General features: G+C 35.3%; 5 protein-coding genes and 1 non-coding gene across 9 annotated transcripts; 3 read left to right on the forward strand and 3 right to left on the reverse strand.

Annotated features, from left to right (window-relative positions):
* Nucleotides 1-13594: 13594 nt before the first annotated feature.
* Nucleotides 13595-25099, reverse strand: LOC110785500 (guanylyl cyclase 1). 4 transcript variants are annotated; one of them, XM_021989950.2, is made up of 10 exons: nucleotides 24513-25099; nucleotides 22195-22504; nucleotides 21977-22101; nucleotides 19188-19302; nucleotides 17644-17718; nucleotides 17454-17542; nucleotides 16537-16598; nucleotides 14532-14604; nucleotides 14068-14143; nucleotides 13595-13989 (listed from the first exon to the last, which is right to left on the reverse strand). In XM_021989950.2, the coding sequence occupies exons 2-10, from the start codon at nucleotides 22351-22353 to the stop codon at nucleotides 13963-13965; spliced, it is 801 nt and encodes a 266-aa protein (XP_021845642.1). In that variant the 5' UTR covers nucleotides 22354-22504; nucleotides 24513-25099; the 3' UTR covers nucleotides 13595-13962. The 4 variants fall into 4 exon arrangements, with proteins under 4 accessions (XP_021845642.1, XP_021845640.1, XP_021845639.1 ...); XM_021989948.2 differs by having other exon boundaries at nucleotides 13595-13937; nucleotides 24667-25086; XM_021989947.2 differs by having other exon boundaries at nucleotides 13595-13937; nucleotides 24513-25086.
* A 14719-nt stretch (nucleotides 25100-39818) lies between these two features.
* LOC110785499 (rop guanine nucleotide exchange factor 7) lies at nucleotides 39819-43227 on the forward strand. The gene is made up of 7 exons (XM_021989946.2): nucleotides 39819-40461; nucleotides 40570-40686; nucleotides 40789-40943; nucleotides 41507-41581; nucleotides 41684-41974; nucleotides 42072-42434; nucleotides 42514-43227. The coding sequence occupies exons 1-7, from the start codon at nucleotides 40158-40160 to the stop codon at nucleotides 43024-43026; spliced, it is 1818 nt and encodes a 605-aa protein (XP_021845638.2). The 5' UTR covers nucleotides 39819-40157; the 3' UTR covers nucleotides 43027-43227.
* Nucleotides 43228-45103: 1876 nt separating this feature from the next.
* TRNAP-AGG (transfer RNA proline (anticodon AGG)) lies at nucleotides 45104-45176 on the reverse strand. The gene has a single exon. It is a non-coding gene; the product is annotated as a tRNA-Pro (tRNA).
* A 2848-nt stretch (nucleotides 45177-48024) lies between these two features.
* On the forward strand, nucleotides 48025-50321 carry LOC110785498 (putative lipid-transfer protein DIR1). Its single transcript, XM_021989944.2, has 2 exons — nucleotides 48025-50065; nucleotides 50176-50321. The coding sequence occupies exons 1-2, from the start codon at nucleotides 49738-49740 to the stop codon at nucleotides 50190-50192; spliced, it is 345 nt and encodes a 114-aa protein (XP_021845636.1). The 5' UTR covers nucleotides 48025-49737; the 3' UTR covers nucleotides 50193-50321.
* On the forward strand, nucleotides 48091-48700 carry LOC110785497 (uncharacterized). The gene has a single exon (XM_021989943.2). It carries the CDS (start codon nucleotides 48091-48093, stop codon nucleotides 48625-48627), a length of 537 nt encoding a protein of 178 aa, XP_021845635.1. The 3' UTR covers nucleotides 48628-48700.
* Nucleotides 50322-51049: 728 nt separating the features above from the next.
* On the reverse strand, nucleotides 51050-54954 carry LOC110785496 (uncharacterized). Its single transcript, XM_021989942.2, has 6 exons — nucleotides 54556-54954; nucleotides 52589-52634; nucleotides 52201-52352; nucleotides 52038-52098; nucleotides 51763-51823; nucleotides 51050-51413 (listed from the first exon to the last, which is right to left on the reverse strand). Exons 1-5 carry the CDS (start codon nucleotides 54703-54705, stop codon nucleotides 51807-51809), a joined length of 426 nt encoding a protein of 141 aa, XP_021845634.1. The 5' UTR covers nucleotides 54706-54954; the 3' UTR covers nucleotides 51050-51413; nucleotides 51763-51806.
* Between the last annotated feature and the right edge of the window lie 5994 nt (nucleotides 54955-60948).

Below are 60948 nucleotides of genomic sequence, written 5' to 3' on the forward strand. Positions count from 1 at the left end.
CTGAAGAAGAATTAACACAAACACAAGATTTCATAATTTTGTCTTTTGAAATATGGTTCCCTTTCCCTACATACTCCTCTATTTCTTCTTCTTCCCCTCCCATTCTCTTTCAAATTTGAAATGCTTTGTGGGACCCATTATCACGTGACTTACTATATAACTGGATTATAAGAGTTCGAAATTTATGTCCCGTAACTTATACTTTCTCTGTTCTTTTTTATATGACACGATTATTTTGGCACGTTTGCCAATATACGATTTTAAGCATTAATATTTTTAATTATTGATAAGAAAAAATTATAAAAAGTTGATATTTAAAAATTATTTATTGAGACGAATCTAATAATATCCACGACTGTATTTTTTTCTTAAGTATAAATCACAAAATGAAGTCGAATGAGCATGTCTGAATAGTGTCCAAAATTCAATTGTGTCATGTAAATAAGAACGAATGAAGTGTAACACCTGTATCACTGTTTATTATTCAGTAGTTTACAGTAATTTTAAATAGAAAATATAAATAAGTAGACTAAATAAAAATTTCAAGCAATAGAAAGAAATGACGTACGAGTGATTTTTTTTATATAAGATAGAAGATTCAAACGTGGATTTTAAAGGGTTTCAAGTGGGAGCAAATGAAATATTACTGCTGTTAGTGTACTTGTGATCATCTTTAGCCGGTCGATCATCAAATTGCTTTAATTTGTGAGTGGAAAATTAATTTGAAAGACAATCTTGGGTAGCAAGTGATTCTTAGCAAGTTTTTGATATGGGTCCTAGGAAATTATTGTAAAGTGTATGGATTCTTGTTTTTCAAGGGATGATATATTGCTTTCTTCATTATGTTTTATTAGAGTAATATTTATGTGATTTTGATTATCCTTATCGATATCTAGTATTTTGCATAAAGTTTTGGCATTTTTGGTGAAGATACTAAGAGATCTTAGGATTGTTATTGGTTTATCACCTTTTGTTCCTTTATCAATCTTGTATAAAATATGCACGAAGATAGGTTTTGAATCGGGCAATAAAATCCATAATAAGTAATCAAGGATACGTTATTTTCACCCAAATTAAGGTCTGACTCTAATGTGGTTCGGTCTGAGTTGATATTTTTTTGGCCCTCTTTAAATGGACGTGACATGGTGATATTTATACTTTGTACATTGAAAATTTGAAATAGTAGACTTACCTTGATGATCGATACTTCCTCTTTTTTCTAAGTGGTTACATATACAACTTCCAGCTTTATTTATTTAGGAGTTATTTCCTCCGTTATAATTAATTGATGCACTTTTCATGAAAATTTTCCCCCTTATTTTATACTTTAAGGATCCCACTAATAATATTTTATTATTTATTTCTTGTCTTTCCTTTATTTTGAATACTTTAATACTTGCATTATGTTTTACTCCCCCCGCCTCTTTTTGTACTTTACGTTTTTCTTTTTTGGTGTTCCAAAATGTTATTTACATTTTCTTTTATATAATCACATAAATGCCTTAATATTCTTATTAAATTTTAGGTTTAATGATTATTTTAACTAATTAAATTTATTGGGTCATTTAATCTCTCACACTTTTCTAGTGGGACATTAAAATTTTCTCATTTTTCCAATATTAGAATTTCGATAAAATTATAAACATTATATATAAACGTAATTTTCCTTGTTTAAATAAAAAAATCAAAAGAATCTCAGTGCACATTAATTAGTTGTTAAAACGCGTGCAAAATATCAAATGTAAAAAATAAAAATTCTCCGTTCTCTTTTAGCTGCAACGTTTCTATTTTGGGCCATTTCTTTTTAGTTGAAGCCCTTCTATTTTTGACAATTTTACCAATTGAAAATTACTAAAGTACCCTCATTCATGTTCAATAACTCGCATTTTCCCCTAATTCTATCTAAAAATGGGGGCATGAAAGTAACTTACCACCTATTCACATGCGTTGTATAATTTGGGATGAACGATAAAGGTTGCAACTAAAACATAACAGAAAAAGTATACGGGGGAGTATATTTCTACACCCTCCGTATTTTAAAGGCACGTTTCCAATAATTGGCCGTATTTAATTAAAAGATACACTTCCTATTTTTGGCATGTCATAGTCTCCACTTCCAATTATATAAACCTTTCTATCTCTCTTTTGGTCCTCACATCCTCTTTTTACTACAATAGATAATTCTCCAATATCAATTTCTTATGATAAATAATAACTTAGTATCTCACTTTTATCTCATTTTAATAAATTCAAGTCACACTACTAAACTTATGTGCCGATCAAACTGTATTTTTTAATTAAATAAAGAGGGAGTATTTTGGTAAGTTTTCTACCTCACTCCCAATTATTTAATATTTCATATCTTACTTCTCCGTAAGGAGCACTATTACGATACTCCCTCCGCCCCGGAATGCTCGACCCGGTTTGACCGACACAGAGTTTAAGGAACTTAAATTGACTTATTTAATTTAATAGGTAGTAGTTGATAGTGGGGTATTATTTTAATGTAGTTAGTGGGAATTGTGTAAAGGGGTGGAGTTGGGGGAGAGTAGGGGTTGAATTTTTAATTATTTTTTGTATGGAGTAGGGGGTAGGTGGGTTAATAGGGGTGGAGTGAGAAATAATATAATATTGTTAAAATATTTCCATTTTTAGAAACAGGTCAAGTATTAAGGGACGACCCGATAAGGAAAACAGGTCAAGTATTCCGGGACGGAGGGAGTATGTTCCATTGTTTAGTTAGCCTTTGTCAAAAAAAAAAAACAATATGTTCCATGTTCTTTGATTAAAATACATTTTCCACTACATTTTTATCTTTTTGTTTATTACTCTCTTCCCCATAGGGATGGAAATATCCAGTGGATGATCCATTAACCCGGTCACCCGCTATAATTAAATGGGTGAAAATCCGAATTAAATGGATGAAAAGCGGGTGATGGATGCGGGTCGGATGCGGTGATTTGTTTTATCCATCACCCGATCCATCACCCGTTTATCACCCGATCTGTCACCCATTTATTTTAAATTTATTATTTATATTAATATTTAAACATAAAATGTGTATAAATCCATTATGTATTAAAGTTAGTGCTTATTTAATTTTCTTTTTTGGTTATAAGTTATGCGTAATAAGAACTAATTATATGTTTTGGAAATAAGTGAAGGTATGTAACCTTTTTCTTTTCGTTAATTATTATGCATATTAGATGGTGAATTTTTAATAGTTAATAATTTTCACCCGAATATCACCCGATCCACACGGTTCACCCGCGGGTGATGGATGGACGGAATGCGGGTGATGAGTAAAGCGGGTGACGGATGGACCGGGTGGAGCGGATGGAAGCGGGCGATGGATGCGGGTGATGCTCCACCCGACCCAAATCCCACCCATTTCCATCCCTACTTCCCCACTTGTTTTTATTATTATACGAAGTATATATACGAAGTATATTACTTCCTCCGTCCTATAATATTTTTCCATTTTCTTTTATGGTGTCCCAAAATATTTTTCTCATTTACTTTTAAAATTAATATTTTCCTTTAAACTACCCTTGTAAATTTTTATATTGACAAATTTATCCTAATTTTTGTCAGAAAATTGTGGCCACTTGGAATAAAATATGCACAAGATTTTTATTATTTTTATTATTTCATTCAAGTATGAGGTGAATCCAACAAAATCATTTATTGTTTTATCTCTCCCCAACGGTAAATTGTGAAATTTCCAATAAAAGTAAAATTACAAATGTATAATAATAATTGCAAATAATACAATGTTCCAATTCCTTATTTAACATGAAAAACTCTAAATGGGGAAACCATTAAGGGATAGAGGGAGTACATTTAACTCCCATTTCTTAATCTTGCCGATTGACATGTACTCTCTCGGTCATTTTTATTCTTTAAGTTAGGTATCATGCACCCGATTTATCAACTAATTAATGTTGATAAAGATTCCTCATTTTTTTTATTTAACAATGCAAATTACGTTTATTGATAATGTTTTCACTTTTATCCAAAATATGACATTGAAAAAGTGCTAGAGATTTAATGTCTCAATGGGAAAATGTGAAAGATTTAGTGTTCCAATTATTTTAATTAATTAAAATAATCATTTGCACGATTTTGACGGAATATTAATGACATTTATAATACAATATAAAATGAAAGATTTTAAATGCAAATATTAAAATGAGACACTAGAAACAAAAATCTTAAAAAAATAAAAGGAACGGAAGGAGTAACTCCTAAAAAATACGAAGGGATTACAAATATACATAGACCATGTTCTCTTCACCTTGTCATTGTTACTTATTGGATCAGATCTTATTAAATCATACCAGACCAGTAACATTCAGACCAGACCAGACCAGATCAGACATTTTTAATTATTTATTATTACTTATATTATTATTGTAATAATTAATAACAATAACAATAATAATTAATAATTATTAAATACAATATTGAAATACCCTCTTTTCTCTCTCTTTTTAGGGTTTGTAAAAATTAGGATTTTCTAGGGCGGAAATAGCCAATTTTCTTCGAAAATTTGGTTATTTCCGCCCCTCTCTTCAATTCTGTATTGTTTATTTGCGTTAGACTTCAATAAAACTACATAGTTACAATGTCGTAAGTACCCCTATGGTGGGTTTGATTCTAGTTAAGTTTCGTGTGTTTAGTTTAGTTCAGGTTGTTTATTTGGTAAAGATTTGTTCGGGATCTCAGAGGAAGTCAATACTTTGAGTACAATCAGACGAATCAAACGGAAATCATATTTGCTTCGGCTACAACAGATCTATAGACCCCCTCACAGTGGAAGGCTGTAAATCATAGCGATATAAAAGAGGACATACGAAATGTTTGATATACTACGATCATATCGTAGTTATGGTGAAATGAAGTTTTTATTTGATTCGAGTGTTATGTATTTGTTAGATTCAAATCTTTATGTAGATGTCGTATGACTTTTTCTCAATAAATTGATTATCAAAAAAATAAAAATAAATAATTATTATTTATAATAATAAATTAACAATTAATAATTAACAATTAAAAATTAGTAACTAATAATTAATAATTAATAATTTTTTTTACTATTTATTATTTATAATAACAATGATCAGAAAAATTCAGATTAGACCAGACCAGACCAGACTAGACCAGATGAAAAGAACATAGCCATAATAACTTTTTACGGAGTATGTATTAGAGTTTTCCATCATCACTGTAAATCTATAATACAAAGTCTTACGTTAACTCTGTGCAAGAGGTTTTTAAGGTAGCTAACCAGACCATGTCATAGTCATGTAAATTATGAATTTATGACACATATCGATTATCGACACATGATTACAAGATAGATACTTTTGGACTCCCTATTTGTTACTTATACTCACTGTATACATGAAATAAGTGATCTCATAGCCGTGTTAGCTAATTAATTTTGATATAAGTAATGTAACGCATGAAACACGTCTAAGGTTTTTTAATAACCTTGTTTATTTCTTCTACGCAACTTCATCTCTAACTTTACACATCTCTAACTTTACACATAAGTTTGCAAATAAATTTGAAAAGAGTAATTGGACGTTGGGCCTAGAATGCCTTAATTCTTATGTTGTGATAAAGCCCACATGCATTTTTGTAATTTCGAGACAAAATATATTTCCCATACTTTATACCAATTATACGGAGTACTTCTCTGTTCTCTAAGTTCTCTGTGATCTGTTCATGTAGGATATATCGTAGGTACATGTAGATCTTGCACCTCTTTGCTTTTGCAAACTTCTACTGTAACAACTTGTAAAGATGTAAGTCACGGATAAAATTTCTACAAGAAAATTCAATAGATGATATCATACTCACTTGATAAGTTGATTTCCATTTATCCGAACTTACCAGACCTTAATTATCAAAACTTAACTGTGCGTTATATTAAATTAATTTTCATTTATCTGAACTTACTTGAACTTAATAATCAGAATTTATGTTAGTTGTAAATCATATTGGGATAGTCCTTATTTTTCAAGAATTTAATTTATCAAATTTTATTTTTCCTAAAATAAATAGAATTAAGGTGAATAGAAAGCACACTAATTACAACCTAGAAATGATCTACGGAGTAATAATCTTGGTTGATATAATTTTGGTTAAGAATTTGCACACACAGTTCTTTTTTCCCTTTTATTTTCTATGAGTGGAGTTAGAGGATGGTTCTCGTTTAATTTATACCTACGGTGTTTTTTTATAGAACAGTTTATGCATAGTGAGAGAATTGTCAGATTTATTGGTCATAGTATTAATGATCAAGTGTTATGTAAGGTGATGTTTGGTTGACATGAAAAAACATATGAAGTATGATCACTTAAGAAGTGGAAGATTAGAGTTTGGTTGACAAAAACATTAGAAGTCACACTTCCTAGAAAGTTCTACTTCATACGAAGCAGGCCCGGTCCTGACATTTTGAGGGCCCTAGGCGAAATTAGGGATTTGGGCCCTTCCAAAATAATACGTCTTTAACTGAAATATTTTTTTTTTTGTGTGAAATCCATTATATTGTTGAATTCAAATCAATAAAAACTTACTATATCTCCTTTACAGGATCCTAGAATTTCAAAATCCGGCTCTAGTCGATTTTTTGAAATATTTCAATAAAATAAATACTCACTTAATTATAAGATAATTAATATGCGTAAAGAGATATTTTTTGAAAATAAAGGTTCACTTTGAGCATATAAAAATATCAGTTAATTTTGTCTTCATTAAAATGCTTTTCTATTTTAAAACTTATAAACCCATAGTCCATCAAATAAGCATTTACGTACATAAACTCAACGTAAAACACAAAAATAAAAATATTGACAAAGTTTAAAAAGAAAAGAAAAGAGTTGGTAAGGGGAGTCGAACCCTAGACCTCTAGTAGATATCAAAACTTTAGAATCAACTTTCTACCAATGAGCCTAGGAAATAACATGTATAGTTAATGTGTTGTTTATTACTAGTACTAAATTACTGGATAGACAATTATTTTGGGCCCCTTTCCGCCTTGGGCCCTAGGCGGTCGCACCCCTCGCCTACCCCCTAGGGCCGGGCCTGAAATGGAGGATATTGCTTACCTAGGTTCCCTTAGATAAGTGGAACTTTCCCATGTTTAACCAAACAATATTACCCATTTTCTAGAAAATGCTTATACATGAAAAAGTTTCTTTCTAGAAAGTTCTATTACCCACGATCAACCAAACGACCCCTATGATTATGACATGTGTACAATAGGTCTCAGTTTCAAATCTCCCTGCCCCATTTATAGTTTATTTTGCCAAAATACGTTATGAGGTAAGTACATGGACCCTATCTTCTTGATTTTCAAATGTTAATCAAGGTGTATCGCTATTCGACGCCCGCCCACGCTAATATCGCCCTACTATTTATAGCGAAAGTACAGAACTACCCTTATATTTTTTTTACCCCTCTATTTCATTTTTTTACCCTTCTCACCTCACCTTTCCCTCGCCTCTCTCTCATCCCCCCCTCCCCACCAATCTGGCTGCCGGAAAATCGCCGGAAAAATGAAATTCCGGCGAGAATTTTTTTTTACCCCTTTTATGATTCGCCGAAAAACTGATATTCATACCTGTTTCTTCATAATTCGTCGGAAAACTGAAATTCTGGAAAACGTTAGTATCTTCATAATTCGTGTGAGAGTTGCGGCGGTGTTTATAGTCGAGGAAGTTGTCCCGGAAAATCGCTCCCGGAAAGCTCGTAAGCTTCAATGGAGGAGGTAAAAATGGTGTTTTTTTTTTATATTTATTTTATTCATTTCTGGCGCACAAGATTTGCACCGTTCACATGTACCTGGCGCACGGAATTTGCGCCAGTTCCATGAACCTGGCGCAAAATCTGTGCGCCAGGTCCATGTACCTGGCGCAAATTCCGTGCGCCAGGTCCATGGAACATATGCAAATTTCGTGCGCCAGGTAAGGATCGGAGATGGGGCGACGGAGATGGGGCGGCGTTGAGGGCGGCGGAGATGTTTATAGCCGGCAGGAGGAAGGGAGGGAGAGAGCAGAGAAGGAGAAGGCTCATGAAGGAGGGGGGGTGAATTTGAATTTAAAGGGTAGAATCGTACTTTAACGTAATAAATTAGGGCGTTATTAACGGAACAGGGCGTCGAATAAAAATCCCCTAATCAAGATCGACTACATATACTTTTATTGTACACCCATCCTTGTCATTTAGATACAGATAAGCTAGATCCAAATATATTATTCTCACACCATATCCGTAGATATTAGACAATGGAAGATGAAGTTAACACAGCTAATAACTCATAATAACGCACAACTGACAAGAATAAGATCCAAATTATAATCACAAAAGATAAATATATTACCAAAAATTCGATCAATTACCCTAATTCGGCATGGAAATGTAAGTTGCATATTCTGCATGCATGTGGAGGTGTTTACATTGAATATGGACCTACGTATATATGTTTCCAAAATATAAAATTTAAAAATGCAAATGTAGTTTAATTAATTAGAATATTTAAGAGGATAAAATGTCATGAGAGGAAGTATGATACCATGCAAGCATGTCTCTAACTTTTTAGTCTTTTACCAACAACATGTTGTGTACATCCACATCATTTTATCATGCTCTTCCCTTCTTTTGTCCCACTCCCATCATCGATTTCCATTCTGTTCTGCCAAAGTATAAGACAATACACTAGTACACTTTAGGATTTACTAGTTGCGATTTAGGATTTACTCATTTAGTCATGTGTTGTGCTTTTTTAAAAACTACGACGCAACAGGACTGTTATAACGGATGCAAAGAAAGATTAAATTTAAGAACGCAGAGATTTAACGTGGTTCACTAACAATGTGTTAGCTACGTCCACAGGCAGAGGGGAGGAAAGCTTTATTGATCTTGAGGAGTACAGATTACAGAATACAACTAGGTTATGACCTAGAGAGTTTATATAGTACTCTCTAGACAGATGCGGAAAAGCCCAGAAAATAGGCCCAAAACAGATAACCCTAGTCCAGAATAACAGATACCGTGCTGGGACGTTGCAGTAAGGGGATTGACCGATTCAAGGCATTATTCTAACAAGGACACGACACATTACTGATGGAATAGAGGTCATAGATGGACTATGTGTCTGTGTGCCTACCAAGCTGAAAGGCACGTAGGCTCCACATAGATTGGCCCATATCCGCCCCAGCCCATTTAACTTAGGCCCGGCCCAGCCCAGCCCTAGCACGGCCCTATGAACAGGTCTAGTGTGCGTGTAGTCGTAATCATTAATATATGGATACCTATCCACGTATCTATACGTGCATACTAGATGAAACGACTGCGTTTCTGGAAAAAAATAAAGCACGCGCCTATTCTATACCCATTTTTCTCTCTTCTCTAACCTCTCACCATTTTCTCTCTCATCAAAACCTCTCACTCTCTTTCCTCCATTGATGTCACTCCTTCTCCTGCCTCCCAACCAATCCGACCTCCTCCCCTCTGTTGCGATTAAAGCGAAAATTAGAACAAACTTATCTGATTCGATGAACTGAACGAAGAACAATTGTTGCGTCGTGGACACCCACTGTCCTAAAAGACGATTCCGCGCTACCTCCCGGTGCAGTAGAACAGAATACGGTCGCCCTCCAGGATTAGCGCAACTCCGACGTTGTGTGCACTCACAAAGCCGGATGGAGTCAGAACGTATGCCCAAAACCGAGAGCAATTTTGTGTGAGAGTAAGAATGTGTTTTCGTATTTTGTGTGTATGATTTTCTGTGAGAAGGGAACTGAAACTCTGATTTAAATAATTAGAAGGAAAGCATTGCAACAGACAAAAACGGCTGAGGGAATGAATGTTGCAACAGCCAAAAACGGTCAGAGACATTGAATGTAGTAACGGACGTAATTAATGGTAATTAATCCAACGGTTACGTAATCAATACAGATTCCCGTAACAATGACTTAAGCAAAACGGTCCAGTTACCAAAAAGAATAGGGTTGACCCACAAAACCCACCCCACGCCCGCGAACCGCATTCCCAAGTACCAAGTACCAAGTACCAAGGCCCAAGGCCCAAGGCCCAAGGCCCAAGTACCAAGGCCCAAGGCCCAAGGCCCACGGCCCAAGGCCCACGGCCCACGGCCCACGGCCCGCGGCCGGCCCGGCGCGCGCGCGCGTGTGTGTGATGTGTCCACCCATACCATTCTCACACTTTCTTAAACAAGAGTTACACTCATTCCCCAATTAATAAACAAGAGGAATATGAATAGTTTTTCCAATGTGGGACTCTTGAATTTTCACTCACCCTTTTTTCCTTTGTGTTTCCCAATGAGAATTTCCAACACCCTCCACCTTCCGCCGTTGCCTCCCTTCGATCACACAACCGCCACTCCTCCGCCTCCCTTCGGTCCAGCAACCGTCACTTCCTCCCTTCGATCTAACAACCGCCGCTTCGATCGAACAACCGCCGCATCCTCAACGGCGCGCAACTACTCATTCGAGCTAGATCAAGCGACACCGCGCCAAAGACGTCATCACTGAAGTCGACATAGCTCTCTCTCTCCCCTCCCCCGCGACACTGCCACTTTGATCCTTCGTGCATTGACGCTCTATATTCTCGACCGCTGAACATCAGCGCTCCGAATCCTTCCACCTCTTGCTCTGGTCTGTTCTATATCCTTCATTTGTATAATTTAATAAATTTGACTTTATTAATTTTGGACGAATTTTTTTGAAATTATTAGTTGTAAACCCTAGTTTTTGTGTGAATTTGATTGAGAAGCATGTTCATGTATTCAATTTTGTGTGCTTATAGAATTTCAAGTCAGTAAGTGTGATTACAACAGAGAAATTGCAAATAGTTCACTAATTTAAGCGTCAACTTATTAATTTGAATTTGATAAGAGAAATTGCAATTTATTCATTAATAATTATGATTTGTTGACATATTATTTGATTAAGAATTATAAGTGTGATTAGAATGAACTACATTTGTTAATTTGATATTGTTGTTGTTGTTGGTATTGTGGTTTGTTCATGGTGGTTGTACTTGCGGTAGTTACGGCTGAATATTAATTCTGAAATCGTTAGGTTCGGTTTATAATGTATCATGTTCAACTTATAAAAGATGATGTTCACAAATAATAATATTTTTGTGTGATGTTCAGTTTTTCAACTCTCGTGTTCAACTTATAAAGAATCATGTTCAATTTTACACAAAATCATGTCAACTAAATTGAACTTATAAAATTAATATATGTTCAATACTTTTGTGTGATGTTCAGTTTCTCAACTCTCGTGTTCAACCTATATAGAATTATGTTCAATTTACACAAAATCATGTTCAACGAAATTGAAATGTTAATTTCATTAATTTTTGGTTGTGATATGGATTAATTTCATTAAGAATAGTGATTAGTATTAACTTCATCTATTTTACGCTGATAATATCGTTGAACATATATTTTCAACTCTCTTGTTCAACCTATAAAGAATCACGTTCAACTAAATTCAACTTATAAAACTCTGATATGTTCAATAATTTTGTGTGATGTTCAGTTTCTCAAGTCTTATGTTCAACTTATACAAAATCACGTTCAACTAAATTTAACTTATTAAACTAATATATGTTCAATACCTTTGTGATGTTCAGTTTCTCAAGTATTATGTTCAACATATAAAGAACCATATTCAACTTATAAAACTATGATATGTTCATAAATAAGAACACTTTTGTGTCATGTTCAGTTTCTCAATTCTTATGTTCAACTTATACAGAATAATGTTCATATATTTGCCACCTCTTTGTATAAAAGAGAGCAGTTAATATATTTGCTTTTTAATCTTTTGGAATTGTTTCATTGTTGCGAGCTTTTGGTTAGTTGATTGGAATGCGAAAAACTAATATTCTTTTTTAAAAAAAACTAATATATGTTCAATACTTTCGTGCGATTTTCAGTTTCTTACATATCATATTCAATTTATAAAGAATTATGTACACATTCATGTTCACTTTACTGAAAGATCAAAAGTAGTGATGTCTAAATATTGTCATGTTCAGTTTATAGTTCATCATGTTCAACTTCTAAAATATGATGTTCATAAAAACACTTTTGTGTGATGTTCAGTTTTTAAAGTCTCATGTACAACTTATAAAGAATCATGTTCAACTAAATTCAACTTACTAAACTATGATATCTTCATAAATAAGAACACTTTTGTGTGATGTACAATTTCTCAAGTCTTATGTTCAACTTATACAGAATCATGATCAACTAAATTCAACTTATAAAATGATCAACTAAATTCAACTTATAAAATTACTATATGTTCAATACTTTTGTGTGATGTTCAGTTTCTAAAGTCTCATGTTCATAAATAAGGATATATGTATGTTCGATTTATGGGTTTGTAAATTTGAATTACTGTTAAAATATTTAATACTCAATTCTGGAGTTAATGTGTTTAAATCAGTAATAGGTTTTTTTTTTTAGTTTCTAAAAAAAATCACTTATTATTCTTAGTTATGTCAAATTTTTAAATTCAATGTTCAGGTTTAGAAATTTAATGTTCATACTATGTTTGATATCCTGTCAAGTTCATTTTTAATTAAAAAAGGTTTTATGTTCAATTTTCAGAATTTAACGAGGAAAAAAAACAGAGTCGAAGAAGAAATGGAGGAGAAGTTGGTGAACTCAATCCGTTTGCAATTGGTGGTAGAAAATTTATCGACGAGGAAGGCAAATAAGAACTATTAAGATGGAGAAAAGTTGCAGATAAGAGAGAGAAACATAGAGGAAAGAGGAACATAGAAGAAGAAAAAGATTCATCAATGTTCATATTTTTTATTTGTTTATTTTTGGAATGATAATTTTCTACCGAAATGTAGCGTAGTGATTAAACATGTGTGGACGTACTAGAGTTTCTGATATATTAATTAATATTACTTAATTAGTCTAAATTATTAAAAGACAAGTATGAAGAAGGATATTTTTTTTCATGTTCATTTTTTTTATCATCGTGTTCAATTTTAACTGTTTCAGGATGTCTAAAAAAACCTCATATGCACCCAGCTCTACATGCATAGGTATGCAGCCAAAAATTTGGGCGTGTAGTCGTACAATGCCCAAAGTTAGATGTAAATAACAGTTTAGATTACCGGGTAATCGGGTATGAAGAAAGTTAAAGAGAAGATATTTTTATTTGATCATTTGTCACCAAGCGACATCTTTGCACTAGGGCTTACATTCAGGTTGTTGTGTACCCAACTAACCACGCAATAACATTTCTCTTATTCTTAAAGGAATTCTGGTATTCAAACCTAAATATGTCAGATTGTCATCCACTATCGCAACCGTCTCCAGCTATTTTTTCCATGCACATCTTACCAGCCCTAAGATTGTCTCATCTATAACATTACTTTTGAGTAATTGTTTTACCACCCAGAAAATGATTTGTCCTACTGTATTAGAGTATTTCATTGGACAAACACGAATCTTTTCACGCATTTTCCTCATTTTGACCCAGAAACCAAGTGCAGATGTTTAGTAGGCATCTCTAAGACTTAAGAAGGTGATCAATTTTCAAGCATTTGATAATCATCACCCAGTCACATAAACACACAATTGAAGAGATTTACAAAAGAATTATTTATCTAAGTAGAGACAATCGCTGTCAAAAAAACAAAGAAAAAAAAAAATTAGAGGCGACGATTTACAGATGCTGATCTAAGCTAATTCATCAAATCTGGAGATGGATTTAGATATGAAAATCTAGCAGGGGATGATATGGTACATGTGAAGGATCATATACACAATTTACAGTAAGTTACCCTGTAAGATGTCATGGATCTTCATTAACATGATTTGAGATGAGCGGAAATGCCTCTTTATTGTATCTCTGATGAAGTGAAATCTGTACCGTAAAATGTTGTTAAACATTATTCTTTTTTTAGCATCCACGGGAGCTGGATCGACATAGTAAGTGTGTAAAACTCACAGAAGAATCAGTTTTAATGCCATCACAAAGAGAGTCAGGAAATTACCAATAGAAGGTCCTCATCTGTACCAAAAGATTTGCGAGCCTCATCTAGGTGTTTCGAAGAGATTTTCTGATATTTCCTGCACATTCCCATGTTGATTAATCTCTATTAAAAACCGAAATAGGCCATTAAATGAATACTCCTAGCAAAGAAATGTAAGCTAATGTGAAGAAATGCAGGCCAACAGATTCTAGTATTAAAACCAAGTAAGTACTTGAGCTGTAGGATAAACTTGAACCTCAAAGGACTATTTGTTGCGAATGAACATTGCAGGGAATAAATATTGACCAACTAATATGCCTCTAACTCATACCACCAAGGAACTAAATCATCCACATAACTTAATTGTATCTACGATGCATTCAATCTAGTAATCTACTTTACACCATCCACTCGACTTGCAAGTCTTAACTTTTTATGGTATTACACTAAAATGAGATGCTCGGTTTAAAAGAAGGATGCAAAACCTTGAGCTGGCAGGATCCCTGATTCCGAACTCATCTTTGTCAGCATCATAACCACAAATTACAACATAATGACCTGCATAAAGTAGCAGATCATTTTATGGCCACGTTATAATGTAAATCAATCACACTTCAACTTTTCTAGAACCTGTCAGCTCATTTGAGCTGCTATACAGTTTTAGTCCCGTGTCTCACAAAACAACTACTCAAGTTGATCTTGACAAACATCAGCTGATACGATTTTTTTCACCCAATTAAAAGGCAAATTGAGTACAATTTGAAAAGATGAAAATCATCACAATTGTCCCTACAATGTCATGCCATTCTAAAGTTAAGCACATAGCTGGTCTTGAGATGAACATGCAAGATCATATGATAATATAGCAGTCTTCGTACTTGTTTGTTGACATTAAAAACACAGGGAAGTGGAAAACGGGGACTCTTTTGATCTCTAACCTTTAAAATGCACCAACTTTCCAACACTATGCTTATCAATAGTGTTTTGGGTGGTGAAAGGTTGAAATTCACTATTTTCAAGGGAAAAAATTGGAAGGTCCCTTTAGAAACTCTATCTTGAGTTTCCAAAGGTCAAGGGTTCAAATCCCATCCTAAGCCTATTTCCCTTCTTCTTACTTTTCTTTTTCTTTCTTTTTTCCTTCATTTTCTTCCGTCTGATTTGTTTTCTTTTTCTTTTTCTCTTATCTTCCTTCCAAGTTTCAAAACCTAGCCCCCCTCCGTCTCGTCCGTCCCGCCTGCGCGCCCTTCACTGTTCTCTATTCTCTTTGCCTAATATTCTTTTTCCTCTCTTTCAGTCATCACATTTCTCATCTTTTTCAATTAATTTTCATAGATCAGACGTCATTATCATCATCATCATCATCATCATTATGAAATGATATATCTAAGTGTAATTTTTTTTTTCATAAGCATTTTCTTTTGCAACTACAAACGTAGTTACTTTCACAAATTATTCCAATATTAATTCCATAAATTATTCCAATTGCAATTTCACAAACTTTTTTTTGCTAACTTGGGGGACGACGTGCGTCCAATAACTAGTTAGGAAAAATATAGGAAGTGCGACTTCCCAAAAACGAAGGACGTTGCTTTTCTAGTGACCCCAAGGTAAGTGAAACTCTCCATGCCGATGAACCATACAATTTCATTCTCATTTCCCAGGAATTTGAACTACGTTAATTAACAAACTAACAACTTCCTAGGTTATATTTCTACCTATGTCCAACCAAACAACCACTTTAATCCCTAAATCAATAAATGCTTTGACACCATCTTTAGTTAATAGACATAAACCTTTTGGAACACTATAGGTTGGTAGTTAGCATAGAAACTGTTTTTTGAGAAAAAGGAGACAAATTCCAGGGTTCATATTTCATTGTACTGAAGGGGCTAACTAACAGCATTTTTGCGGAAAGCGTTCAGACGCTGCTACGCAGCCCTTTGTTCTTAGCATGCCAAAGGGAACACAAAACAGGAAGGTAACTGATGATAGTGGTTGTGGGCCTAGGAAGTTATTTACAAATGATATAGTTAGATGATTAATCAGCTAATCTAGTAGGGGCCTAAAATAGGAAGGTAACTGATGACAGTGGTTGTGGGCCTTGTTGCCGTTCTCAAAATTTTATGCAGGTACTCGTTAGTGCTGAGTATACATTTTATTTAGATTCAAATTTTCTAATGGACTGCTATGCACTTGAGCTAGATGACAGGAAGCCATTACAAAATCATAAATTTCTGACGGAAGTATATAAGGTTGATAAAGTATACGTCGTATAAGATCAGTTTCAATAGGTAGTGAGAATAACCAACTTATAGAAGAATATACAGCAAAGCAGTAATCTAACAAACACACACGTAGAAGCAAGATAGCGCAAAATCAAGATGCATGGTAAGCAATAAGGTAAGCTAATAAGCAGCATGCTTTCAAAGAACTAAGATTTCTGGATTTTATCACAATACAAAGAGAAAACTGAAAAGGAAACCAGTTCACCTGTGTAGGCCAGATTGCTTCCACAAAAATCAGAGACATGGTAATCCTCCGGCCATGACTGACTGTAAATATATGACAACATTTAGAAAAGGTCGACGTCAGACTTTGAAATAACTAATGGACTTGGAGGAGGAACTGAAATATTTTATGACTCAGAACTAAGGCTTTCTTCTTTCCACTTAACAAAATAAATGCTAGGAAATATAGTCCATATAAGGGTTACACAAGTTTATTTTGCACCTTAGAATAACTACTGCAACTTCACCTGTTCAGAGGATTTGTTGTTGCCGTGTCTAAGATGGGGGTGACAGCAGTAAAGGCCACAGAAAAAAAATGTGTTACACCTTAGAATACCTACTGCAACTTCACCTGTTCAGAGGATTTGTTGTTGCCGTGTCTAAGATGGGTGTGACAGCAGTAAAGGCCACAGAAAAAAAATTACAATGTACTTCACGGAGCTATCCTCAGGTTGCAAAGGAATCTCAGATTTGTAATCCATAAATGAATTTGCATTTTGAGTGACAAACTTGAAAGAACACTAGAAAAGTCATGTGTTCGTAAGCTCCAAAGTATTGAGGAATTGTTTAAAGGTAATAAAAAGTATAAACAAAACCACGGTCCATTTGCCAGGGTGAGAACATGTTTGAGACAAATTAAGGTAAAAGCCTACAAAATAATCCATATATAAAAAACAGGCAAATATCCATAAGAACAAGAAATGAAAAGGTGGTCAAGGATAATCATCATGCAGTTAAAACATCACCAAAAAGGTTTCGCAATACAAAATAGACTATGTGGAACAAGAGAGAGGTTAGACAGCACCATGGTAACGGATATGGCTATATAGTCAGTTCGCCACCCTTATGAGAATTGATGAATAAGAGATCAATGAAGAAGTCCAAGAACCAAATACTTACGTAAGTTTGCACTGATCAACCAAAGCAATTGCTACGTATCTTCCTGACAAGATCAAGAGAGATACTTCTTTTAGACTAAATGATCTGCACTGCAAGAGAAAGTATTGATGTATCACAGGTCATCAACATGACATTAGGTTTCTTGGGGTGTCAGAGTTGAAGGTACTCAAGTATTCAAGCTCTCTTTTACCTCTATCCTGATTCCAGCTTCAATTGCTCTTTGAAATAGCATATCTACTCGGACCAAATCATGTGGTAACTGATCCTGCAAAATTTTAATCATAATCATCACATGTCATGAAGAAAAGAATCCTTTTATGATTTTATCATGGTAAAGGTGTAATAAGAACACTTATCAAATTATGGTGAACTAAAATACATAAAATTTTAATTCTAGCAATGGACAGCATGGTACAACAGTAGAACACATGCCAACTTTTCCTTCCTTTTCGAAGCAGGTAAAGAGGAAAGGGCAGGAGACACCTTGAAGCATATATAACCGGAGGCTTAAAGAAAAAGAGCACACAGCAGAAAGTTTCAAAGATTGATCTTCTTGCTAGAAGCGGAAGTATTAACCATGGAATTAAAACTTGGTCGTTTCATTGCGTAACCGGTTTTGGATTTTCTGTTCTGCAAAACCGCGTTATGTAACCGTACGACAGAAATCACGGCGTTCTCCCCGCGTCGCCTGTTACATAAGGGCGACTCGCCGCGTTAGAAGGTTTTTTTTTCCGTTACACCATTCTTTTGTACAAATTGGCCAAACATACTGTAGTAATTAATTATGTATTTAAGATGAGATTTTGTATGATCATTTGTTCACAAAATATGTTACCCACTGGTTATATTGTGTTGAAAAAATGTTTTTTAATCTTAAAAGTATAATCAGAGCTTAAACCTATTAATGTGAAGCTTTTGAGAAAATTCATACCGCGTTAGCCTCGGTCCGTTCTATTTACCCGCTACAAGAGATTTCCGCGATAACGCAACCGTTAACGAGATTGCGGCCGCATCCGCGATTTTTTTCTATGGTATCAATTGCACTTTGAGCTTTTAGAGGCAATTAATACATAAGCTATATTATACTCAACAATATTTAGACGACGACTCCTGCTCAATTAATAACGATAAAAATGACATCCAAAAATTTTAGAGATTTTTTTGACAATATGCCCAGTTAATCAAGAAACATAGGTACTAGCAAGGGAGACTCTTCTATAGGAAACTTAACCATCTTTCGACAAAACCAGCCATTATACAACCCCTTTCATTCATCACCAACGATGCGAACTCGGTAGCCACTGCACTTTGCAGCCATACAGCTTTCATAGGAAATCTCAGAAATTTCTTCAGCAAGCATTTAAAAAGTTACAGTATCTGAGTGAATAATCAATACCTTTTTCCCAGGATAACATGAACCAAGGGAAGTTAGAAAATGCTCACGGATCTACTCAGGCTCCATATCAGTAAAGGCTTGTTTATGCTAGTGCGTGACTGTATGAGCATCATTAATTTATCCTCACCGTGAACTTGTCCAACAAACACATAAGCTTTCCTTCAAACGACCACCCACAAGGATTCTTAAATTTAAGCTCAACAACTTATATTTTGGGGCAGTTACTTTTACCTTAATTATCGTACTATAGCATCCAGTTCAAAGAGACAGCTTGTAAGCAAATTGACAATATAGAAAAAAGATAAAAAGGGTATATTTAACTTAGTACTGGAAGCTACCTTGTAAAATGACTCCACGGAGAAGTTTGGGTTCGCTCCTATAGTCACAGTGAAGAAGGAAAAGATGACAGAAAACTTTTGCAGCAAATATGCCAGATCAACAGTCCAGATGCTGCTAAAAGAAAGAGAAAAATTGAAACAAAAACATAAATATATAGCAAAAAAATAGTAAAAGTTGCAAGAAGCAGTTAACATCCAAACAAGAGATTTATGTTCTAAATAGATTCAATTACAGCTGTTACAAAAGCCAATGAACTCTATTTTTAGGGGTGACATGTCAGCATTACAATCAAGTTGAGATTTGTGAAAGACTCTTAAAGGTAGCAGGAGAAATATATAGGCAACCAAGACAGAGACCATCCCTTTTTTTTCATATAAGAATTAAGAAAAACAGGTTCTATTAACAGTAGGAAAAAATGAGAACAACAATGAGGACAAGCTGTCCTCTGATCTGGGAAACGAAATTACAGATTGCCCCCATTTTTTTTTACCTCCCCAACTGAGTAACTCTTGTAAGCCCCACCGCCCTTAGCTCAAATAGATGCTAAATATGTGATCTTGCCCACAATAACTCAAAAGGTAAGGAACTCGGAAAAGATCCTCGAGTTTCTCTCTTTCTCCAACAATTCACACAAGTCACACCACATAATTGCCATGATAGCATTGCGCCAAAACAATCACTTATTTTTACCCTTACCAAACCCCTGAAGCAAATCCGCAGCCGAACTCAGTATCCAGTATCTATGAAGGGCAAACCCAAGATTCGTCATGACTTCATGAAGCGCAAAGACTCTCCTCCAAAGGTAACTCACCATTTCACAATGTAAGAAAACATGTGAACATGACTCACTAGCACGAAAAAGCAAGCACATATCCGTTGAAATTACCAAACTTGGTCTATGCTTTTGGAGCATGTCATAAGTGTTAATCCTTTTTAACGCCAATGTCTACACAAAAGCCCTCGCCTTAAGAGGTACCTCCGCCTTCCAAATGAAAATTTGCTACCGGAACTTCTTAAATTCCTGTTGGTGAAACATGGAAGAGGTTTTCTTTTCACATAGAGGAAACTTTCAATACTTTTCATCAGCATTAAATTACCACCAACACCATAATGTCCTATTTATGAGTGTAGACTCCAGATTAAGATGAACGGGTTGAGGTAATGAAAAAACTCACGGTAATTCTACAAAGTGAAAATATTGCCAAGGAAGATATCATCTAAATAAAAAAAATGTCAAATGGATTAGGGTGATATCAAGACAAACAAAAAAACAACAGCAGAAAGGTGGAGCAATGGGAGAGGAAGATGTGGGCCAAAGCCAAAGAGGGACGTACAGGGAGTGAGGAAAGTGATAGAAACCAACACCAATTACAGCAGCCACCGAGGATGAATCTGATTATTGGTGAGGTTCAAATAGATTCAGATATCCTATAAGCAGCTTATACCCTGATTGTAGAAGGGAGTCAGAAAGACTGCAGATGAAGGACAGTGAGTTAGTGACTGGACTCAGATAGTAATAATTTATTTACTTCTATCATTATCCCAATCTTTCTCTTCCAAAACTGTTTGAATTTTAGGGAAGACAGGAAGTATGAGCTCCCTCATTCTTGCTGCATCTTTCTCTTAAGAAACAAGAGAAGAAACCGTTCTATGTGCCGTATCGAGTATGTGCTATGCAGAGTAAGTTGGGATAAGTCTAACCCACTTGGAGAATATCGCGTGAGGTAACGTATGCTCTAATTTACCCTCTAAGTCTCTAACTATAACAGCACCAACACTATGACATTCAAAGATCATGAAGAAGAAAGAAACTTCACAAATTTCTCAAGAACCCATATCCTCGTTAACTTCCATAGGCGAATAAAGCCTTGAAAACCATTAGTTCTCCACAAATGACATTCCCTACTCAACCAAACCCCACACTACTAAGCCTCATGTTTCTAGAATTTGCAAATTCCTCGGAAACATATACAACTCAGGTGTCCAAAACACCAAAGAAAGGGTCATCCAGCTAGGTGGCAAACAACATAGTTCTTTAACATCATGCATCAAAAGCAATAGTCCGGAACGTCCCACTGAGGTTTATGCAGGCAACTGGATTTCAGAAGCAAAAGACATAGAATGGGTGAATGGGTGCAATCACACAATCTCCAGAAGTTAATAAACACACAAGAGGAACAAAGGGTGAAAAGAAGAGAACAAAAGAAACATGCAGAAAGCCGGAAACTGCCATCCATCTCCCAGGATTCGAGCTAAAAAGTTTCATCTCCGCAATCTTCAATTTTCTATATTAGCCAACTGAAGACCATGTTTAGGAGCAGAGTAGCAGACTATGTAGAAACTATCTCTAAATTTGAAACCCTGGGCATAAGGCTGCTAATAATATCAACATAACACACTGCTGCCCGTCAAAGCTGATTGCCTGTTAACATTATGTATTACATGCACCTTTATCTACCTCATCCTGATTGTGATGCCTCTCTGAATAGCCATTGCAGTGAAAATGTTGAAATAGCTTTTGAACTAAGAGCCTCATTACATGCAGGGCAAGCTCTGTTGTATGTCCAGTCCAGAAGGAATTTAACTAGACTGAAAACCAAGGTCTTCATAGATGTTCTGTTTCTAACTTTAAAAGTCTGTAGTTCTGTACCCCTTGTCAAATGCCACCAAGGATTGAATGAAGTATTGAATACAAAAAATTTCTGGACCCCTTGTCCAAGTACATTAATGTGTAAGCTTCCACATTGCTGGGAGGTTTAAGATATTATATAAAGCAAATAAAGCACACCTTCTTGTACCACAGAGCTTCTCCAATGTATGCAAGCTGCAGTTGTTGATGCCAATTGTTTGCAAAACCATCAGAACACAGGCAAGACCACAATCCCAATTGGATAACTGATTGACATGAGGAACCTGCAAGAATATTACAAAAGTATGAAAGCATTTGTACAAAGAATCTAAATAGCTGCACCGAAATGAAAAGTTGATAAGACTATGATGATATACCTCTATGAAATGTACACGGGGTAACATCACATCATGTTCTATTTCATCAGTTGACGAAAACTTGAGTGAGCAAGAACCGGATAAACTGCAATCTGAACTATTTTGTGCAACCTCTTCCAAGTTCAGTAATTTATTTACAAAAACACACAGAGGCCACATTGGAAATGAACCAAAAAAGCGACTACTTTAGAAGTTCAATTCATTGGTTTTCTTCAAACTTCAAACACATTGACCGTTATGTAGACTTCAGATGACTAATGTTTAGAATCTGCACATTTATTCCCTGGCCTGCAGTCCACCAACTGGAAGTCTGCAATCACAACAGCACAAAGATCTTTATTAAGAGTTAAGTAGCGAGAGCTCAAGAAACAAAACAGCATATTTAAGAATCAAAATCTCAAATCTGCAACAAGAACCGGTGCACCATACAATTGTAGATTAATTAAGATAACTGTGGGGTAATTGGATTGACTCAATACCGATCACTTTCAAGGCTGAATCAATTGAGCTTATTTCGCCGGGCATCCATCCAATGCATTCTTTTCGATCTCCCCAACCCGACCACATATTCCGAAAAGGGAGCGGGAGAGGGGCCTCCTCCCCGGTTCAAAAATGGGTTTGTTTTTTCTTGCTCGATGGTGTTTCAATTCGATTTAATGCAACTCCCTATATGAAAAAACGTGGTTCCCCCCTAAACCAGGGAGTCTCTTTTGCGCAGCCACCACGGATTCTACCGATCGGGCGGGATAAAGTAAAAGAGAACGCGGAACTTTTTGGCGGAAGCTAGTCCATGAAGATTCCAAAGTGGCACAGGAGGCAGAAGCCGTCGCTCAATTATTCCACTAAAATAAGGAATTTAATCGAAGGCCGGAAAGGTACGAAGTTGGACTAATTTGGAAATATTGGCCAATTTACGTTGTATGAATCTAGTAGTTTTATGGAGAAATAACACTACTTAAAAGGAGTCTTGATCTTAAAAAATGAAGTAATGGTAGCACAAGAAAAGCCTATTTCATAAACTGACTAAGGCATTCAATAGAATTGATGCTTTTCTATCCTTGTATGGGTTTCTCTCTTCCATTCTCCAACAAAAATCCTTTGATCACCAAACCATACCATATTATACCGGTAACCGAATTCCTTTCTTGACCCTCCATTCTGCCTACGAACGGCTAAAGAACCAAATGTCTGCTACTTCTCCTTATGAATTGTGATCTACGATGTCCCTATTTCGCAAAACCTAAGTATAGAAAGTGATGTGTATGCACGGGACGTCTCAAGACTCTTCATATCTTTATTGCTTTATTAGATTTTGCTCATGAGTTTTTGGTCTCACCTGTGATGGTTATCTCATTTTGGGCATAGTTAATTTCAGTTTGATGTGGGTTAACTTTCCTAATTCAAGTAGGATTAGGAGCTTTTTTCCTAAACCTATTAGGATTCAGTTTTAGTTTTCCTATTTTGAGTTGGATTAGTTTTCCTACTTGCACTAGGATTAGTTTTCATACTTACGTTAGGATTAGTTTTCCTATTTGCACTAGGATTAGGTTATAATTTGCTGTTTTGATTCCGATTTAAGGATTCCGATATGTAAGGGCATGTTTTTAATGAATAAAATCAGATTTGAGTTGAGTTAAGTTATATTGAGCTTTGCTTATTGGTTTGCTTGACCACAAAACACCTTGCGATAAGTGTTCATCTTTCTGTTCGCCATACGAAAGAGAGTTCTCAACTTGCGATAATTGAGATCTTATCCTTCGATTTATCCATCCTCCATCAAAACACACTTCCACCCTCCCTCTAATTAGTGATTTTTAGCCTTAAACAATTTAAAGTTTCGAGCTTTCAACTAACAATCGAGTTCAGATCACATAAATCAAGAGAGTTCTCTTCCTGTAATTCAATTCACATCAGAAAGACATTGGCCACATTGCACATATAGTCTATCTAATCCAAACTCGAAACATTTATCAGAACCACAAAGTTTCTAGCGATTCCAATTATAAAAGTGCGATTTTCATTGAATTTCTAATGACCTAAAACCACAACATACATTAATTCTACCAATTTATCCCAAACGACATATAATGCTAAATTTATTCGAAATTCGATCAAATCATGCCCGTTAATAAGTAATCAATCTAAAACCAGAAGTAATTCAATAGCTAAAATTTCAAAAAATCAGCTAAATCATGCAGCAAATATAATGATCAACCAATTCCAGATAAAAATCGAATTCAACAGATAAAATGCTCCTAAATTTAACTCGTAAATCGACAATAAAATTAAGCAAAATCAGTAAAACAAATATTAGGTACCTGGGAAAATGAGGAATGAGGTTGAGTTGAAGAAGAACAGAGGTGATGAGAATTGAGATATAGTGATAAATCGCTACTCTCAAATAAATAAAATAAATAAAAGTTCTGGAAATTATTAATTTCTGAAAAAGGTTGAACATTCCACGATTTCTACCTGCTACTAATTAATGCTTCTTCCTTATTTGTTGATTCTTCTCTCTGTAATTTTGGTTTAAAACCTGGTTTTTTTTTTAGGGTAAACCTGGGGTTTAATTCGGTATTATTGTCATTTTACAGGGAACTCTAGGTCTCTAGCCTATTAATTGCATTTTTGTGGGTAACGTTTCCCTAAAAAAAAAAAAAAAAAAAAAAGGCGAAATAAGCTGACGCTGACGAGCCTGTCCTGCTAGAACGTGGGCATCTTCCACCAAGGACCTAGACACCTTGCAGACAAAGAATGAGTGAAGAGAGTCCATAAGACGTCGAACCCAAGAGACTAGGAATAGAGACAGGAGGAAGCAAAAGACATTGCAACAGATGAACCACCATTGAGGAATCTGTGTAATTGACAGAGAAGAAAAACCTCTCCATAATGCAGAATGAAGACCAAAGAGACCAAGGACACAAGCTTTCAACTCAGCTGAAGAGCCGAGTCTACAATACATGCCTGACCACCACCCCCAAGGATAAAAAACGAGTTGGAGTTTGTGAAAATCCAGGCTGTACAAATTTTAACCGTAAATTCTTAGTTGGATGTACAAATTTTAGGGGTTACATATTGACCTATACAAATATTAAGAAAGTTTAGTTGAATGTTATATAATAATGAAGTAAGTGACGTAGTTGAAAAAAAGAAAAAAATAAGTGAGATGTAAAAGTTACCTAAAATAATTGTTTATGATTGTAATGGAAGTAGGAAAACTTGCAGAGTTGGTATAAAAGTAAACAAAAATAAACATGTAGTAGTTTTAACCCATAAAATAATACGGAGGGAGTATTATTATATAATCCGTACATCGAAACATTATCATGTAAGATCATGGTAGATTGGTCTTAGTATGTATTTTCAGAATATATCTTTCTACAATTCTTTCACATATGAAATTAGATATATTAGTGGTTAAATATTGTATTGGAGTTCGTGTAAACAGTAAATGTAAAGAATTTTAAGGCACGGAGGTTGTAACTCATTGGGGGGTTTGGTTGTGTTTAGAATGATCTAAACGTATACCATGTGTTTGATTAATAATTTAAGAGTTTGAAACTCATACCTCATATTAGAGCTGTAAAAAATTGACACGACCCGATAACCTAACCTGAACAGATCGTATCCGTAACCAACCGAAATCCGAAATGTTGTTAAAATAGAGAAGTCGTAACCCGACCTGTATCCGATCCGGAAAAATAGATAACCGATTGTGACCCGATAATGTATGGTCCGAACCAGAACCCGACTGGAAGATGACAGATAACTAATTGACCCGACCCCAAAGATGATCTAAACTCGATTCGACGCCCGACCCGATACAAACCCGAAACTGCTTATAAACTGATGCAACTTGTTATCTACCCGACCTGCGATAACCCTGCGATGACCCGTTACCTGACCTATTTATAACTCGACTTGTCCAGACCTGATAATTACCGAACTCGATCTTGAACCGTGTACGGGAGTGAAGATCAGAAATTTAATCGACCCGACACTTACCTGACCAAAACCTGACCCGAACTCGAAATTACCTTTTAAAAAATCGGCTTAAACCCGAATCGATAAGACCCAAAATCAAAATTGAAACCAACAGGAATATGACTCGACCAAAACCCGACATGTACCCGAACTGGAAAAGCAACCCGACATGACCCGATCGAAAATCAAACCGACCTGGTCTCGGGTGACAAGATAACCTGACATGACCAGACTAGATCGTGACTCGAGACCTAAGATGACCCAACCTGGATCAGAGTAACCGTTTTGACAACTCTACCTCAAATCCAAAATATGAGGATTAGAAACCTAGCGTGAAGGTGGGTTAGGCTCATACGTTTATTCTATGTGTCAAATGAAACGAAAAACATGCATTCTCGAACTGAACCAAATACATGATATTAATAATAAAGTTCTAATTGCATCTTGATATTAATCTTGATTCCAACCCCATACCAATATAGCACTGTGCGAACCAAACGCCCATGATAGAACAATTGGTATCGGTACTACGGTAGCATATTAGGTTTGTTTTTAAAATGACTAAAGGGGGGTTCGATATCGTTTTTTGTTTTTATTTTTCTAATCCCTCCGTCTCTTTTTGTTCTTTACGTTTTCCTTTTTGGATGTCCCAAAATGTTCTTTATATTTCCTTTTATATTATCACATAAATGCCTTAATATTCTATCAAAATTTGTGTCCGATGATTATTTTAACCAATTAAATTCATCGGGTCATTTATCATCTCACACTTTTCCATTGGGACATTAAATATTTCCCATTTTCCCAATATCTGAATTTTGATAAAAGTGAGATCATTATAAACAATCGTAATTTGTCTTGTTTAAATAAATAAAATAGAGGAATCTCAATGAACATTAATTAGTCGTTAAAACGCGTGTAAAATACCATTAAAGAACAACGAAAACTAAAAATAAAAAATGTGATAACTATAAAAATATATTTTCGAGTTTATTTATCATTTTTCAAAATCAACCTGATTACTATATAAGTATAACTATTTTTTAACTGCATTGTTCAATCTAGTAAATTATACTTTCAAATTTTAAACTAAAAATCCAAACTACTTAGGGCCAAATGATTTGATGACATAAAAACGATACCGAAGTTAGTTGTTTTGATTAAGTTGAGTTTATCAGTAATTGATTTTGTAATGTACGTGTTCATGTCAGAGTTAGGTATTCCACTACTTAGGGCCAAATGATTTGATGGCATTTTAGTAGAAAATAACTTAACACAATCACAACCACAACCACAACCACAACCACAACCACATCAACAACTATTTTAGTAGAATATATGTTCCGAGGATAGGGAAGTAGCAGATATTCTTCTTCTTTCTCGACAAAATTATTGGGTGATTTTCTTAACGTTATCTCATCTTCCAATTTATCTTCAAGGTCCGCACCTTTACCCAGGCCCGGCCCTGTACCTGTCCAAGGTGGGACACGGAACAGGGCCTCACCTTCAAAGGGGCCTCCAAATTTGGTAAATCTTGGACTGAATGCTTAAAATAAAATAAAAAAATAAAATTACAACATGTAAATGGGCCTTAATACTTTTCTCTCGTGATTTGTCTTTCCCAAACTCCTCTGGCAGAGATGCAGAGCAAGAAGTCAGAAAAGTAGGACATTTTCAGTATTATAGTGTCAATTTATTTTGTAGTTACACTTTTTGGTTTTTTTTACTTCTTGTTTTGGCTGTCTAATTTATTGTGTTTTTCAATTTTTGTCTAATTGTGGTTGTCTTGAAAAAAAATAGGCCCTATTTTTTAACATTAGCAAAGGGCCCATTATCATTTGGGCCGGGCCTGCCTTTACCACCTGTAAAATTTGGGTCTATTACATCAACCTACAAATATGGCTACATTAAAGTATTATAGGCCTCATGTTGGTGTAAAAAGTCAAACAAAACAAATTAATTAAACCCTAACTTAGTTGTTAGACTACATATCACCTTTAAATGTGTCATGGAAATAGCGCAATCTAATGAAGCTAAGTCCCATTCCAAAAAAGGAATTCAATGGCAAGTTAGGGAAAGGATCGAACATTGACTTCTGGAAGATAATTTGGTTTTTTCCTCCCCCATAAGAAAATTTTCTACTAGTCATTAACCCACGAAAAACAAAAAGTTTCTCAATTCATAACCCTAGATAAGCAATGGGTTGAGGATAAATTAAGACAAGTGGTTTCCCTACAACGTCTAAAATAATGGCAATCCCTATTCCTATTAATGACATTGAAGATAAAATGTTCTTTGGCCTTGACCCAAGTGGTAACTGTTCAACCAAAACAGATGCTTACTTAGTGCAAGGTCTTTCTTTAGCAACATATAATAGAGTTTCGTTCAACTGGATTTGGAAACTAAATGTAGCCCCGAAAATTAAAAAATTTCTTTGAAAAATATGTAGTGATACTCTTCCGTCAAAGGAAAGACACTTTTAGAAGTCATGTTTTGGTTCCTCTCTATTTTTAGTTTTTCTCCCACAGTCCCACCATACAAAATCTAGTAAGCATTTGTTCCTCACTTGCCCATTTGAAGAGCACCTTCTCAGCCATCTCAACTCTTCATATGGTTGGTGTCTCACTTTCCCTGATCCCCATATACGTACATATATATCCTTGCTTGATAACTTAATTCACATTAAGGATTTCTTAGGGTTGATCCATAGAAAAATTAGGTACAGTTTGGTGGTATATTTGATGTACTAGAAATATCATATCGTTTAAAAATGAAACAAGATCAATCAAAGAAATTAGTTGCTTAATCATTAACCACATAAAGATGTGGTCCAACGTCGAAGAGCAAGATTCTCCTTCCTAAAAAAAGTGCAGGCCATGCAAAAATGTAAGTGGTGTAGAATCGACCTCCTTCTGATTTCTTCAAATTAAATTTCGATGGTGCCAAATAGGAAGGTCCACCATAAGTTTGAGGTTTATTATTCGCGATGATAAATGAGCGTTGTTAGTGGCGGTAACCAAGACTCTTTACCCGGAGGACTCCATCCTATTTGCTGAAGTGCAGCACTACGAGAAGGAATCAAAATTGCGTTGGCGACGTGGTGCAAAAATCTCATTATTGAATGGGATAACTTGGTGGTGATCAATTCTATGAACAAGATTTGACAGTTTCCGTTGGAGATGAGCGGGATCATTGATGATGCTAGTTAATCGTGATTTATCAAATTAGATTCATTTTCGGTCATTCATTGTTATCGGGAAGCCAATCAAGCGCCAGATTTCGTGGCGGCAAAATGAAGCTCTTGTCCTGTTACGCTATTATGGTTTCCGTCTTTCGATCATTCCCTCTCCCTCATCATCCAAAAGGATAAGTTAGGTTTACGCTCTCAAATGTGTAAACCTGATTTTTTTCCTTTATAAAAAAAATAAAAATAAATTAAACCCTAACTTAAAAGTCTAGAGTGTCTTAGGGGCATGCAATTAAAATATATCGGTGTCTTCATGTAGGACCTTGTTAATGCATGATCAAATTAATGTATGTCAATTACACTTTCTTCCTCTAATTGTTCTTCCTGGTTTGACTTTTTTATCTCACAAAAAGATTTCAAATAAGAAGAACAAATTAAAAGAGACGGACGTACATGTAAGAATAACAATGAATATATAAAATGAAGAATTAAGCCAAACACATGAGCACTAAGGTCACTTTCACATAAATTAGAATTACACAAGTAAAATATGTTAGACATTTGTATATTAAGGAAGTAAGGGTCGAGATTAAGGGTGCGTTCTGTTCAACTTATTTGACCTGAACTTATCTGAACTTATCTAAACTTATCTGATCTTATTTGAACTTGTCTGATCTGAACTTATCTGAACTTATTGGAACTTATTAAAACTTATTGGAACTTATTTGAACTTATCTGAACTTATCTGAACTTAATGAAACTTATTGGAACTTCTTGAAACTTATTACTAATAATAAATAATAAATAATTAATATTTAATAATTAATAATTAATAATAAATAATTAATAATTAATAATTAATAATTAATAATTAATAATTAATAATTAATAATTAATAATTAATAATTAATAATTAATAATAATTAATAATTAATAATTAATAATTAATAATTAATAATTAATAATTAATAATTAATAATTAATAATTAATAATTAATAATTAATAATTAATAATTAATAATTAATAATTAATAATTAATAATTAATAATTAATAATTAATAATTAATAATTAATAATTAATAATTAATAATTAATAATTAATAATTAATAATTAATAATTAATAATTAATAATTAATAATTAATAATTAATAATTAATAATTATAATTAATAATTAATAATTAATAATTAATAATTAATAATTAATAATTAATAATTAATAATTAATAATTAATAATTAATAATTAATAATTAATAATTAATAATTAATAATTAATAATTAATAATTAATAATTAATAATTAATAATTAATAATTAATAATTAATAATTAATAATTAATAATTAATAATTAATAATTAATAATTAATAATTAATACTACCTCCGTTCCTAAATGATCTTTACGGTTACTATTTGCACGGTAATTAAGGAATTTTGGTGAACATGTGATGGTGGGGTAACAAATGGAAAATGAGTGGCTATAAATTGTCCACCAATGTGAGTGAGTGGAAACTAATATTAAAGTATTGTGAGTGGGTAAGTTATGGTGGGCCAAATAAGAGTAAAAATGGAATAAAGTAGAAGTGTAAAGAACTTTCAGGAACGGACTAAAACGGAAAGCGTAAAGAACTTTTAGGAACGGAGGTAGTAATTAATAATTAATAATTAATAATTAATAATTAATAATTAATAATTAATAATTATTAATTATTAATTAATAATTAATAATTAATAATTAATAATTAATAATTAATAATTAATAATTAATAATTAATAATTAATAATTAATAATTAATAATTAATAATTAATAATTAATAATTAATAATTAATAATTAATAATTAATAATTAATAATTAATACTTAATAATTAATAATTAATAATTAATAATTAATAATTAATAATTAATAATTAATAATTAATAATTAATAATTAATAATTAATAATTGATAATTAATAATTGATAATTAATAATTGATAATTAATAATTAATAATTAATAATTAATAATTAATAATTGATAATTGATAATTAATAACCCAAGACCATCGGTATGACAAAACAACGGCTTAACCACTACTCCAATTTTGTTTATGTTTATATTCACGAAACTAATTGTCTTTTATCTGAAATTTGGGCTTATGTTTCGCAGCTCACCCTGCGCGACCCCAAAATCACCCCTAAAATGAATATATCTACGCCGAAGACTAAACTAAATCCAGGATAGTAAGCTCAATGTTTAAAGAAACTAAGGCCAAAGACTAAGGCCATGTTTGGTTCAATGTTAGTAAAGGAAGAGAAGAGAAAGGAAAGGAAAGGAAGGGAAGGGAAGAGAAAGGAAAGGAACTAAGCTATAATTTTCCGTGTTTGGTTGAAGAAATGAAATGATAGTAATCCCATATTTAGTACAATATTAGTAAAGAAAGGGAAGAGAAAGGAAAGGAAATAAAATAAATAAAAAATTAAAAGAAAAACTAATCATCGACATTCTACTTTACTACTATTCTAATTAACTACTATTCGCATAAGCTGCTCATTAAATGCTTCAAATATAGCATTGTTCTCATCACAATAGCTGCTGTTCATCTATGAAAATAATTGAAGGATTTGCCACGAGTTCTATTTCAATAGTCAGGCGCCTAACTCACAAGAGACAAACTATAAGCATTTTCTATGCTCTAGAATTCAGATAAGTACTATTATGGTCTAGTTCGAACTCTGTTATTTGTTTTAATTATTAGCGGTTGTAGATCGATCTTGTCTGAAGTAGGGATGAAGCAGAGATAAAGCAGGGATGAAGCACAGGTTGAAGAAAGGGACGTGAGGTGAGGGAGAAGCTGTGGGTTTTTATATATTGGTGTGAAATTGGGAGGTTTGGCGGAGAAACGTGAGTTTTAGGCGCTGGATATTGTTGTTGATAAATTTTAGGTTTTCCTTTCCTTGCAAATTCCTCCAATTTTGGGAGGAAAGGAAAGTGAAACTTTTCTTAAGAAGTTTTTCCTTTCAGTTCCTTCCATTTCCTTCCACTTCCCGAATAATATTTAAAACCAAATACAGGAAAAGTTATTTTTCCTTTCCTTTCCTTTCTTTTCCTTCCAATTCCTTTCAACCAAATAGAGCCTAAGGAATTGAAAATAAGTTGTTTGATGCGATGATCACTTTGCTCTGAATCCTGTGATGAACAAACCTCCTCTTTCTTGAATACCCGTTGTTCCTTGTTTATCAATTTTAATCTTAAAATCTCACGTCTTTAGTTGATTTAGGAATGCCAACGATGCTCAAACGACTACCATATATATGAATGACTCGTTTGAGTCTTCTGATGTGGCATCGCCATTTCACTCTGTAAGTTTCTTGACTTTTTTTACTGGACAACTTACATCATTGGACCTTATAGATTATGGATGAACCTCCTTTAACTAGCGTAAAAATGGTTGTACTACGTACTACGTATGTAACTACCCGGTATTGCCTCAAATGGTTTGGGAATAGATGTTGGCCGGCGAGTTAAACCATTTGAAGTTAATCTAATTAGGTAGTTTAATAATATGTAAGAGAGTGATGGATAGCTCAGCTGGTTAGAGCTTTCATATCGGTTTCAGGTGATACCGGGATCGATTCTCATCCCCGTCCTTGTGGCTCATTCGCACCAAAAAAAAATAAAAAAAATAATATGTAATAAAGGTCGCAAGTTGCGCAATCCTACATGTTGGATTCTAAATGGTACACATGGGTGTCACGTAAGTCATGCGTTGTCAAAATATTTTTCTATCAGTACAACATTTTTACTATGAAAATATGTAAATAGGGTAGTACAAACTTTTATATAAGGCGGTTTTACAGAAAAGACCACCTTGATGTCATATAAGTTAAGTAATGAAATCAATTAGTTAAACATTTGAACTAATTAGTTGAGCACTGAAACAAATTAGTTAAACAATGAAAATAATTAGTTAAGCACTAGAACTAATTAGTTAACTAATATAACCAATTAGTTAAACAATCAAAGTGGTCTTTTCGGTAAGGCGGTCTTACACAAAAGTTGTCGATAAGGTATTCTATATAAAAAGGAAACAAATATTTATTATACTTATAATAAAATTAGAATATTAAGATTTTCTTACCTTTTATGTAACATGTATAATAGGTTATATAAGTAAGTTAAATATTTTAGTTTACAATTACATTAATGATATATAAGCATGTCATGTCATAATTGCGACACGGCTTAAAAGTTGCAAGTTGCGACCTTTATCATTTTCAAATATATATAAAAAAAAGGTTGGTAGTACCATAATTGTATTGAAACAATATCAATCCCTAATCCTTTTTGAATGTTCACGCAAATAACATTCAATTTTTCAACAATTAAATCCATGGTTTGAAAGAAAATGACAAGGAGAGGGTAATAATATAAACTTTCTGATGATCTCACAACAACTTTGGAGGCATGCAACATTTTGTCCCTTACATCGAGTGAGTGTACCGCTTTTTGGTTAAAAGTTTGTGGTAGATTATCATCGATTGATTATATATTAGGTTTTTTTTGGTATTTACTACCTTAAAAATACACCACTTTTGTATTTACTACCTTATGAAAATTTTATTTTAAATTACTACTTTAAAGTTTCATTTTTTTTTGTATTCACTGCCATTTTACAGTTTTCTCATTTTAAAATTGTGATATCTCTTTCGTTTCTTAATCATTTTAAGTGATTCAAAACTCATTCTTCTCATTTATATGTAAGAATTCCATATGGATCTTACTTTTTAACATTTCGTAAAAGTTTTAAACAAATTAAATATTATTTTTAAAATTTTAAAATATTTATGAATTATCAAAAGAATTTTATTGAAATGACGTTCTCAATGAAATCCCTATAGAAAAAGGAAAATAATGAACTTCGAATCACTTTAAACGATTAAGAAACGAAAGAGATATCTTAATTTTAAAATGAGAAAACTGTAAAGTGGTACTCCCTCCATTCCTTTATGTTGTTCCCATAAAGAATGTTGGGGGGTTTTTAAGAAAACTGAATCTTTGTTTGTATTGGGATAAGAGTAATGATTGGGTGTAAGAATAATGATTGTGTGTAAGAGATTATATATTTAAAATAAAGTAAGGAGAGAGAAAATATTAAATAAATAAGATAAATGAGAGATATTTCATTAACAAAATAATCAGATTAAAATCGAACCAGAAAAAGAACAAAATTAGAACAACTCTAAATCGAACCACTAAATCGAACCAGAAAATTCGATTTAAAATATAACCAAAAAATAAGAAAATCCAACAAAAACCCAGAAATTTAGACTTCAATAACTCACAAATTCGTGAACAAATTCGAGCACAATTCAACCCATAAATACGAACATATTCAACCCAGAAAATCAGGAAAATTCAACCCAAATCGAACAAATTAAACCCAGAAAATTAAACCCAGAAAATTAAACCCAGAAATTAAACCCAAATCTTAAACCCAAATCGAACAAATTCAACCAAAATTAAACCCAGAAATTCGAGAAAGTTCAACCAAAATCAACCCAAAAATTAGACAAGAAAATCGAGATAATTCAACCCAAATTTAGACCAAAATAAACCCCAAAAAATCGACCAAAATCAAACCAAAATTCGAGAACATTCAACCCGAAATTCGACAAAAATTTCGGCAAAAAGTTCGTCCAAAATCAACCAAAAATTCGACAAAAATTAAACCAAAAACTCGACCAAAATCAACCAAAAAAACAACCCAGAAATTCGTCATAAGTTCGCAAAAAAAAAAAAAACCCTAAAAATTTGAAACGTGAATACAAAAATAAATAAATACCCAATTGATCTCAATTTCACGATTTTGAGGATTTAGAGGTCAAATTCGACCATGAAAACTCTAGATCTAGGGTTTTCGTGGTCGAATTTCACCATCTAAAACCATAATACGTATTCTACAGCTTTTTCGGGTGGTGGTGGCGGTGGCGGAGTTGTGGTGGTGGTGGCGGCGATATTGAACGAGGAGAGAGAAAAGTGAGAGAGGAAGGAGGAGAGAGAGAAAAGTGAGAGGAGGAATATGAAAATGAAGAACATCTTTGATGTTCTTGAGGGTATCAGCAATCGAAACAGAGAAGGAAGGAGGAGAGAGAGAAAAATGAAAGGAGGTTGAAGAGAGAGAGAGAAATCAGTGAGGTGAGAGAGAGTGAAATCGGAGGTGAGAGAGAGTGAAATCAGAGAGGTGAGAGAGAGTGAAAGTGACGGTAGTGGGGTGGGGTTATGGGGGATGGGAAATTAATTAAATAAGGGTGGTGGGGAAAAAGAGGGTGGAAAAAGGGTAGAATCTTAGGGTTTTTGGTAAATAGTGGAGAATCTTAGGGTAAATTGGTAAAAAAACTATGGCCAAAAATAGTAAAGATTCAATAGGGGAACAACAAAAAGAAATGCCAAAAAAGGAAATGGGAACAACAAAAAGGAATGGAGGGAGTAGTAAATAAAAAAAATCTGAAAGTTTAAGGTAGTAATTTAAAATAAAAATTTCATAAGGTAGTAAATACAAAAGTGGTGTATTTTAAAAGTAGTAAATACCAAAATTTTCTATATATTATGTTCATAATCTTCTTACTCTTTAATTCTTGACACCTTTTGATTTGAAATGGTGCAAATCATAAAGGTTGATTTTATGGTGACTAGTGAACTTTGATCGAGGAAAAGTGAACTTTCACTTAATTCCCACTTCAATTCAAAATCAAATTAAACAAAGGTTTCTCACTTTTGCTGTAACATCTAAAATGACTACTCTCTCTATTTCATTTTACTTGTTCGATTTTGATTAAAAACTCATAAAAAATGGTTAGATAAAGCAAGTAAAATGAGACGGATGGAGTATATTATTTACAATTTTTGTTGTCTTGTTCTTAGACTCTTCCAAACTCTCACTTTGTACTGTTTAGATTTGTGGCTTCATTCCATCTACTACGTACATGCTTTAGACTTTTTAGTGTTCCGTATATACTTCACAATGTATCATACGAAACATACAAGTATATTAATTTAGATAACATAATTTTAAGGTTCAAATCTTACCATGTCAGAGTGTTTACGGGTGAAAATCTCCCTTATGTTTCTTCTTTATTTTAAAGTACTTGACCTGCAAATACTAGACTAACTGAAAATCATGACCGAGGATTAAAGTCTACTTAAAGTAATTTTCTTACCTTTAAACAAATATGTACGAGTACTATGTACCAAATACGACCTATCCATTTTGAAAAATGAACAGAAATATTTTTATATAAAAGGTCTTGCACTACAATTGTACTAAGTGTATAATAAATTTATTGTACCTCATGATTAATTTTACTCAGTTTCATGAAATTTTTACCCAATTTTTTGTAATATTTAATACGGTTTGATTAACTTTAATATTATATATAAAAAAATTACTACGTAGATAGATAAACATTTTAAAGGATTAAATGATTAATTTTATTATTAGTGATTTTGAAGGGTTAAATGATTAATTTTATTATTAGTGATTGAAGAAAAATAATTTGTATTCAAATGAAAAAATTTATCACTAGAAAATAGATAACTTTTACATGTATAAGGGTAACTTTTAAACATTTTGAGTTAACTTTTACTTAAATATTGTACACCACTTGTAAATAAGAATTTGTGATTTCTATATATAAATCGGATCATTTACATATTTCCGATATATATGAGAGGTTCGTTTTTTTTTCTTTGGTGCGAATGAGCCACAAGGGCGGAGATAGGAATCGATCACATGATCAGAGGCGGATCTATAGTGTAAGTAAGGTAGACAAATGTCTACCCTTTTTTTTATTATTAAAAAAAAAGCTTCAAAAATCGAAAAATCAATCTGGAAGTCAATACAACTAGTAATTATTATCCCCAAAGATAATCACTAATGTCATGTGTCTCAGTGGTATCAATAGATGGAAACTTTGATTTTTGTAATCCCATGAACACAGTAGTTAGACCATGTGCATCCTTGACCTTCCGTCAAGTGAGAAGTTCGCTCTCATCCTTCCCCTTCTTCCACCTCACCTTCCACTAACTTGACATGCCTATTACTTAAATCTCTTATATTTATTCTACAATCTTGACTCACGATCACTAATTTATCTCCCCTACTTTTTACATATATCCCACTTCCAATTCACATTTTTAGACAATAATTAGTTTTAACAACCTAATAAATTTGAAATTAAATTAACCTACCTACAAAATAAAAATATAACGAATAACCTTATACTTGTATATATATTTGATACATAACAAAATACTCTGAAAATACAACGGAGTTAAATTTGATACATAACTGACTATTAGTAATTTACAACATGTACTAGCAACATGTATTGGCAGCAAGATTATGCATGGCAATTAACATTGATTACCAGCATGCCACACTTCATTGATTTTGTTATTAAAAAAAAAAAAAACACACATAATTTTACTTGACCCACATGTCAAGAACTTGACATGAGTCAAGTAAAGTTACCACTTGACATGCATCCTCTATCAAAGTTAAACCAAAATAAGCATGTCAATAAGCACTTGACCGACATCAACAGGCAAGGTTGCTCGTGCTCTTAGGACTGCAAATAGGAGCTATCTATGTAGCCTTCCGTTCCTTAAGGTCTTCACTTAATTGATTGGACCAAATTATGATTTACGGAGTATGACAATATTTTGGTGTTGCACACAAGTGGCACACACAAAGTCACAAACGATCCTAACTCTAATTAGTACTACGAATCGGGAAGTATAATATTGCTGCCAATTATTAGTATTGTAGTATATTACGAACCACTTCTACTCTTTTTTCTTAAATGTAATCAGAAATGAAATATAAACAAATCAAATTAATTAACCAACCCCATCAACATTCCTTAAAACAAAATGAAATAAAACAATCCCATGAACCGTTCATGTATTGTCTCAAAAAGTACCAAGATTTGGATAAACAATTGCTTGAATTTCAACATAAAACAAAATTATCATAGCGTATTAAGAATTCAGGGCCGTTAATCTTCATCATTATCAAGAAAAGTGCTTTTTCTTCTTTTGTCTTACTCCGTAATTTCAAAACCTTAGTGTCTTTTTTTTTTAATTTCATACCATGCTTCCGAAAATACCCTTATGGACAGTTGGGCACTATAGCTTCTGATTTTGGTTAATGAAGAGCGCAAACTATAATTCTCTCAGTTCTCAATCATAAATGAAGATTCACGAGTAACTTATATGCATGGCCAATTTAATGAATTGTAGCTCCTTGGCTTTGACATTCCGCATGATTGCATCAATATTGGATTCATTTCATCATTTGACCTTACAAAGAGCCATATTGTTGTCTTACATTACATGCCCATGATTTCTTATGTGCCATATTTAATGCAACTTAGCATGGAGTATTTGATTCACTTAACCTTAGTGAATCATAGAATTTGCATCTCAAGTTACTTTGACCGGAGACATTTAGGTTTACGAGTAAAAATGTTGGTAGACATAAACATATTATGCTTTCAGGACGTTATATGTTTACTTTTTTCCAACTTTAGACATTCAATTCCATATTTTGTAAGTGATTTCTCAACTTATATAAAAATGTTAATTTAAGTAAATATTGCTGGCCATTCTTCAAAAAAAACCAAATTGTTGAGAAGGACTTCAACAAAATATTACTCCGTACTACTTCCAATGAAATTTAGGGGGGAGAATGATGACCGACAACTTATGTGCTGTCCATCTCTATACTCTACAAATAATGGACTGATGCAAGTATATTGAGTTCTCAACCATACTTTTACAAGAGATGTTGCAATTTAGTGATAATGTAGAGTATAATTTTGTATTCTATTCAAATAAAGGTGTTCTCTAACTAAATTTCATCCGTAATGCTAGGAAAAGGTGGCTGCAATTGGTGATCATACATAAGGGAAGGAGTGCCAACATGGTCGCTGACTCTCTTGCGAAACAAGGGCTAGTAAGAGACGCTGAGTTCATGGCTTGGTTATAATTAAATACTCCTTTGCTTTCTCAAATAAAATGTAGTCTCAAATGTCATAGTTATTCTGCGATTTTGCAAAATGTACTATGGCTCCCAAACTTTTGAATAAAACTCAACAAATTATATATAAAAAAAAAAAGGTGTTCTCTAATCTTTGCCAGCTTTTTTAAAAACTTGTGTAAAACAAAACTTATATGGCCAACTTCTTAAATTACGAAATAAGTGAAAATAGTGAAATAAGTGAAAATAAGGTGAGATGAACGACGATAATCCCCACAAGTTCCATAAGTCAAGAGAAGATAAGTCACGAGCAAAGGGTATGCTTGGTAAATTTGAATCAAATAGGCAAAGACATGCACATTCTATATAGCCGTTTAACAAAGGACTATTTTACCCACTCCCCAATATTTTATAATATATTTGAATGGAGAAAAAGGTGGGAAGAGAGAGATAACAGTGAAAGAGAGACGTTGGGAGTTCTTAGCATTTAGCTCCATTTTTACAGTTATTCCTTCAATTTTCAAATCAAATTTCACAACAAGTGCAAAAGATAGTAACAAAGATTCTTAAAGATCATATTTTTAAGGCCCACTCTTTCCTCCTTTAGTAAAAATCCCCAGCTTAATATAAAGCTTTCACTCTTCCCCATTCAAAAGCTCTGATGTTTCTTCAGGATTCAAACTTTAATTTTTGGGTTTCAAATTCTTCTTGAAATTTTACCTTAATTTACACTTGGGGAAATCTAAAAATCCGAAAATTGAAGCTTTTTGATGATGGGCACCTCGTTTAGGAAAGATGATGGTCTGGTTTTGACTACTGAGTCAACTGGGTTAGCCACCGACTCAGTCACCGAGTCAAGTACTGAGCGTAGAAGAAGCAGGGACAGTGTCTCTGATAGTAGACCAAGTTCTGAAGTACTTACTAATTTAGGAAATAAATCCTCAGCTTCTCCTCCTCTTTTGGGGTGGCCTATTAAAAAAGCTGCAATTCCCAGAAAACCCATTGTTTCCGGGTCACAAAAGCCCGTTTTAGCTGACGATTCTGAGCTCAAGAAGCATAATTTTAACATTTCTGGTGAGTTTTAATATCCGGGTTTGCTTTAATTTGGTTAATTGTGTGATTCTTTTGATCCGGATTTGGGTATTTGATGTTGCATTTTAAATGTTTGTTGAAATGTCGCAGAGATGGAGATGATGAAAGAGAGGTTTGCAAAGCTGTTGCTTGGAGAAGATATGTCAGGAAGTGGGAAAGGGGTTTCTACTGCATTAGCTGTTTCCAATGCAATTACTAATTTATGCGGTATACTACTCTTAATAATAACCTTCTCTGTTACATCCAGTGTGTATATTATATGGTTTGTTAATCGTTTCTAATTTACTGTGGGTTTTAATTGATTTGTAGCTACAATATTCGGGCAATTATGGAGGCTAGAGCCGTTGCCCATCGAAAAGAAATCGATGTGGCGAAGAGAGATGGAGTGGCTGCTATGTGTTGGTGATCACATTGTTGAGTTGATACCAACTTGGCAGACTTTTCCTGATGGGAAAAAGCTGGAGGTACTCCATTCTTGCATTTTTTTTCCTTCATATAAGTCTCTAATGATTTTTTTGAGGATAAGAGTGATTGAGGGGAGGGTTTATGCAATTGCTAGGTTCTTTACCAATTGAATCATTAGTGAAATGACAATGTTCTTAAGCTTATTAGTTTTGTAGACTCAATGGTAATATCGGTTTCAGTTTCTGTTTGGAGAATAGTACTATTCTTGATCATCTTTTTGGGAATGTGGAAGTTTATTGATGCAAAATCAAAGTTTTATAGCAAATTCTAAAAGGGCTAATCTAAATTAATTTAGTTGAAGAATGAGTCTCATAGTCGAGGAACATAAAACATTGAAATTCCTTTGTTCATAAAAAGTGTCACAATTCCATAAGAAAATTCAAGTAAATTAGATCATAAGCCTTTCAGAATCAGTGACAGTGTGAAGATACATTTCTTTCCTTCTGAAGTGGGTGTGTCCAAGTCTCATTTCATATCTCTAGGTGTCTAAGGATAATGGGTACTGCCTAATTTTCTAGAACATTCCTCTTACAACTTACATATTAGCTGTTACCCTTTTCAGATTATGACTTGCAGACCTCGGACAGATATCTTCATTAATCTTCCGGCTCTTCGCAAGCTTGACAATATGCTCATTGTAAGATTATTTGAGCTCTGCTTAATTCCATTGTTACCTCAGTGGCTTGGCCATGTTCATGTGACTTTAACTGACCTATTTTGATGTTTTCGCGTTGATCAGGATATACTGGGTAGTTTCTGCAAGACAGACTTTTGGTATGTTGATCAAGGAATTGTAGCCTCAGATTCAGATGGCTCATCTTCTTTCCGAAAAACATTACATAGGCAAGAGGAGAAGTGGTGGCTACCGGTACCTCGGGTACCTGCAGGTGGCCTACAAGAGAATTCTAGGAAGCAGCTTGATCATAAACGTGAATGCACCCACCAAATACTCAAAGCAGCCATGTCTATCAACAGCATGGTTTTAGCTGAAATGGATGTTCCTGAATCCTTCTTGGAAACCCTTCCAAAGGTCTCAATTTTTCAAATTGTTTATCAACCTAGGGTATTATTATTATGACTTATTATTTCTGAAATCTGATATTGGCAAAAATTAATGATATCTTCAGAATGGAAGAGCATGCCTAGGAGACATGATATACCGGTATATCACATCAGACCACTTCTCTCCTGATTGTTTGCTTGATTGCCTCGACCTATCATCTGAGCATGTTGCTCTTGAAATAGCAAATCGTGTGGAAGCAGCTATATATGTCTGGAGACGAAGACACCATCCAAAACCCGTTACTAATAATCCCAATCGAACCACCACAAAATCATCATGGGGAATGGTCAAGGATCTAATGGCTGATGGAGGAGATAAAAGAGAGCTCCTCGCTGAAAGAGCTGAAAGGTTGTTGCTATGCTTGAAGCAGCGGTTCCCTGGCCTCACACAAACTTCTCTAGATACTAGTAAAATCCAGTTCAACAAGGTTAAAATTTCATGTTCCTTGTACATTTTGCATTCATTTTATTTATCTTCATCCCCCTAAATGAAATTCCTTGTTGCAGGACATAGGAAAATCCATTCTGGAAAGCTACTCAAGAGTTTTGGAGAGCTTGGCTTTTAACATCGTGGCACGCATAGATGATCTGCTATATGTTGATGACTTAACAAAACATACAGATAAGTTATCCTCAGCACCGAATGTGAGTGTCATGGCTCATAAGAAGGTTTCAATACCACATTCCGTGCCTTCCTCGTGCACACCATATGGATCATCTATTAACACTCCGAGCTTCTCACCTGCACATCTAATCAGCCCAGCAAGGGGTGTAGACAGAACTCCTTTTGTTAACCGCGAGATTAGTAAGCCTCACAAGCGCGGTATTGGGGTTAAGAGAGTACTCACTAACTACCTAGGTGGTGAGTTAAAGCCAAAGAGTTCTGCAAACCAAATAGAAGCTAGTCTTCCTGCAACAAAGTCAAGTATTGGGTCACCTGCATCATCTCTTGATGATGCAGAGAACATTGATCCTCAGAGAGTCTCGATAACCCACCAGAAACCAAGCAGATTTCGATGAAATCTACAAAAGGTTTCTTGTTTAACTGACACATAGTGATCATATTTAAAATATTTTCAGGATTTTTTTGTTTTTTTTGATTGGGAGGTTTTAGGATACTGTCATGTTGTTTGTAGTTCCCTTGTGTGTTGAATTTATTTGTCCAAAATATGTATCTATGTAGAGTTCATATTGAGAATATAAAGATCTTTTGCTTGTTCATTGCAAAATTTGTGGCTAAGAAGAAACATACCAAAATCCTGTATCCATTCAAGGGTTAAAAACCATTTGATTTAAAATAAATACGCTTCAGGCTGCCTCATTATCTATTTTACTCCGTACAATGACAATAATTTTAAACTAATAGTAAATCATGGCGGTTCGAGATTTGCAGTTTTAGTTTTAGTATAAAGGCTCCTTGGCAGGAACAATTTGTACCACCTTGCCGGAGGAGGGAGGACGTTCGAGGAAGGGTGTCATCTAGGGAAAGTCAATTTTGCAGCGTTCTAGGCACGTACATTTACTATATACGAAGTATATAAGTATATTTATAGTAGTATAAATTGAAAAAAGGAAAGTATATAGGGGCATTTCGAGAATCAAACTCGGGACCTCTCGCACCCTAAGCGAGAATCATACCTCTAGACCAAATGCCCTTTTGAATTAAATATTTCCCATATATGACAAATAAAGGTGGTCCCCACTAGGAATGGCAATGGATCGAATTCGGGTCGGATGTAGTAAGATCCGAATCCGATCCATTTACTAATCGGACCCCAGATTTGGCTCCGAATCCGAGTCCGACTCCGAAACTCCTAAATCCGAGTCCGATCCGACTACTCTTGTAGGAGGTCCGAATCCGACCCGATCCAACGGACCTCCGACAAGATCCGAAAGCATCCTAGTAAACCTCCAACAATCTCAAATACTACTAAAAAGAAATGAAAAGTATGATAGTTACTTTGTTTTCATTAATTATTTCTACAGGCTGCTTGTAAATCGGATAAATATTAATGCAATGTCTAATATGCTTATATGTTTACATCCCTTTAAACTAGAATTCGTAATAAAATTGAGACAAAACATAATCACCATGCCTACAAATTATTCGTAATAAATGGAGTGTTGAGTAATCATCTAGTTGTATCTTTCAATTGAAGAGAAGATCTAGTTGTTTTCCTTGAATAACTTGAAGAAGAAAAAAGATCTACATGTTTTCCTTAATAACTTGAAGAAAAATAGATCTTACATGTTTTTCATACGAAATACTGCTATCAGTCATATATTTCCAGAGTACTTCATGTTTGGGTAGAATTGCATTAGTAGAGGAGAGAGGGAGGAGCTGTAAACTTGTAATACAGTAGAAAGAAATAGGAGATAGAAAGTAGAGGAGAGAGAAAGAGGAGGAATGAAGAAGAGATGTTCCGTATGTACAATGTAGGCGGCGTGAATGAGTAAACAAAATAGGGTTAGGTACTTTGTATCACAGACATATGCACGGCCCATTTATAAAATAGCAGTTTTCTAATGGTGGATTCGGACTCGGGTAAAACCCGATGGATCCAAACCAGGATCCATATCCGATCCGACTCCTATTCGGATTTGGGTTTTTTTTATCGGACTCGGATTCGGATTTTTTTAATTTGGATCGGACTTTTTTCTTCGGATCGGATCGGACTCGGATCGGACTCGGATTGAATTGCCATCCCTAGTCCCCACACACTTCTTTAATTAACTTTAGTCTTCTCTCTTTGGACCGTTCATTCCTCCGTCCAAACCACTAATCCTCCACCGTTGGCACTTGGCAGTTCACTCTCCACTAAATAAACCACCAGTCCACCACCTTTGACGGTTCACTTTACTCTCATCCTTGCCCTTCTTTCGCTTTGGCAAGCTGTGCTCCGCCGTTTGACATCTTTTTCTAGGTGCGTTTTTCATGAATCATGGTGTTAGTTTCTCTTTCAAAAATAATGTGAATTTTTGGTTGTGGGTTAAACTTCGTTTATTTAGGGTTATCACCTAAATTGGAAAATTGTGTTGCATTTTATATAAGGTTTTGATAAGATGAGGGATGTTATAAAAAAACGTAAGTGAAAAAGGGGCATTCTGAGAGTTGAACTCAGGACCTCTCGCACCCTAAGCGAGAATCATACCACCTAGACCAAATGCCCATGTTATTTTATTATTACTCCAATAAAATAATTAAAACGTGGGCCCACTTCCTTTACCGGGGGAAATATTTCAAAAATTAAAATAGGAACCAACTCAGCAAATCGTAGTTATCTTTTTTCTTAAAAGAAGGGGATGTATACTTCGTATAGAGTAATTATTTAGAGCATCTCCGTTGTAGTTAGGGATTTGCTTGCAATTTTTATAAATTTTAAGTTACTAGCTTGATCATTGGAGTTGAAATAATAAATTAGTTTGGCCAAGCAAATTAACTTATTTAGAGCATCTTTAATGGTCAGTAAAATTGGTAAGTTGCTTTCATTTGCCACATTAGATTTTCAAGCTACTATTTTTTCATGTGTATTTTGCTCCAATGGTTATCAAGTTGCTTGAATTTTTTAACCATCTTTTAACTTATTTTTATTATTCATTCACATGTTTAATATAAATATTTTTTTTCCGTTACTTTTTTCCCAAGCTAATTAGCTTTGTAGAGCTAATTTGCTTAACTTGGCTAATTGTTCATATGTACTCCAATGGTTGGCTAGTAGCTTAAAAATTTATGAAAATTGCAAGTTAGTCCCTACACGTAACCATTGGAGCTGCTCTTAAGCTAATTTGCTTGAAAAAATTTGGCCAATAAAATAATATTAAATTAAATTAAAATATTGATTGACAAATATGACTACATTAAATATCAAGCTAGTAGCTACCACTAGGGTACTAACTAGCTAGAAATGAAATTAGCTTGAAATATTATGTGGCATGACAAGCTAATTTATAAATTAGCTTATCATTTGAGATGCTCTTACCAAATAACAAACTAAACCGTATACTCCCTTCATTTTGAAATGATGGGGACAATTTTCGCGTTTTCCGATGTAAATATTTGTACATTAATAATCTAATTTTGTATTCGTAAAAATTATAAAAAGTTGATACTCCCTTCGTCCCTTAATACCATATATAAGGCCATTTCTAAATTATTAGTCTCCCGTCTCAGCCCCATTTTACAGCAGCACATTAGCTCTTTCCAGAATGCGTTTACTCCGGAGAGAACGAATCACGATAACTTGTTACTGATCCAGGAAATCCTTAACGTTGTCAAAAAGTCTAAATCCAGAACAGGATGGTGTGCTCTAAAATTAGATATGGAAAAATCCTATGATAGGATCGAATGAGATTTTTTATGGATAACCCTGCAGAAAATGGGTTTCCCATATATTTGGATTAAATGGGTTAAAGCTTGTATTGCTACTGTTTCATACGGAGTACTAAATAAAGGTCAATGGTACACGTACATCACATTTTACCTCGACTAGAGGTCTAAGGCAAGGGGACCCCCCCGGTCCTCCTACCTTTTTATCATCTATATGGAAGTTCTAATTTTAATGCTATGCAAAACCTGTTCTAAAGCTGCCTCGATACGGTATTGGCTTTAAAGTCGCTCCTCGAACCCAAAAAATCCCATGTCTTATGTTTGCCGACGATAGTCTTCTTCTATGTAAAGCAACTAACTCAGCTTGTAGTAGCCTTCTAAATGTGATTCAAGAATTTGTTCCATGCCTGGGCAACTTGTTAATTTCCATAAATCCGCAATCATCTTCTGGAAAACCATTAATCACCAAAAAAGGGACACGCTTGCCGGATTTTTAACATGACGAAATCGTGTTCGTTGGGACGTTATCTTGGTGCCTATTTCTCAGGTTTCTTTCCCAATATATCGGATTATGCTTTCATTATGCAGAAGAACGAATCTCGTATCAACGCGTGTTATGTAAATTTTCTCTCAAAAGCTGGGAGAACGGTTCTTATCCAAAGTAACTTAGAAGCCCTCTCAGCTTACATTTGTTCTTCTTTCTTGTTGCCAAAGAAGTCTTGTCCCAATTGGATAGTGTTCATCGCAAATTCTTTTGGAATCAATCACTGGAAGGAAAGTCAATCCCGTTGATTGCTTGGAATAAAATTACTTCTTCAGCAGTTCCATAGTGTTCATATTCAGCATATTTACAAAGAAGCGAACAAAACGGCAAATGGATAGCAAATGTAGGGCATATTCTTGCCCATCCTATGTACTTCGTATATTGATACTTGTAATAACCCGCAGTTAGAATCCATTGTTAACCATACTTAGGAGTTACCCTTGTACGGAGGGGCTCCTAAAATTTTCTTCTTATCTTAAAAAAAAAATATGTAGTGTCCTGTACTAAAACACGGAGTAGCTTTTAGGATAACATTCGGATAATCGTTTCCGAGTACAAAAGCTTTTGTGTAAGACCGTCTAACGGTTAGACCACTTTTTTTGGTACTAACTAAACTAGTGTAAAACATAACTATAAGTAATAAAATAATAACTAATTGAATAACGAAATAGTTAAGGTATAAAAACAAATAGTTAAATTTATGAGTCGAATAGTTATTATTTTCGAACAAACTTATTAATAACTAAAACTCATAAAATCTTAACTAATTGATCTCATTGATTAACTAATAAGTTTTATTGTTTAACTAATTGGTTCAGTGCTTAACTAATAGGTTCGGTTGCATAACTATCTGGTTTTGTTGCTTAACTAATTGAATTTTAAACTTAACTAATTGGTTTCATCGGTTAACTAATTAGTTAAAGTGCATGCATAAAGTAGTCTAACCGTTAGACCGTCTTTCCTAAAAGTTTGTATTCCGAGTATATGGGAAACGGAGTCGGAATCGATATCAAATTCAAAGTCAAACTACTAATTGGTTCGGTTTTGAACCCGACCAGATCCGATGTGAGTTCGACCCGTATCTTTCCCAAGACAGACAGACAGACAGTATACTTCTCCCTCTTGGTTCGTCCGATTCACTCAGACTTACACAATACACACTGACATTCCAGTCACACCAGTACACTGTACACCACCAACAGATCTAGTAAAAATGTCAAACCACCAGAGCTACCTCCAAAAACCCTTAGGAACCTCCATACACATCACCGCCTTAGACGGAATCATCCACGTAAACTCCATCTTCACCCTCGCCGTCTTTATCGGGCTATCATGGAACCCAAACGACCCATCAAACACCCTAATCACAGACCCATCTTGTACCTCCTTCAACACCTCCATCGCCGAAAATATAGTCGCCTTCCATGTCTACTCCTTTTCTTCTTTCCTCTTCTCTAGCCTCGTCGCTCTGGGCCTCAAACAGGCCTTCCGCATCTCGGCCCACCACGACTCTCACTGGGCTTTTATCCATACTTCGGGTCTTCGTGTTGGTATGCTTGTCTCCGCCATTGGATCTGTTTCTGGGTGTGCTTTTCTGATGTTGGCGTTGATCAATGTGGCACAGATTAAGCTGGGGAGTTTGTCTTGTGGAAGTTCTCATACTTATGCTGCTGTTGTTCCTCTTGTTATTTTGGTGCCTTCTGCTCTTCTTATTTATATCGGATTTGTTCTTTATGCTTTTACTCGTTAGTTAGTTAGTAAGTTAGTGTAACCATTATTTCCAAGCGGAATTGTTCTTTATGGAAGTCAATTGTTATTGATTACTTGATTTGGTAATAATTTGTTGCTCTTTAAAATTGATTATTGTGTTTAGAAGACGAGGAATTGTGGTGATGTTATATCAAATAACTAAGGTGGCAAAACTCTAACCGAAAATGAATATTGGGTTGGTTTACTGGAAGATGTTTGATTTCTAAATTTAGTATTGGAAGTTATCAATGTGCACTTTTGTAATGAGATTCAACCATGGAACTCATCATAGCAATGTTGTATAAGGGATCATTTAGTCAGACATAGGGAGTACTGTTAAGCGTTGTGCAGCAATGTATCAAATCCGTCACTCCTTAAACTCGAAGCAGATGACACTAATCTAAGCTTAGAAACTTGAGAAACTACGTTTTGATTTAGAAAATTAGAATTACAACTTACTAGAGCTGTTTACTTTGGTTACTGAGGTGGTCAATGAAACGAGCTAAGACTCGTGGTCTCTGACTTCGAATTTATAGACTCTTATTGCATTTGTTAGTGTTGATAATAAATGTTTCAATATCTGAATCTTGCAAGTTTGAGTGTCATTCTTCGTAGTCAGATTGCAAAGTAAAGATTAACTACTGATGGGTTAGATTTCAAGAACTAATTTCCCTCTCAGCTAGATTGCCTTGGATTAATACTGGGTTATGATTTGTGTTTGTTTTAGTTGGGGGTGGGAGGGTTAGGTGAATGACATTACAGAAGGGAACAGCATTCTAGAAACTGGTAAATGCAGTAGTGAAATCTCGGATGATAGCATTAGCATTTGCTGTACTTTAATTATCCTGTTAATATGAGCCAAATCCCTACATGAAATGATTTTTCAAGCCGAAAGTGCAGCACTATGTCTTTCTATCCCAGATTTGTTACTCACTCTACTCTTATAATGTTTCCTCCACTATATAATGGAGCACATTATAATATTTCACTTACCATTACCAATATGAAGCTCCCTCCTTCCCCTATATATAACTACACAAGTCTTTGATAACAATCATCCAACACATATAACTTCATTACAGTGAGAACTGAAGGAACAAAAGCTCCTAAAATGAAGCACATAATTCTGTCTGCTTTGGTTATTGTTGTCTGTATTGCAGAGTTTCATGGGGTGAATGCTGGTGGTGAGTGTGGGAGGGCATCCCCGGAAAGAGAGGCATTTAAACTAGCTCCCTGTGCCATGGCAGCAGAGGATGAGAATGCCTCAGTTTCAGACCGTTGCTGTGCTAGGATTAAACAGTTGGGTCAAAACCCAAGCTGCCTTTGTGCTGTAATGCTCTCTCACACTGCCAGAAGTGCCGGGGCTAAGCCTGAGGTTGCCGTCACAATCCCTAAGCGATGCAACCTTGCTGATCGCCCTGTTGGTTACAAGTGTGGCGGTGAGTTTGAAATTTATTTTCATTTTTTTAAATCATAATTATCGCCATCTTCTGTGGCTGTTCCATATACTGGTGTCTGACTGACAAGTTTCTCTTTTTTTGCATTGAAGATTACACATTGCCTTGAAGACTGCAAGTTGAAGAACCCCATCTTATTATATCAAGCTTCCAATAAGTTTGCTTCTGTGCTTTGCTTTCTGTTTTCTAATGTAATACAACTTTGATCAATATGAATAAATGTATTGTTTTCAGTTTAGTGTTTTTGTTCATTTCATAATGGTCCTGTTTCCTTTTAAGAAGAAGAAAAATAAGCTTTAACAACAAACACCTCCCTGAATCCCTGATAGCAAATAACGCGCTGATGGAACATGTTTCCATCTTTGGTCATGAAAACCTACTTTAGGAGGGCGGAGAGACCAATATCTGATATGTATTTCAAGATACATATCACTCCACTAAATGACAAAATAGAGATAAGACAAAAATGAAAACAGGTGCCATTTTTCAAAGAACATATGCCATTTTGGAAAAATGGATGCCATTTTTCAAAAACCAATGCCATTTTCCAAAAACGGATGCCATTTTCAAAAAAAATTGATTTTGTCCTTTAGCGTTTGTCTTATCTCTATTTTATCGTTTATCGAGTGATATGTATTTGTAAAATACATATCAGATATTAATTTATACTTCCTCCCTACATTAGTAACATCACTAGCTACCGTAAATTTCTAATCCCACAACGAGATTTACTTGAGAATCCTACAAAATTTATATAATTGTTCTTTTAAGGTGAGAATTCATCTGCTTCTGGAAAAAAACAAACTGCTTCTTGAGTATCCTACAAGATTCAACACTTGTTCTTTCTCTCTGGTAGAAGGTCAGAACTCAGAACTTCATCTAGATTCATATTACTGAGAAGTCCTCTTCAAGTTTGTAAATTGTTGAAACGAAACAGCATAAAATCATGATCAAAGCAATAGCTCCTTACTAAGCAAATTAACATTAGGGTATATTAATTGTAATTAACAACTCGGTCTGTGTACAGAGGAGAAGTACAGAGTCTGGGATATAGTCATATACTAAATATAAGCATTAAAAGTATAGTATACTATATGTCAGACACAGCTGATCCTAGGAAATGAAAAGCTAATAAGCTAAGCTAAGCCCTCCAAGGAAGCTGGGAGCAAAAACAAACCCCAGCCAAGTTGATTCAGGCTTTAGCTGATCTAAGACTAGTAAGATTAAAAGCTGTTTACGCAACCAACTTATACGGTATATTCGTCGTTTCTGCTACAAGTCATAACTTGTGAAGATCGATAGCTATCAAGAAGCAGTCCCCCACATATCCCTGCAACAAAAATGGGGTATAAAGGGAACATTTTTAGCATTTGCAAAAGTCAAAACTGTTTGGGACAAATTGAAATTAACCCAAACGAATAAATAATGCAACAGAATACAGAATAAGTTGAAAAAGATTGAAAATTATTTGCAGATTCTTCACTTATTCATACTACACTACTACTCTCACTTAGACCATATATGCATGATGTATGCCATGCAGATTCTAGACAAGTTGTTATATATGCTTTGTTTCTTTGCTTATTTCTTATGCATCAGGTTATGCAACTAAAACAACTGCATGAATAATCTAATGACAGATACTAGCTTAAATACTGCTACAAAACTTGTAAGTGTACCTTAGTTTCCAAGAGGGGACAGCTGACTCTTGTAGAAGACGCGGCTAATAATATGCTGACCCTGAGGAACAAGTTTAAACAACGGATATAATCAGTAAACAAAATTACAGGAAACTGCAAATTTACTCCCTCCGTTCCAGTACTTAGGACCATAAACCCTTTTTAGTAGCTAATTTTTCTCTTATGTTAACTTAGTATAGGGACGGAGGGAGTATGTTACTACTTACTAAGTAAAAGAAATAGATGAAAAGCAAATAAATCAATATAATCCGAACCTTGCCACCAATTTCCTCTAAGAGCACTTTTGGGATCTTCCTCTACTACTGGTTCACCCTTCTGTAAATATGAGTGTTAATTAGGACATATTCGGTATGGTGTAGTACATGAGAAGAGAAAGTTGGAAAAAGATAGATCGAAAATAATATGTACTACACTTACATGAGATTCACCTGGACGCGTAGTAGGAGAATAAACTTCGTCTTGTCCACCATAGTAGATTGAAGAGGTGTAATAGCAAGGCTGATCAACTTTTTGTTGTTGATAGTAAGAATACTTGCTATTCTCCCCTTTGCTTACTGGTGCTCCATTGTCTAATTAAAACATAAAAACACTAATCAACCACTTGTATATATATATATGCATGATTGCAACACAATAAATATGGCAATCAAGCGAAAGAGATGTATATATTTTACCAATAAGTTTGTAATTAGAGAAATAATAATTAATCATTAAATTTAAGTTTTATTTTACAAATTACAGATTGAATGTCAACTACTCCGTAAAAAGAATATTTAGGAACAGATGGAGTATAAATATTACGTACCATGCTTGACATTCCCAACATGGTGAGTTGAATCTCTTCCTTTTCCCTAGATTGACATCAATTTTAAATTAAAGTAAGAAACATGGGACATAGACATAAAATATAAACACTAAAAAGATGTAAAGTAAGTAGGCAAAAAGATGATTACTTTCTATTATCCAATTAGATCAAATAACTCAAGTTAATTAAGCTATAAAATAAGGGAGTTTAGTGGATTAGCGCGTATAAAACACACGATAAATATGTGATAAAGTACCTAATAAGGTTTGTATTAGTAATTAGTAATTGGTCACTAGTGCATAAACTGCTAGATTTTGTTGAATCTCAGCTAGCTCCTTGAGCATTTTTTGAAGTGACTAATGATGCAGCAATGTTTTGACAACATCAACTGATCAAGTATCAACCATTAAAAAGATTATCGTTATAGAGTCATTTTCATTTCATGTGGGTCTAGAGAACAATTCAAGCATCTAAATTTTAATGTAGGAACCCACTTGTGTACTTGGTTCAATTCCTTATGTCACTTAGTAGATGATATTAACACTTTAATAAAGTCGCCGTATAAAACGATTTCACAATATGAAATACTCAAATTAAGAACACAAAATTAGTGTGAGACAGTTTCACCTAAAAGTGGCAAAGAAGTCAGAAATAAGCTAAGACAATATCACCTAAATGATTCTTTATTACCAACCCAAAATAGGAATGAAAAAAAAAAGGTTGGAAACTTTAGTAAAATTAAAATAATAATAATAACTCCATAGAAGTGTATCATATGAAAGCTTGGAATTTGAAGATAAAACTTTGATAAAAGGTCGGCAACTTTATGATGTAGCCCAAGAAAAGTAAAAACCAAATCAAGCAAATTTTGGACTCTTTGAACACTTAGATAGCTTACTAGCTTACGTCTCTTCCCACTTCCCACTTCCCACCTTAACCAAAGGTCCCAAAATAACTTCCAAACAAAAACCAAAAAGAGGCATCAACATTCAACATAATCATCTTTGAAATTTTTAGTTTTTATTTTTACACCAAAAGACAAAATTACAAGAAGTGGGAACAAATTCTGTGACTTGTGAGATCACACGGATATGTTCGGCAATAGCGTTTAAGGTAATGAGTAACCGTTTTAAAGTTATAACACTATTTGTAAAATTTAGAAGTGTTTGATAATGTAGCGGTATAGATAGCCGAACACGGCCAAAAGACATACAAATGAAGTCAAATAAATGGTTAAAGAGATCGAAATTTAGAATAAAGGCAAGGGCAAATAAAAGAATGACGAAATTTCAAATACTTGCATGCATGCTCCTACTGCTTCAAATAAACTTTTAACACCTTCAATTCACATAATACCATGAAATAAAACCCCCTTTTGAACAAAACATACACTCTAATTTCTATAACGTATGGAGTAAATTATTTAATTGGTGCAATATTTAATAACCCTAACACACACAAAAAATCCGGATATTGGAGTAACAATTTCATCTTAAAAACCAATTATCGGGAAAAATCACGATAATTAATTAATACCACCCTTCTTTTTGCACCCAATATCTTAACATTTCTCAAAGAAACTTCATTTCTATCTCCTTTTTCCAATTAGTTACACGATATCAGTCATTAGTACAACGGTTGCACTAAACACGTACAATGGACTAAACCCCACAAAACACTAATGTTTATGACTAATACCAATGAGGTTTTAACATACGCCGTATTAGGTAGCGTAATTAATACTGGGGTCTATGTATAATATGTCTAAAGTTTGATTTTTCCCGTCCCATTTGTAATTCGATGTTTAGGCTTTATTCGCACCCAAAAAACAAAGTCAATGACTAATATTGGGTGCGACCATATATTTGTGTAAAAAAAAAGAAAAATTATGCACAAAAGCAAAAAGTTAGTATATCAAGAGTAATTAGTAAACACACGAAAAGAAAAAGAGTGGGTAGTACGAATACCATGGAAGGTGGACCAAAGACAGAGCTAAACAAGCTGGGTGAAGAAGAAGTTGAAGAAGAAGGATTTGGACCAAAAAGGTCAGCAATGGTGGAACTACCAGATGAAGAAGACGACCCACCAACTTGCTTTGATGATGAATTCTTTGCCATGATTTTTTTTTTTTTAATTTTATATAAATTTATGAAAGGAACTAACAAATCTTAACTATAAAAACTACTGAGACCGACAGGAATTGGGGTGTAGGCAGAGGAAACAGAGGGAAGAACTAAAGAGGTGGAATATATTTATTTATTTATATAATTAAGAGAGAGAGAGAGAGAAATGAAGGAAAGATCAAATGGGTGGCAGTTTTGTTGATGTGAGAAAACACGTGAAGCTTTGTGATGAGGGGAGCTATACTGTAACGGCCTCCCTTGTATTTATAAGCCACCCAAATTTATTTTCATTTTTTTTGATTTTTTTCCTTTTTGCCCATATTTCTTTCTTATTTCCCATGTGCCCTCATTTAATTAATTTTAGCACTGTATCCTATCGATTTGTGTATCAAAGTCCGAATCCTGATTCCTGTATGGATCAATCCAATCTGAATTTAGTCAGTGTATCCTATCGATATGTGCATTAAAGTTGGAATTCTGTATGGATCAATCCAACTCGAATTTAGCCGGTGTATCCTATGATATGTATATTAAAATCGGAATTTTGTATGGATCAATCCAGCCCGAATTTAGCCAGTATATCCTATCGATATGTGTATTAAAGTCGAAATCATATACGGAGTATGAATCAATCCAACCCAAATTTAACAGATCACACTTTTTAGAAGTGAGGGAAAGATAAGAGATCACCACCCAAAGTGCCCCCATTATATAGGTTAAAAATACAATCCTTATCAATATACAGCAAACGAAGTTAATTTAGAGCTTTGTATGCTATGAACTACTCCACAAAGATGGTCAAAAAAAAAAAATCGTGGATTTAGACTTGGGATCAAATCATATTTATAAGTTTACATGATTACTCTTTTCAATCTTGGTTCTCTTTGTCCATGTTCTTCTGAGTTTTATTATACTGAATTGAATTGAATTGAACGAGCTTAATAAAACGTAGTGAAACTAAATACGGAGTATGAAGTACATAATAAATAATAAATGATAAAAATAAAAGATAAAAATGAATAACAAACAATACATAGTAATAAATGAATAAAATATAACAAATAACAAATACTCCGTAATAAATGACAAATAAAAAAATAAAAATAATGAATAACAATTAATACGAAGTATATAATAAATAAATACATAATAAATAATAATTAAAATAATTATAATAATATGAATAACAATAATATTTATTTATAATATTAGTAGTAGTGGAAATAATAATAAAGATCATTTTTTTTGATAGGTAATAATAAAGATCATTATTATTACTATTATAATAATAATAATAATAATAATAATAATTATTATTATTATTATTATCATTATTATTATTATTATTATATATACAGAGTAATAATTTTAACATTACAATAATAAAAAAAAAAAACTAGTAAAATAAGACTATTTAAAACACAGATAAACACAACCCGTTCTTTTGAGTTGAAATAAACTAATCGAACTGAAATAAAGTCCAAAAGAACAAGTTTTGTATAAAAAGAAAAAATGGTGTTAACAATTAAGGGTTTTCCTTTTCCCTTAAGATGTTTTTTTAGGGTCAAAGATTAGTGCATATTATTAATCAAGAGTTTTGTATCCTTTAGAGTTCTAAAATAACTCCATAAGGTAGAGTTTGAGCAATATCAACCATTGCATGAAAGATCAATGATTCATATATTATTTTTCCAAATTCCCCCCCCCCCTTTTTTTTCCTTCCCATTAATACGAGTTGTTTGGGCTCCCAATTGATTCTCAATTGGGCCACTAAGTCCAAAGCCCAATGGCTCTAAACAAACAGCATCAAACCTACCAATGGCTAGTCAGCCGTCCATCAAGGCCCAAGGCCCAACAGCAATAAATGACCTATGGGCATTTATTATGCAAACACTATAAATAGGCCGCCAAGGCTCACACCTCAAGGTACGTCCAATTTATCGCCTTAAGACTACTCTTCTAGAGAACTTCTCTCTAGAATCCGAGCATCGTTCTTACTTAGGCATCGGAGGGGCTTTCCTCGGAAACACCCCCGAGGCTAGTGACTTTGCTCTTGTGCAGGTGAATTCGGACTCTACTCATTCAAACAAGCAAGATCTTCAACACATACGAAAGGGCCTTCATTCGAAGCCCATTGTTTCCATCTTTACAACACCGGAACAATTTGGCGCCGTCTGTGGGGAAGAACACTTCAAAGCCTTTTGAAAGACATTAACCACCTCTTTCTGCAAAATGGTTAATGATGTTATCAACAACGATGATGACGATATGATAGTGCGGTCAGATTCGGAATCTGACGAAGAGGAGCACCCTCAATCGATGGCGAGGTCGCAGCCAAGCAGAGCTACGACCGCCACAAACGCAGGACCTCCGATTCCAACTAGGGAAGAGCTCACTGCGGCCATGACCATCATGCAAAACTTCCTCTTCAATGAGAAGCAGCAAGGATTGGCAAAAGACCGCAGAGAAGAGAGGAGGACTAGGCGCAGGCTGAACGAGCAGCCCAGTGTAGAGGTGTCCAGACCCGAACGAGAGCTCCTCCCCTTGACAGGAACACACCTGACGTCGAAATGGATGGAAAGCACGTGGCACACCCAAAAAAGGGCACAACAGCAACCAGATTGGTTTGCAAAACTATCGCCTACTCCAACAGCTCTCCAAAGCGAATCGACTACTCGTAACACTCGGATCCGAAGCTCGGTGCTCAGCAGGTTGAGGCCATCGGTCCACTCAAGGCTAAGACCCTCGATCCATACGAGACTCGGGGTAGGCGAATCAAGCAGATCTGGCGAACGACCCGAGGTCAGTAGCCGAGAAAGAAGAAGAGACAGGAGGCATGATCGAACCCCTAGCCCCCATCGTACGCCCGAACGTTCTAATCACAGAACCTCGGCGAACGAAGGCATCAGGGCTAGACTCGGGAAAAGAATCATGACTCCCACGTCATCCCCTTTCTCGGACGAGCTGATCAGGGAAGAGATACCAAAGGTAAGACTGCCAGCACACCTGACGTATAGCGGAATCACTGATCCAAGGGATCATGTCATCTCCTACGAGCAACAAATGTTCTTGAGCCCCTACTCCGAAGCATGTTGGTGTAAATATTTCCCAACCACGCTAACCGGAGTAGCGGGAGAATGGTTTAGATCGCTGCCGAAGGGATCGATCAAAAGCTGGAAGAAGCTGAAAAAGAGATTCTGCACACAGTTCGTGAGCAACAATCGCCCCGAGCGAACCACGGCAGAACTGACCTCGATTCAACAAGAAAAAGACGAAAGTCTAAGAGAGTTCATGGCCAGATTCATGAAGGAATCAACAAGCATACCAAACTTGCAGCCACATGTGGCCATCTTCGCCTTGAAACACGCGCTCCAGGAGGGGAAATTTCGTGATAAGCTCTCGATGAAAAACCCCTCCAAAATAGCCGACGTACTCCAAATGGCTGATGCGTTCATCAGAACCGAAGAGTTCAACAAAGCCGCTGCAAGGTTGAAAGGATCGTCGGATCCGAGAGAAGGAAAAAATACCCAGAGCAAGCCCGAGGGCGGCTCAAGGAAAGGGAAGGAGAAAGTAGGAGTTAGAGAGACGAGCCCAAAGAAAGACGGGAGAAGGGGTGAACTTCAACCCAGATACACTAACTACACTCCACTAACTCTGCCCCGAAAAGAAATCTTTAGCCTCAACAGAAATGATGAAAAGTGGAAACTACCTGGGAAGCTCAAGTCCAACCCAGCTCGGAGAAACAAGAACAAATGGTGCGAGTTCCATGATGACTTCGGTCACCACACCGAAGAATGCAACTCGCTGAAAGACAACATTGAGGACCTCGTTCGCCGAGGTTACCTGAAACAGTACTTGTTAGACCGAAGGGAGGAAAAAGAAAAGGCCACTAGTGGCAAACAACACGAGCAACCCCAGAAAAGGGTCTACGAAGCAACAGGGCACAAGAAGAATGACATCCTAGTGGTGTTCGGGGGACAGAAGTCTGGCCAGGCCAGCAAGAAATACCTAAGAGCTCTCTCCCATCGAGTCAACTTCAGCACAGTGGGAGACAACCAACCACACCCCCCGAACATGACCTTCACTGCCGATGATTGCTTCGGAGTCCAGTACAAACATGACGATCCTCTAGTCATTTCCATGGACCTCAATAACCACAACGTACACCGAGTGTTGGTCGACGGAGGGAGTGCCGTCAACATCATCTTCAGAAACTGCTTCGAGCAGCTGATCCTCGAAGAATCAGAGGAAGCACCGGCGAAAGTTAGTTACCCCCTGATCGGATTCAACGGATCCGCAGCCATCCCTCGAGGAAAGATCACCTTGCCAGTCACAGTGGGTGAAGGCCAGGCAGCAAAAACCCTTCGGGACGAATTTCTGGTGATGGACTGCGACTCCGTATACAACGTAATCATGGGAAGAACCATGATTCACAAGATGCAAGCAGTCCCCTCCACATACCATCAGCTGAGGATATACGTCTCGGACGCAGGATTCGCCGAACGAATTAGAGGTGATCAAGAGGTTGCAAGAAGAACCTGCCACACCGCCGTCCGAAATCCCAAATTAGGAGACAGTTCCGAGGCGGAGAAAGATGCTCCAGGAGAGGAGAGTGAGGCAAAAAGGAGGAAAGCAGGCATGAGCAGCTTATCTCCCGCAGAGGTCGATGCCCGCCCCGAAACCCTGTCTCCCGAACCAGATCAGGAAATGGAAGATATCTTCCTCGAGGAAGGTTCAGACAGGAGCGTCCGAATAGGCAAGGGCCTAAGCTCGGGGCTCCGAATCGATTTGATCCAACTACTCAGGGATCACAAAGACATTTTTGCATGGTCGGCAGCAGATATGCCAGGGATAAATCCGAAGCTGATTTGTCACAAGCTGGACGTCAACGCCGAAGCTCGGCCAATCAAAAAAAAGAAGAGGAATTACTCCTCGGAGAAAAACAGAGCCATCGCCGAAGAGGTGAAAAAGTTGCAAGAGGCCGGATTCATCGAGCCATGCATGTACCCAAAATGGTTGGCCAACGTGGTGATGGTCAAGAAAGCGAACGGCTCCTGGCGAATGTGCGTGGATTTCACAGATCTGAACCGAGCCTGCCCCAAAGACTGCTATCCCCTGCCAAGGATAGATCAATTGGTTGACTCCACCAGCGGCCATGCACTGCTCAGCTTCATGGATGCCTTTTCAGGCTACCATCAAGTGTTCATGCACCCCGACGACAGGGCAAAGACAGCATTCATCACAAGCGCAGGAGTGTTTAACTACAAAATGATGCCTTTCGGCTTGAAAAATGCCGGAGCCACCTACCAGAGGCTAGTTGATCACGTCTTCGCCGACCAGAAAGGGAGGAATGTCGAGGTCTATGTGGATGACTCCATCGTAAAAAGCATCAAGGAGGAAGACCATGTCAAAGACTTGGCAGAGACCTTCGGAAATCTGAGGAAATACAGCATGAAGCTGAACCCAAAAAAATGCATCTTCGGGGTGAAGTCAGGGAAGTTCCTCGGATTCATGGTGAGCGAAAGAGGAATCGATGCGAACCCAGACAAAGTCCAAGCGGCATTGGATTTACCTGAGCCGAAGACCAAGAGAGATGTGCAGAGGCTAACCGGCAGGTTAGCCGCACTAACAAGGTTCATATCAAAAGCCTCGGACAAGGGAGCCCCCTTCTTCAAAGCACTGAAACCAAAGAACCTCCCCGGAGGAGAAGCAGAACCAGTCAAGAAAAAGGGGGTCCCGAGGAAGGTGGATCCCGAACTGATATGGGAACAGGAGCAGAAAGAAGCTTTTCAGCAACTCAGAGCCCACCTAGCTCAACTGCCGACACTGGCCAGACCAAAGGAGGGGGAAACCCTATACCTATATGTCGCAGTCAGCCCTGGAACCGTCAGCGCAGTGCTTCTTCGGGAAGAAGAGAAGAAGCAACAGCCAATCTACTTCACCAGCCGAACACTCACAGGGGCCGAGACTCGGTACCCGCTCATCGAGAAAGTCGCATATGCAGTAGTGGTAGCTGCACGAAAACTGAGGCCATACTTCGACTCCCACCAGATCACAGTACTAACTGACCAACCGCTCGAGAAAGTACTCGACAAAATAGAGAGGTCAGGAAGATTGGCTGCCTGGGCCTTCGAACTATCAGAGTTCGGCATCAAATATCAGCCGAGGACCGCAATCAAAGCACAGGCGTTGGCAGACTTCTTGGCCGAGTGCTCATACCAGGAAATGCTGGATGAT

This window comes from Spinacia oleracea, chromosome 1 (assembly GCF_020520425.1).
Source record: "Spinacia oleracea cultivar Varoflay chromosome 1, BTI_SOV_V1, whole genome shotgun sequence".
NCBI classification, from domain to species: domain Eukaryota; kingdom Viridiplantae; phylum Streptophyta; class Magnoliopsida; order Caryophyllales; family Amaranthaceae; genus Spinacia; species Spinacia oleracea.

Excerpts from the sequence above, each read along its gene's own strand:
- LOC110785500 (XM_021989948.2), bottom strand. The coding sequence starts at position 22,353 with ATGTGGCCTCTGTGTGTTTTTGTAAATAAATTACTGAACTTGGAAGAG. Across the intron at positions 17,719-19,187 it reads CCGTGGAGTCATTTTACAAG|GATCAGTTACCACATGATTT; the intron begins GTAGCTTCCAGT and ends AAAATTTTGCAG. Across the intron at positions 13,938-14,067 it reads CAGATGAGGACCTTCTATTG|ATTTCACTTCATCAGAGATA; the intron begins GTAATTTCCTGA and ends TTTACGGTACAG.
- LOC110785499 (XM_021989946.2), top strand. The coding sequence starts at position 40,158 with ATGATGGGCACCTCGTTTAGGAAAGATGATGGTCTGGTTTTGACTACT. Across the intron at positions 41,582-41,683 it reads AGCTTGACAATATGCTCATT|GATATACTGGGTAGTTTCTG; the intron begins GTAAGATTATTT and ends CGCGTTGATCAG. Across the intron at positions 41,975-42,071 it reads TCTTGGAAACCCTTCCAAAG|AATGGAAGAGCATGCCTAGG; the intron begins GTCTCAATTTTT and ends TGATATCTTCAG.
- LOC110785497 (XM_021989943.2), top strand. The coding sequence starts at position 48,091 with ATGTCAAACCACCAGAGCTACCTCCAAAAACCCTTAGGAACCTCCATA.
- LOC110785498 (XM_021989944.2), top strand. The coding sequence starts at position 49,738 with ATGAAGCACATAATTCTGTCTGCTTTGGTTATTGTTGTCTGTATTGCA.
- LOC110785496 (XM_021989942.2), bottom strand. The coding sequence starts at position 54,705 with ATGGCAAAGAATTCATCATCAAAGCAAGTTGGTGGGTCGTCTTCTTCA. Across the intron at positions 52,635-54,555 it reads TCTTTGGTCCACCTTCCATG|GGAAAAGGAAGAGATTCAAC; the intron begins GTATTCGTACTA and ends ATGTCAATCTAG. Across the intron at positions 52,353-52,588 it reads TGTTGGGAATGTCAAGCATG|ACAATGGAGCACCAGTAAGC; the intron begins GTACGTAATATT and ends TGTTTTAATTAG.